Here is a 72089-nt window from a genome sequence, read left to right on the forward strand (position 1 = left end):
TGTTATCGTCCCCTGTGTACCTACGTACATTACATCTCCCCCCCCCAAAAAAAAGAAAGGTCCATTTATCATGGAAAAAGGTCAGGGTAGACTGCCCTTGTGACCCTTTTGTGGTCGAGGATTATTCTGCATCAGTATGTGACCATTGAAATCCCCCCCCCTTTTTTTTTAAAGTTAAGAAAAAATAAATGGTAATTGTTCAATCTTTAGTCAATCCGATCGTCGTGGCAGGGCTAGTGGGGTATGCTCACGCGCTTCTCTATCTGGCTGCTCATAATCGGGCAAATTCTCATGTGTCAATGGAGTCTGTGGATGTGTGTTATTTTCTGTTGCCATATCTGGAGGCATGTTTAGTTCCGTGAAAATGCATTCTGGATTAATTTTATTTTATTTCGGACTACTAGTCTCATCTTATCTTTTTTTTTTTTTTTTTTTTTATTTGGTGCACAACGTTTCGGCCAACTTCCTCTGGCCTTCGTCAGGTGGTAACCGCGACGGATAGGAACTTCGAATCTCCTAACTGCATTCTCAGCCATCACTGTCATCCGTAGTTGTTGTCGTCTCACCACATTTTTGACCAATTACCTCTGGCACGCTTTGGGTGGGATTGAAACCGCTATCTTCAGACAATGTTTATCTGGAACCGTAGAGATTCAACGTCTCTATCAACTGCGCCACGGGCCCCGAAGGGCGATCAAGGTTGGATTCTTTGATCTTATAAATCCATATTTATTTATTATCTGATCTTCCATAGTCGGGTCCGTACCGATTGGTATATATATATATTATTCCTTATTGGAATTTTTTATTTATTTATTTTTTTTTTTTTAAAAAATAAAAAATTCCAATAAGGAATAATATATATATATACCAAGCGTTCTGGATTGTTTTCACTTGGGGATTGAGGTGCTGGCTCGGTGATACAATGGCGAGATCTGATGTGATCCTGATGACGACGAACCAAGCGGCCATCCTGCAATCTGATTAGAAAGGATAAAGGAGATACTCTTTCCAGAATGTGACCAGCCAACCTCATGGATCCGGAACCAAAGTTCTGTGCAAATACTGCTTGGTCTTCATCAAATGAACGCATCTGGCCAGATTTGTCATGGTGAAACTTTTGACATTCTTGGTTGTTATGAACTGGTGAAGCATGGGCCATTATCACTGACAGCAATGTGCGGGAGATCATGAGTAGCAAAACAGCACCTCAACCTTTCAATTGTAGTGGCTGAAGTTGTGGAGAAAGTGGCTTACCGTTAAAGAGGCTACGCGTTTGTGCCTGCAGAGCACAAACTAAGAATCAAGATGGCGCCCGCATGCGTTTATGTGGAAAAAAGTCTCATGGAATCTTGGAGAATCTCGTACCCTGATTCCATAAATAACGAGGAAAGAAAAGCGGGAAGGGAGAGGATTTTGAGTCACGGAAACGAACGAACGGACGTGTGTAAAAGAAGAGGTATAAGAAAAGAGTGTGGTGAACGAAACAAACAACGACTCGGTTGAAAGTAGAGTTGTAACGAACACAAGCTATTCCGGCATGACGTCAGGATTTGACCCCTAGCTAATTCCCCTGTTTGATGGCAGTAGCACTGATCACTCAGTGCAGGAATGGGTGGAAAAAGCAGAATTAATATGTCAGCTCAGTGGGGTGAAGCATATAGAATGTGTGGTCCCAATGCGCCTCACTGGGGGAGCATATGCAGTATACCAGCAGTTGGCTGATGAGGAAAAAACAGATTTTGCCTGCATCAAGCGCGCCCTTTTTACAGCATTTGCATTAGATCCAATTACTGCATGGAAGGAATTCATGGCCCGAAAATTACATCCCGGGGAAACGGTGGATGTGTATCTGGCTGAGCTAAAAAAGCTATCGGTCCTTTTTGGAGGGATGTCAGACAAAGGCTTGGTGTGCGCCTTTGTTGCAGGATTACCTAAGAGTGTGGAAGATCTGCTCCATACCTCATCCCAAGTGGACGAGATAGACATATCGGAAGTATTGGCGCGGGCACGAGCAATACTAAAGAAAAGCCCTAACACTATAGACCAAGTGGCAGCTGTACAACCATCACAGGTTGGATTGCAGGACCTGGGCGCAGATACAACCTGCTATAAGTGTGGAGGACCCAACCATTTGGCCTGTGATTGTCTTTCGTCACGTCAACCAACTCGAAAACTTGACAGGCCGCAGTGCTACAAGTGCAAAAAACGCGGACACCTGGCCCGCACCTGTCCGGGAAACGGGCAAGGGGAAGAAGCTACATCGCCAGTCTTCTCCCCAGATCGTCATTGAGCAGGGCGCTACCCACTGTAAACATACACATTAATGGAAGCAAGCGCCTCGCACTTGTGGACACTGGGTGCACCCAGACTCTCGTAAGCAAGATATGCTGTGCCACTTAGAAAGCAGAGAGAATTCTGGTACTAACTGTAGGCGGATGTTCACTAGCCTCTTGTGGGGTGAGCATTATCCGCGCAAGCATCAACGATGGGCCTGCAGTAGCCGTGCGAGCCCTGGTGATGGAAGGAGAGCTTCTCGGGTACAACCTACTCTTGGGTATGGACTTGATTACACAACTGGGTGGAATTACCGTGGACAGAACCGGCAAGGTACAGTTCTCCCGATGTGAGGAACATGTTTGTGCTGCCATAACTCTCGACGAGCCTGACTTTCATGCAGAGTATGATAGAAACACCAATGCATGGACGGCGTCTTGGAAGTGGTCAAACGATCAGCCACCAATATCCTTGCGAAACCGGTTATCGGAATATCCACCACCCATGTGGCTAAGGGAACAGTATGAAGAAGAACTGCAAACGTGGATCGACAATGGCTGGCTTCTTCCATACCCAGAGGATGAGCTTGGCCACCCGCGAGGGCTGATTCCCTTGATGGCTGTCATACAAGAGACCAAACAAAAGGTCCGCCCCGTCCTAGACTACCGTGAGCTCAATGAGCATGTCCACCCATATACAGCAAGGGCTGATGTGTGTGCACTCAAATTAAGGGAGTGGCGACAGCAGGGATCGAACGTGGCAACTCTGGACCTACGCAGGGCCTATCTGCAAATACGCATTGAGAAGAAATTGTGGCCATTTCAGACTGTAGAAATTAGAGGAACCCGATATTGTCTAACCAGGCTAGGGTTCAGTCTAAATGTGGCCCCAGGTATTATGACAGCAATCATACATGCTATCCGGCAGCAAGATGAGGCAGTGTAACAGGCAACATCCTCATACATCGATGATATATTCGTCAATGAGAACCTCATGTCAGCGCAATCGGTTAGAATGCACTTTGAAAGCTTTGGACTGACATGTAAGGAACCAGAGCGTCTGTGCGATGGAGCAAAAGTTCTCGGCCTGCACGTGCGCAATAGCAAGGAGGGACTTTGCTGGAGAAGAGGAAGTCACGTTCCCAAGGTCCCATCAAATATCACTCGACGAACAGTGTTTTCGCTTTGTGGAAAGATGGTAGGCCATTTCCCTGTGTGCGGTTGGCTCAGGGTGGCCGTGGCAGCCATAAAGAGACGTGCAACAGCCGTGTCGTCGGGATGGGACGATGCAGTACACGATGTCACCCTAATGAGCATGTTGACAGACACTGTGTCCAGAGTGACCAGTGATGACCCCGTTCAGGGAAAGTGGTGCGTCAGTGGGAATGAGTTCACGGTCTGGGTGGATGCTAGTTCACTGGCCCTTGGAGTTGCCCTTGCAGTTAATGATTCCATTATTGAAGATGCCTGTTGGCTTCGGCCAGAGAATGATTCGAGGCACATAAACCTGGCCGAACTTGATGCCACATTGAAGGGCATTAACGTGGCGCTTCAATGGCATGCCAAGGTTCTACATATCATGACTGACTCGGCATGCACTCATCGGTGGATAACCGATGCATTAAGTGGAAGAGCATGGCTGATGACATGAGCATCGAGTGAGATGTTAATTCGAAGACGGCTTGCCACCTTGGTCGACACCATCACGAAGTACGACCTGACCGTGGATGTAGTGTTGATCAGGTCTGCGCTCAACAGAGCAGATGCTTTGACTAGAGACCCTCAACGATGGCTTCTGGCTGGTGCTCGGAGAGATGCTGATAATCTGCAAAACACATGTGCAGCAGTTGTGTGTAATGTGGATGCAGTGCGCATCATGGACATTCATCGACAGTGTGGACATCCTGGCATCAAGCGGACACTGTACTTTGTCAAGATGATTGATCCAGGAGTAGGAAAAAAAGATATCCAAAGAGTGGTGGAAAGTTGCGAGGCCTGCCAATCCATCGACCTAGCTCCAGCACGATGGAAGAAAGGGGAGTTAGGAGTGAGTGGTAAGTGGCAGAGAGTGGGCATGGACATCACACACGACGGTGGCAACCACTTCCTTACCCTCATCGATTGTGGGCCTACACGTTTCGCAGTCTGGAGACTCCTCGGGCGCCAGGACTCTTGCAACATCATTCGCCAGCTGTCATCCGTGTTCTGTGAAAGAGGTGCGCCCGATGAAGTGCTGACAGACAACGACCCAGCCTTTTGCAGCCATCAGATGAGGCAGTTCTTACAAGAATGGGGTGTGTGGCTGTGGCTTAGATGCGCTTATGTGCCTTCTGGCAATGGTATAGCTGAGAGAAGCCATCGCAGCATCAAAATAATTGCAGCTAGGAAGCAATGCACCATCGCAGAAGCTGTGTACTGGTATAATCTCATGCCAAAGGATGGCGTCTCTCCAGGAACGGCGCCTGCAAACGCAATCTATCAGTACCGTGTCCGAGAAAAAAGGAATCCACCCCGATACAACTGTGGCCACTGAGATAGAACGGAATCGATATGCCAAAGGGGTGCTGTCTGGGTGAATCCGCCAGGAAACCGATGTACTGACAAGTATAAACGAGGCACAGTGACCGATGTGGTGAGTCAGCAGTGTGTCCAGGTTGATTACGTACCCCGTCACGTTAGGGACCTACGGCCGGCGACACATGTACCACCTCCAGTGGACGATGAGAGTGATTCTGCCTCTGAGACGAGTGGGCCATCACTTTGGTTTGCACCATCCCTATCAAGCAGTGATATCAGTAGCCTCCACGGAGATGAAGCCTTCCCCGACCATCAGGCGGTGGATGAGAGCGCACGCGAAGACGAGAGCAGCACTGTACACCTTCGTAGAAGCACTTGACAGCGGCGATCACCACCCCCCTGTCGTCTCTGTGATCATGAGATCAGGGGGGGAGTGTGGAGAAAGTGGCTTACCGTTAAAGAGGCTACGCGTTTGTGCCTGCAGAGCACAAACTAAGAATCAAGATGGTGCCCGCATGCGTTTATGTGGAAAAAAGTCTCGTGGAATCTCGGAGAATCTCGTACCCTGATTCCATAAATAACGAGGAAAGAAAAGCGGGAAGGGAGAGGATTTTGAGTCACGGAAATGAACGAACGGACGTGTGTAAAAGAAGAGGTATAAGAAAAGAGTGTGGTGAACGAAACAAACAATGACTCGGTTGAAAGTAGAGTTGTAACGAACACAGAAGTAGCTGCACTTGTGGTATAGACATCAACCCATTTTGAGTGTGCATCCGTAATGACAAGCAGGTATTGGCCATTGTAATCGGCATAATCAACGTGAACCTGCTGGCCATTCCCAGGGGTGTAGTGGTGCCTTAGCAGGTAGGCTTCTGGAGCACTGACAAGGGTAACAGTTGTTCACCTTTTTTTCGATGTCAGCATCTATCCCAGGCCACCATACATAGGTCCGGGCGAGGGCCTTCATCTTGACTATGCCAGGGTGGCATTGGTGAAGCTCGTCCAACACTCTCTGCCTGAGATGGTGGGGTATTACCACTCGTGAACCCCACAGCAGGCACCCCCTTTCAACACTTTGTTTTTACGAGCGTGAAATGGTAAATACGGTGCATACTGCATCATATGGGAGATTGCACCCTCCATGTTGTGTGGCTTGAACAACCTTAGAGAGGATGGGGTCTTTGCGTGTATGAGCACAAATGTCAGTCGAGTCAACGGTGAAATTGTCCAGGTGGTCCATGAGATGTATAATGCAGCCTGGTGTTGGGACATCTAATGCTTCCTGCAGGGGGAGACGACTCATTGTGTCGGCAGTGACGATGTGTAAACCAGGCCTATATTCTATCGTGTAATCGTAAGCACTCATCAACAGTGACCAACGTATTATTCTTAGTGGCAGGGTGTCCAATGTTAGCTTTGTTGGGCTAAAGAGGCTGATAAGTGGCTTATGATCCGTAATGATACGGAATGCACGTCCAAATAACTAGTGATGAAACTTTTTAACCCCAAAGATAATACTCAGTCCCTCCTTGTCCAACTGACTATAATTTTTCTCAGCCGGTGACATTGTTCTCGAAGCAAAAGCAACAGGTTTCTCTGAACCGTCGGCAAAGATGTGCGACAAAACAGCTCCGACACCATATTGGCTGGCGTCACAGGTCAGTACCAGTTCCTTCTTTGGGTCATAGTGAACCAGGGCATTTGTGGTCTGCAATGCATCTTTGGCTCACTAAAAAGCTGTTAATTGGGGGGTGCCCCACGTCCAAGAGACACCTTTCCGCAGTAGATAGAGGGGCCCAACTTATCTGCGACATTGGGGACATACCTAGCGTAGAACTGGAATAAGCCCAAGAAAGTCTTAAGTTCGGTCACATTGCGTGGGGCTGGTGCATCCCGGATGGCACGGATCTTATCTGCTGTAGGGTGAAGGCCTTTGGAGTCAATCCAATGACCTAAGTAGGTTACAGAGGGTGCCATGAACTAGCACTTGTCCAGACGAATGCGGAGACCAGATTCTGAGAGTTTCCCTAACACTCGGTCAAGGGTGCACAAGTGTTCTGCGTCTGATAATCCTGTAATTAGTATGTCGTCCTGATAGCATATGACATGTGGTTCATTTGCCAACAAATTGTCCATACAGCATTGATAGATACCAGGAGCTGATTTTACTCCAAAATTGAGGTGGTTGAACCTGTAGAGACCCCGTGGTGTATTGATTGTAAGGTACTGCTTTGAGTTTTCCTCTAACGGAACCTGCAGGAACGCTGATCTCAAGTCAAGCTTGGTGAATTTCTTTCCCTGCACCAATTTTGCATACAAATCATCAATCCTGGGGATAGGGTACTGGTCGAGATTTGAACATTTGTTTATTGTAGTTTTATAATCTCCACACAACCGTATTGTTTGGTCAGTTTTGACAACTGCTACTATAGGGGCAGTCCATTCTGAGTATTGTACTGGTTCGATAATACTCAGAGACTCTAGTCGATCCAGCTCCTTGTCAACCTTTTCACGCAATGCAAAGGGCACGTGTCGAGCCTTGCAGAATATGGGCTTTGTTTTCGGGTCAACACTAAGTTTTGCTTTGAAACCCTTCAGTACGCCCAATTCATCCTTGAAAACATCAGGGTATTTTGCAATAATGTCTTCAATTGCAGGTGTAGCATTTACTGCTCTCAGCTGATGGATGCGTTTCCAGCTGAGTTGCACTACTCGTAACCAGTTTCTACCAAGAAGTGCAGGGCCAGAACCAGGAACAATCACTAATGGCAGACGAAACTGTCGGCCATCATAGTCTACCGACACTTGACACGTACCACACGTACCGTGTAGGTTGCTAGTTTCTGTGACATAAGCTTAAGTACCGGCTCATCAGGTTCACACCATAGTTTTTCAAATGCATTGCGGCTGATCAATGAAACAGCAGCTCTGGTGTCGATATCCATCTCGACATTGCGACCATTTATGCCCACCAACACCATCAGGGACTCGGTTTTGCTATTTGCTGGCAGGTTAAACAGCCTATGCACCAAGGCGCAGTCGCTGCCTGTATCTTCGTCTACTGGTTCTTCACTGGTGACCTTGTGGGTTTTATGATTTCTAGCTCTGTCATTGTACTTCCGGGTCAAACAGGCTGGCGAAATGTGACCGGTTTTGTGACAAAAATGACACATTGCCTCTTTGAAACGACAGGAGTCGGGGTAATGTTTTCCGTTACATCGGAAACATGGTCTTTGTTTTTGTCTCCGTAGTGGAGTAGGCTGTTCAACCTGGTTGACTTTCGTCTGTATTGTAAAATTGGATGTTGAACAGGCTGCGATGTCACTAACATTCCTGTCTGCACTTTCCATGGCAAGAGCTATCTGTCGGGCATAAGGAAATGTTAGTTTCCTCTCGGAAAGCAGTCGCCGACGGATTCGGTCATCCATCAATCCAACGACGAGCAAATCTCTCAACATCTCTTCTATCGTATTTCCAAACTCACAAAACTTTGTAATTTTTTTTAAATGAGCAATAAAATCCGAAATGGACTGACCTGGTTGTTGGCGGTACATGTAAAAGTTGAATCGCTCAACAATTACGGACGGTGTTGGGTTGCAGTGCTCTTTTAACAAGAGCAAGAGTTCCTCATAACTTTTGTCTCTTAAGCTGTGCGGCGTAACGAGATCCTTCAGCAGAGAAAATGTTTCACCACCACAAACAGAAAGAAGGACGGCCTTTTTCTTTCCTGGATCTTGTATTCCGTTAGCCTCGAAATAATACTCCAATCTTTCTGAGTATGTGTCCCAATCACCTCCACTCAGCGAAAATTCGTCGATTTTACTATAAGACGTCATGTTTTTAAAATGCGTGTGTGCAGGTAGAAATATGTCGCTATTTAATTTCTATTAAACGCGATGTTTTTCGGAGAAAAAGTTTAAATAACTTTCCCCTTTATGAGAAATGATCTCATCCTCGTCGCCATGTGGTGTTTCTCACTGAGAACGCAAACGCCAAGTTTGTTTTAAGACTTTATGTAATGTGCATCCAGGAGATAAGCGCCCGCGTGTTTGCGTGGTGTGTGGGTGCGTAAGAGAGACAGACGAAAAGGAAAGACTTACCTCAAGACCGGCTCAGCGTCACCGACTGAAAATAGATAAAGAAAGATCAAGATGGCGGCCGCCGTCTTGTGTAAAGGATGATATCTCGCAAAGTCACACGAATTCTCGCAATATGCAAATTTAGCCGGCCTACAACGACCATAAAAGCGGGTGATGAAAAAGACGTTGGCAGAGCGACGATCGAGTTGGTCGGGGAATCGTGTGGCTGTTGCTCCTTGTGCCGTGTGAGGATATCTTACAGTTGTTGAGTCCGGTCTGAGTAACCGTTCGCGTCCGTCTAGGCACCTTGCTAACCGTGCAGAACCGGTGTATACTGGTTATTGAATTGCTGCAACATTTATAACATCTTTTCCTGAACTTACCGTGTTAAAGAGAGAGTCGGGCGCCCTCTTGAATTTTTTCCTTATACATCTACAGAGGGCGCAGTAATTTTTTTTTAAAGGACTTTCCTTACACATTTTTCTACAAGCTATCTCAGCAATTTGGCCTCTAGGACTATGACTGAGTCGAAATTCGACTTAAAGCTCATACCCGAGTTTGACGGGTCCACGTCCATTGTCGACTGGGTTGAAAGGGTCGAGCTGACGTGTGAACTTTGTGAGGTGAAAAGGGTACACACTGTGATTCCCCTGAGATTGGCTGGGGGTGCCTTGAGTGTATATCAGCAACTCAGTGCTGCCGAAAAGGAGATGTCACCACAATTAAAGCTGCGCTGTACAAGGCATTCGCCATGGATCCTTGTACGGCGTATGAAAAATTTGCTTCCCAAAAACTTCTACCAGAGGAAAGCGTGGACGTTTTCTTCGCGGAGTTAAAGAAACTCGCAGTCCTGTTCGGTGGAGGGGTGTCGGAGCGGACGCTCGCGTACGCGTTTGTGGCGGGCCTTCCAACTCGGGTGAAACAACTACTGAGAGCCTCAACCAGCATTTCAACAACATCCATGGAACACTTGATGGAACGTGCTCGAGCCATCATCAAAGATGAGGAGGACCTGGGGGAACCAGTTGTGATGGCGACACAGACAGGCCAGATTGGCGCTCGGGAGATTCCGAATCAGAACCCTGCAAGCAATGGGAAATGTTTTCGCTGCAGCCGACGCGGACATTTTGCAAGGAATTGCACCAATAGGGGGCGTGTGCGCTGTTTTAATTGTGGTGGTTTGGGGCATCTAGCCCAAAACTGTGCGGGAAACGTATCAGGGGAGAGGACGTCAGCGCCGCCCTGCTCCCCGAGCAAAATTTGAACAAGGCGCAACCAGTGATGACCGTCTATGTAAACAGGATACCCTGCTCAGCACTTCTCGACTCAGGCTGTTCGCATACTATAGTGAGCACCAGGCTGTGTCCAAGTTGGACTAAGAGAAAGATCAAAGTCACCACAATAGGAGGCGAGACCCAGACATGCTGTGGAGCTGGAACTGTCGAGATCTACACGGACACCGGTGCAGCCACTAAGATCAATGTGCTCGTGACCCAAGGAAATCTCCTGGGGTTTGACCTGTTGCTCGGATACGATGCCATCAAGGCGCTGGGGGGAGTCGCAATTGATCGGGATGGAAAGGTGCGATTCTTGGAGGCCCCAGTGTGTGCAGCGCTCCACATCGATCAGCCGGATTTTACAGTGGACTACGGCTCTCGCAAGAGGGCCTGGATTGCATCTTGGAAGTGGACCGAGGGAATGGCACCGACTAAACTCAAGAATGGGGTTGCAGAGTACCCTATACCCAGTGAGGCCCGAGCAGAATACGAAAGGGAACTAAAGGCGTAGATCCAAGATGGCTAGTTAATCCCCTACTCTGAGGACAAGCTTGGGCCTCCCAAGGGTCTAATACCCTTGATGGCAGTAGTCCAGCATAACAAGTCGAAAGTATGGCCCATGCTGGACTATAGGGAGCTTAACAAGCATATTGAAGCCTACACTGCCGATGCTGACGTGTGCGCCAGCAAGTTGAGGGAATGGCGTCAGAAAGGCACTAATGTCCCGATATTGGATTTGCAAAAAGCTTATTTACAGGTGCGAGTTGATGAGACGTTGTGGCCGTTCCAGACAGGTTGGTTCCAGGGGCAAAGGTACTTCCTTACACGCCTCGGCTTTGGCCTAAATGTGGCACCACAGATCATGAAGACTATTGTCAACACAGTATTGTCCCAAGAAAAGCCCATGAGGGACTGAACGTCAGCTTACATTGATGACGTATACGTCAATGAAGATGTACAGTCTGCGTCGTGTGTCAAAGAAAAGTTGGCTCAGTTTGGTCTGGAATGCAAGAATCCTGAACGTTTAAGGGAAGGAGCACGTGTATTGGGATTGGATGTTTATGAAGAAAATGGCACCCTACAATGGAGGCGTGGAAGTGAAATTCCAAGCATCCCCAACATCGTTACAAGGCGGACCGTTTTTTCTTGGTGTGGAAAATTTGTTGGTCACTTACCGGTCTGTGGCTGTCTCCGCGTAGCTGTTGGTGTAATTAAACGCAGAGCAAATTTAACAACCACGGGTTGGGATGACATATCCGATGATGTCCTACTAACTCTGATGATTAAAGAGACACTGGAGAGAGTGAACAAGAAGGACCCTGCCTGTGGGCGGTGGTGTGTTAACGTGACAACGTAGGTGTGTGGGTTGATGCCAGTTCTTTGGCGTTGGGAGTATCGTTGGAGCAAGGAGGAAACGTGTTCGAGGATGCATGTTGGCTGCGGCCCGTAACAGATTCTCAGCATATCAACCTGGCAGAGCTGGACGCTGTTGTAAAGGGGGTAAATCTGGCCCTGCAATGGCAGTCTAAGAAGTTGACCTTGTACACAGATTCTCTCTGTGTCTACCACTGGATGTCTGACACACTTTCAGGATGGACACGAATCCGTACCAAGGCAGCAAGAGAAATGTTAATACGGAGAAGGCTAGAGACGCTAAAAAACCTGGTATCTGAGTATGGGCTATCACTGAGCGTCACTCTGGTGCCATCACATTGTAATCGTGCTGACCAACTGACCCGAGTACCTCACAAATGGTATGAAGCCGCGAAGATGGGAATAGAGATTACTGTTCGATCTTGTGCAGTTGCAATCGACCCATGTCAAATACAAAAAATTCATGCACAGAGCGGACATCCGGGTATCAAGAGGACCCTTTATTTTGTGAGGCGCGTATACCCAGCAGTGACCAAGATGGATGTCAGACAGATCATTAGAAATTGTGAGGCTTGCCAGTCTATTGATCCTGCACCAGAGCGATGGCAGAAGGGTCGATTGGAAGTTGAGAGTGTGTGGCAGTGGCTGGCCATGGATATTACCCATTACAGTGGCAAGCCCTTTCTAACTCTCATTGATTGCCCGCCTACGAGATTTGCGGTGTGGCGGCAGATGACCAGACAGGATTCAGCAAATGTTGTTCGCCACCTATCATCCATTTTTTTTGAGCGAGGTGCGCCGGAAGAGCTCCTGACTGACAATGATGCAGCGTTTTGTAGCCAGCAAGTCCGGCAGTTGTTAGATGAGTGGGGCGTCTGACTACGGTTGCGATGTGCGCATGTGCCATCAGGAAATGGCATTGCTGAAAGAAGCCATCGCAGCATCAAGAGAATTGCTGCCAGGAAGCAATGTACTATTACGGAAGCCACATATTGGTACAACATTACGCCAAAGGACGGGACGTCCCCTTCAACCGCACCTGCGAATGCTATTTACACGTACCGAGTCGGAGTGAAGGGAATCAACAATATGCAGCCAGCCGACAAGGGAACATGTAACATGAAGTGGGAGATCCAGTGTGGCTGCGGCCCCCAAGAAATCAGTGCACCGACAAGTTTAAGCGAGGACAAATATCTGGAGTGATTAGCCAGCAGTCTGTTTTGGTTGATGGAACCCCACGACATGTGCGAGATCTTCACCCAGCTACCGAGGTGCGTCACACAACTACAAAAGAAAGCAGTGAAGCGTCTAGCGATGAGCTGCTGATGCACGGATTCAGTGAGCCCCCTCCAGAGACTGATAGCGACACTTCATCTGATGAGGTGGAACCAGATCCAGAGCCCGAATCTGAAACAGTGAATGTACCTCTTCGCAGAAGCACACGCACTAAAAGGCCCCCCCCCCCCAGTGCTCTCTATGTGATCATCAGATCAGGGGGGAGTGTAATGTGCATCCAGGAGATAAGCGCCCGTGTGTTTGCGTGGTGTGTGGGTGCGTAAGAGAGACAGACGAAAAGGAAAGACTTACCTCGAGACCGGCTCAGCGTCACCGACCAAAAATAGATAAAGAAAGATCAAGATGGCGGCCGCCGTCTTTTGTAAAGGATGATATCTCGCAAAGTCACACAAATTCTCGCAATATGCAAATTTAGCCAGCCTACAACGACCATAAAAGCAGGTGATGAAAAAGACGTTGGCAGAGCGACGATCGAGTTGGTCGGGGAATCGTGTGGCTGTTGCTCCTTGTGCCGTGTGAGGATATCTTACAGTTGTTGAGTCCGGTCTGAGTAACCGTTCGCGTCCGTCTAGGCACCTTGCTAACCGTGCAGAACCGGTGTATACTGGTTATTGAATTGCTGCAACATTTATAACATCTTTTCCTGAACGTACCGTGTTAAAGAGAGAGTCGGGCGCCATCTTGAATTTTTTCCTTATACATCTACAGAGGGCGCAGTAATTTTTTTTAAAGGACTTTCCTTACATATTTTTTCTACACTTTATTCAGCCGAGAGCCGACCGCAAGTATCTACATGCTGTCTCCTTATGCACCGCTCATTTGCCGGTGTTCCCCCTGTTATCGTCCCCTGTGTACCTACGTACATTATACATATATAAGTGGAAATACAAGTTTGTTCTAATACGTTTTAGGTTCAATGCTTAACTTGGGCTGATACAACCTGAACATCTGTTTTTAGGGATTACCGAGCTTAAAATAAAACTGATAAACATTGTTACATAATCATTCCTGCAATGAAATCTACTGGGAGATCTCATGATTTTTGGACCAAGCATATTGATGATGGCGCTCATATTTTCCGAGTCATCATCATCATTATGAAGTCCGTCAGTCTTGACGATGACTAGTTGGGGCCTCAGTGTTTTATCCCTCGGTGTTGGCGTAGTCTCACTCCATTACGACTTTTCACCTTGGCTCCAAACTTGGTTGCGCAAGTAAAGGCCCATACAATGCTTGATGCTTATTCCATTAAGTAATTCCGTCTATAGTCATTTCCAGATTTTCAAGCTCGAGATTTATTTGTATTGTGAGACAGAATCAGACGCCGGAAACTCGTAGATGAACATCTGTGTGCACTGGAACAGATAGTTGGACATCAGAAAGTACTGGGACAGGTAGCTGGTTGTGATTGGGGTCTGGAAAAGGTAGCTGGACGTCAGTGGATTCTGGAAAGAGTAGCTGGAGGTCAGTGGATTCTGAAACAGGACAGTTAGACATTAGTGAGCACTATAATAGGCAGCTAGACACCAGTGAACACTAGAGCAGTTAATTTATTTATTTATTTTTAATTACATTTTCACCCCAAACAAGGCGCATTGCCACTTTGGTGTAGGGGGCTACTATCAGGGGCAGCAACTACTGGGGCACTATGTTGGGATTTGGGCGGCAAGATGTCGGTTCACATTGCACTTGAACTTCTGCATGTCAGTACAGTTGGGGAAGCAGGAAATTGGAATAGAATTCCAGAGTCTAGCAGTTCTGGGGAAGGAACTACTGGAGTAGAAAGATCTTTTACATCTAGGGATCTCTACTGTGTGGGGGTAGGATTTATCTGCCTGTCGGGTTTGTCGAGGGTGTCTACATCGTGGGGGCACAAGTGTCTGCAGTTCCTCAGAGCATTCACCATTAAAATACTTGTAGAACAGGCAGAGCGATGCAACGTTTCGTCAATGGGACAGAGGCTGAAGCTTAGATGCCAGTTCAGGGCCTATCAGATTGTAAGACGTCAGTGAGCACTAGAACTGATAGCTGGTCAGTGAGCACTGAAAATAGTAGCTGGACCTCAGTGGGCTCTAGAACAGATAGCCAGACGTCAGTAAGCACTGGAATGAGTAGCCAGACGTCAGAAGGCATTGGAACGGAGAGCTGGACATCAGCAGGCACTGGAATGGATAGGCAGACGTCAACAAGCACTGGAACAGGTAAGCAAAAGTCAGCAGGTTCTGGATCCTGGTACCCACTAGAGATTGGTTACTGTAGGATGCGCTAGAGACTGCAGGAAGCTGCAAAATGAGCTGGAAGCAGCAGGAGGCGCTGGAGTGAGCTAGAGTTTACTAGTTGTAGAGAGTAGTTTTAAAAGCCAGGCAGGCAGTAATAGTTTGCATGCAGGTAGTTTATGGCAATAGTTTGTGGAAAGTAGCTCTGAAAAGGGCGGTTTTATTTGTAAATAGTAAGTTGTTGCTGTTAGCTTTGAAAAAGGCCTGTACCAGCCAATACTCGCTACAATCACAGGCAGAAGTAATTCTCACGATTCGAGATTTGAAATCTGTTTCCTCCTGGCTTGTCCAATCAAGCCAGATCTCAATCACGTGACAATCTATAAAAGGCGAAATCTGAAACTCTCAATCCTCTTTCAGCCTGACCTTGCTGGGCAGCACACATTAGCCTGGAGCTTTCACTCCAGGCTGAACGTGAGTACTACATGCTAACAATGGCTCTTTTAAAACTCCCCTTTGTTTCCATGTATGGTACCCAAACGAACATTCTTTTCATGCTAAAGACCATACACTGACACCCACCCACAACACGTGAACACACTGAAGACTTTGCCCTTTCTTTCTCCTTTAATTGGCTTTCTTCGTACCGTAGCTATAAACATGTGTGGACTGAGTTGTTCTCTCCTTAACAAGCCGGCAATATATTAATTCTATCTTTAGAGAAAAAACACCTCAACCTATTAACCCGTTTCTCTCTTGTACACTCTACTAATGAAGATAACAAATAAAGTTGTTTATTAATATATAATGAAACTCCATTGCGTTTTCTCATCTCTATAGGCCGTTCGAACTATTCCTTTTACTGCTACTGAGACCTTACAGCTGCTGGGCTTTAATGACTTGACTGGGAGCATCATAGTCACAATTTGGGAGGCTTTCTGCTCCCTAGCCGGATTGAGAAAAATTCCAGATGAAGTCTTCTCTTTATGGAATGCTCCCAATAAACAAACAAATGATTAAAATTAATTCCCAACCGAACTTGTCATAATCAAAAGAGTTTCAGGTATTTATTGACTGTGTCTAGATTAATCAATTCGGAATTAAATGTCTGCTATTTTTGTTTAGTTATGAAAGGTTTTATGTTTCTTTTCTCAATTGGGCAAAGAACCAAGGTACAACCCCCTTTCAAACTCTTCATAAATTGACTGCATCCAGAACCACATCAATTACTGAGGTACACTCAACTAAAATTCCTCAAGAATCCATCAAAAATTGTACATCTATTGTAAAGACAAATAACACAAAAACAAGCCCCCTTCAGAGTACAAGACACAAGAAGCACCTACAACAACCACACAACAGATCAAACAATCAAATCTGGACATATCATCAGTCCACCCGAAAGGTTTGGAGATAAACAATCAGACTCGTTTTTTTTTAGGTCGCCATTTTGACTGCTTCCACTGTATTATGTGTTCAGTGTTCTTCCTTCCTAAACAACAAATAAATATTGCAGGAAGGGGGAGGCGTCCTTTACGTACTCTCTATATTCACCTTACAATTTAATGAACAAAAAATATCGTAAAAATTCAATTAAAAACAAAGCAACAATCAGAAATGAAGTAGAAACTTTAATCATAAAGCTATCAAAAATAAGAAACTTAAAAAAAAAAATACAAGATTGGAAAGAATTTTATAATATTACTATTCTTCGTTTATATGTAAACTTGAAATGTTGATTCATTTCTAAACGAAACGAAAGAAACATAGAGGTTTTAACGCACTCGTGTAGTAAAATAACTAAAAAAAATAAAATATAGTTTTAATTTTGTTGTGGCACCTGTTGAGGGGACATATATTATAGTTTTAATTTTTAAATTAATAAAAAAATTGAATGAAATGAATGAACTTGGTCGACTTATTGTCTTTGTTCTTTGGCTGAGAAGAAGCACCACTTGGCGACAGTTTAGTGAAATGCACAAAAATGGCGCTGTCCATGTAATGTAGAAGTATCCTTACTTTTGCATGGTAATCTCCTTTTGAAGAAATTTTATTATCCACTTCTTCCTGTGGAAGTTAATTCTTCATAATCAATTAGTCGTTACTACTAACTCTGAAACTTAAGGAAGAAAACAAACAAAAAGAGAAAAATAGGAGAAATAGAATTTATTAAATAAGATATCTAAAGGAAAAGTTCGTGACCTCTATGGGCTGCCAAAAATGTCCATCTGGCTTACAAGTGTTCTTGTAGTAGTAACCAAAAAGGGGAGAGAGTGAAGGGAAATAGAAGGAAAGAGAGATAGAGAAGGAGGAAGAAAGAAAGAAAAAAAGGAGTGCAGGGACCCGAACCTTGGATTAACCACTAAGGAGGCTGTCCTATCAGCAGGTGCAAAGTACTGGGGCTGCTGTATTGCCATTTGGTGAATGGAATCTGGACCATGCAGTAGCTTCTGGTGGGGCCTGTCGATGCCATACTAGTGGGTAATTGTTACGGCTTTACCTTATGTGCTACAAAAAAAAAATTCTTCGTTTCTTTTTCTCTCTTAGTTTCCCCTCTCTGTCCTGCTCTAAGTAAATCTGTCGACCTAGTCCACAAATTCCAAAATTTCATCATGACAAGTTTCAAGAAAAAATACACGATTAAACCCGGTTCTCCAACTTCCAACGCAGACCCCTACTACCATGTCTCCTTCTCCAACATCAGGGGTCTTCGTTCTAACCTTCCAGAGGTTGAAACCCAATTATAGGAGACTAAACCAGACCTTTTATTTTTAAGTGAAACTGGCATTGGACAGGCTATTTCCCTAGATGAGTTTGCAATTTCAGGATACTCTAACTTAACTTCTAAATCTGACCCCCAAGATCGCCATGGGCATGGAATATGTGCCTATATTAAAGATAGCTTTCCATGTGGGAGGGACATCTCCAGGGAAGATCCTAACTTACCCTATATGTGCTTCCGGGTTGCTTTAGCTCACACTACTGCATTTATATTTACTCTCTATCGCCCCCACAACAGCGGAGTTACTATCTTTCAAAGCATATCTGAGAAAATTGACCAAGTCCTTTCTACTTATCCTTCAGCTAACATTCACGTATGTGGAGACTTCAATGTTCACAACGTCGAATGGTTGACCCACTCAAACAAGACCGATGATGAGGGGAGGTTCTGTCATGATTTCTCCATTGCCTATGACCTCACTCAGATTGTTCAGGAACCTACCCGTGTGCCCGATAATGACGGCCAGTATGCGAGCCTACTAGACCTTTTTCTCACAACTTGCCCTGAACTATGTTCAGTTTCTGTTCTGTCGCCTCTTGGATCTTCCGACCACTCTGTTGTATCAATTAAGATAAAAATGAAATGTAATAAGTCCCCAGACGTACCTCTTCATCGTACAGTATATCGATACACTAAGGCTGACTGGGATAGCTTCCGTACATTTATATCTGATCTACCTCTGCATTCCATGTTTAAAAAGGATGTGTCCTCTATAGTATTAGACCTAACTGAATGGTTAATTGTAGGTATTGACCATTTCATACCCTCTAAAAAGTTTCAGCAAAAACCTAACAGCCAGCCATGGTTCTCTCCAGAATGTGCTGCTGCCATTGCGCACAGAAATCACTTTTTCCACTGCTTCAAACGTAATAGATGTATGGAAACTAAAGCCGTTTTCAGGACTGCCAGCAACCATTGTAAGAAAGTAATAAGGAACGCAAGAGAGTTGTATGCTCAATCTGTTAAGTCCAAAGTAGCTGAGCAGCGGCTTGGTTCCCACCAGTTTTGGCAAATAGCAAACGGAATCCTGAACAGAAGCGTGTGCTCCATCCCAACTATTATCAATGGACCTGAGGTAATCTCGTCAGCATCAGACAAAGCCAAACTCTTTGTCAAGAACTTTGCAGCTAATTCTACCCTTTGCGACCAAGACCGCCAACCCTCAATATTTCCTCCTGTATCAGAAACACGCTATGTGATATACGTATATCTGTACGTGATGTTGCGAAGCTAATCAAAAACCTTGATTCGAGTAAAGCAACTGGCCCTGATGGTATTCCAATTATAGTACTCAAAAAACTTCAACCTGAATTAGCGCCCATACTTACAAAACTGTTTAAACGTTGTCTTAAGGAGAATAGTTTCCCATCTCCCTGGAAAATCTCATCAGTACGCCCTGTATTTAAGAATTCAGGTGATCGCTTATCCCCCTCTCAGTACAGGCCAATAAGTCTTCTGTGCGTCATGAGTAAGTTGCTAGAATCTGTGTTAAATACAGAAGTAATCAAACATCTCAACAAAAATAACCTTCTTAGTGACACTCAATATGGTTTCCGTTCTGCTAGATCTACAGCAGATGTCCTTACAGTTATATCGCATAGGATTAGCAAATCTCTCGACGGTGGCAATCTTTCTAGGGCAATTGCTCTTGACATATCTAAAGCCTTTGATAGGGTATGGCATAAAGGTTTACTTCATAAGATCGCTAGCTATGGTATAGCTGGAAAAGTCTTCTCAATTATTAAATCATTTCTTTCTGATAGGTTCATAAGAGTAGTAGTTGAGGGGCAAAAATCAGAAGCTCACAGTATTAATGCCGATGTCCCTCAGGGATCCATCCTGGGCCCAACTCTTTTCCTGATCTACATTAATGATCTTCCAAATCATATCCTTACATCATTTGTAGACATTTATGCTGACGACACTACCATTTATGGTACCACATCTAAGACAGTAAACGACCAAGTTCTCTCCAATTCTCTCTCCTCTGATCTTGAGCACATAGTACAATGGGGAAAGGAGTGGCTGGTAACTTTTAATGCATCTAAAACCAAGCTTCTCTCTTTACATCATCAACATTCTAATTCACATTTGTCATCAATTGAAATGAATGGCTCTCGTCTTCAGGAGGCCTCAAGTTTTGACAAGCTTCTGGGCTTGACCATTACTCCTGATCTTAAATGGAACACGTATATCAAATCTGTTGCCAAGGCTGCTGGAAAAATGGTGGGATCTTTCTATCGATCCAGTAGATATCTCACTGCTGATGCTATTCTCTACCTATATAAGAGCCAGGTACGTCCAAGGATGGAATACTGTTGCCACATCTGGGCAGGAGCTGCTAGAAAGGACTTGTCCTGCCTTGATAGAGTTCAAAATAGACTTCGTAGCCTCGTAGGAGATGTCCTTTTCTCTTCCTTGCAACCTCTATCTCACAGAAGAGATGTTGCGAGTTTGTCTCTGATGTATCGTTATTTTCATGGAAAGTGTTCAACTGAGCTTCTATCTATGGTCCCCCCTCGCCAAACTTTCACAAGAAACACTCGTCTAGCTGTAAACACTATCAATAATTTCCCCCACTCTTTATCTGTGCCTAAACCTAAACGTAGATTCCATGAACAAAGCTTCTTTCTTAGAACTGCACGCCTGTGGAATTGTCTTCCGTTTTCCTGCTTTCCGGCTGACTACAATATGGTTGTGTTCAAGTCTAAAGTAAATAAGTTCTTGATGAGCCGTTCCATATAAGTTATTAAATTTACCAAATTTTCATTACTAATGATTACTATATTGACCAATTTCTAATATACACTCTTTAACCCTTATCCTTGAGTGGCCTCTGGGCCTTGATAATGTGGTGATGCCTTTGTAAAAAAAAAAAAAAAAAAAAAAAAAAGCACTTACTGGAAGCTTCTGGGCGCCCTTTCTCGAATGGAACATTTAGAAAGTTCGTTTTTTGGGGCTTTTATTTTCTGAGTTTGTGTTGTTTAAAAAGTTCTTTTTTTTTCAGTCCCTTTCCTGGAAATTCGTGTTCGTAGTCCCTTTAGCAAGGGTTGAAATTTCTTGGAGGCAGAATATTTTTGAGTTTTCAAGTATCTTCGAAAACTTCCCAGCGGCGAATTTTCTGTTCAAAACTTCAATTATCTTTATCTCGATAATTATATTCAGTTTTCAAGTGTCTTAGAAAACTTTCAGCGGCGAATTATCTTCTCAAACTTCAATTATCTTTTCTCGATAATTATATTCAGTTTTCAAGTGTCTTAGAAAACTTGGTTCTTTTTTTCAACGACTTTAATGTCTCGTCAAGACAGAGTTGTTCAACGCCTTAATAAATTTCCAGGCGTCCCCTTTTATCCGAGACCGTTAGGGAATACTTTCGACACTTGTTGTCTCGACGACGCTTTGTCCACAACTGTCCACTTAACTCAAAAATATCACACACGTGCTTCTTCAATTTAGCACGAAAACGTCTTATCCAATCAACGGGCATAAGGGAGTCAGGTGACATGAAAAAAAAAAGGGGAAGCTAGGGAAGGGGGCAGGAAAAGGGTTAAGAAGAAAGGAAGGAAGAACCGAAACAGGAGAAAGAAAAAGGAAAGAAAGGTGGCGGAAGATAATTTCCACACTTTCAACAAAGAAACGATTATAAGATGTGTTAAAACGAGATGAGTTTTACAAGTTAAAGCACGACTATGGCAGTAATTGGAGTCGATATTTAAGATGGCGACCTGAAAAGCAAATCCACAGAAAGTTAAAATAATTATTTTCATTTCAAGTTTTCTTTTTATTTAGTTTTTTGTTGTTGTAATATATTTTGTTAAATGCTAAACATTCAAATTTTGCAGAGACAAGTAGTTTTCCAGATATAAAGACTTGTATTATTCACTTTAGTTCACTGACTGACATGTTTGTACGTGTGTGCGATAAACAAATCTAGGTAAATTTTTACAATATGTCCAACTGTTCACATTCAAAAGCCATTCTTGACATGGGGAGGTTGGGGTGTCTATTTCAAAAGCCGTTCTTAATATGGGGAGGTTGAGGTGTATTCCAAAAACCGTTCTTAATATGGGTAGTTTGAGGGTGTTTATTCTGCTTAACATGAAATTACTCAAGGAAAAAAAGTCGTAATTGTTATGTTTTATACACATGCACATTACTAATTCCTTGATTGTGAAAAAATGCCAGTGTAGCGTCTACCCTGGAACTAATTTTGATAGTGACATTGAACATTCACCGTTTCTGGAGAGCTAGAAAAAAAGACAAAAAAAAAGCAGTGGCACTAAATTCGAGGAGTCTCTCGCTCTCTTTTTGCTCGCGAACACCAGAGGAGTAAGACACGTTACTGCCACGCTCTGTCGCTCGTGCGTGACACACCCTGTGCCGGTTCCAATAGTGAAACCACACAAAAAAAAAAGAAAAACATTCTTCTTATCTATTCACTCCGCTCCTTACCCGAACGGCTTTTCTAAAGAAAATCAATTTATCGTTTCTTTCCAACTTAACGCCAAAAACATTTGACCAGTCGGGAAGGATTTCTTCTTCTTTTTTTCGGACTCAAAATAAACACGAGTGTGATACACCAGGGCAAATAAATTTGCACCTCTTATAACAAGCCAAGTCCGATTATTTGTTTTTAATTCATTTTTCTAAATATTTGTTTTCTTATTAATGTTTTTGAAAAATTAATTTTAAGTGAGCTGTTTGTTGTTTTGCCCAGCGAGCACCTCGCTTCACTGGTGACCCCTTTTTTTCGTCAGACTTTGGCAGAACACGCAAGGAATTGTGGATATTATCAATAAGGAAGAATTACCTGTAATCACACAAGGGAAATTTCTCAGCGACCACGCACATGCCGAATGATGTACATGTTGACCTTAGCGGCACATCGGTTTTTCTAGGCATAAAGGATCTCACGGAGATTTTCTGCGGTCATCGTTCTCTTCAACGCGTTCCCCACGATGGACAGTGAGGCGTTTCCTTCAATGACCGCTACTCAGGCTATTTTGAGGATTCCTCTTTTCTGGACGCACGATCCAACATTATGGTTCGCACACGTAGAGGCCCAGTTCTACACGCAAAGGATCCTGAGCGATATGACGAAATTCAACCACGTGGTGGCCTCATTAACGCATGGTTCGCGACCTGATCATGTCACCCCCTGGAGCGATCAGCTACGATTATTTCAAATTGGAATTGATTCGTAGGACAACCGATTCACAGCAGAAACGCCTTCGTCAACTTCTCATAGAAGAAGAACTCGGAGATCGGAAACCGTCTCAGTTACTCAGACGTATGAAGCTGTTGATGGGTGAGAACTCACTACCGCCGGACATACTTAAACAACTTTTCGTCAATAGACTGCCATCGAGTATTCAAATGATACTCGCCTCTTCGAATGACTCCACAACCGTTGAGGAGCTAGCGGACCTAGCTGACAAAATTATGGACGTGACCGTTTCCATAGCCCCAGTTCACATGCACAGCTCTAATGATGCCCTGCCTAACGCCGCAAACCCCTCCACAGATATACGCGAGGAACTAGAGCGACAGGCTCAAATGATTCATGACCTGAGTGAACAGTTACGTGGCCTCGAGCTCAAACCAAAAATGCATAAGCACCCCACTGAGCGAGTCCGTCCCCGGCAATTTAGCAGCACTCAGAACAGCGGTGGGCTCTGCAAGTACCACGCATGTTTCGGTGAAAGAGCTTACCGATGCCACCAGCCATGTTCATATACGAAGAAACGTCTCTCGGGAAATGCCCAGGCCAGGCAGTAGGAGCCACTGATATACGATTTCTCGTTGATACCGGTGCAGAAGTCAGTATCATCCCTAAGAAGTTTGTGAAAGAAAATCGTCCTCAATCAAACTTATTTCTACACGCAGTGAATCACTCCTCCATTCCTACTTACGGAGAGACATCGATAACATTAAATCTTGGATTACAGCGCGCACTATGTTGGGTCTTCATCGTCGCAAAGCTACCCGTTCCAATTTTAGGGGCGGATTTTTTGCACCATTTCGGCATCCTTGTAGATGTCAAATGCAGCAAACTCATTGATAACACTGGACGTTCCGTGCAAGGCATAATCTGTGGGTCGACCGAGATCAGCCCAGTTATATGTAAAGACACCACGGATCCGTATACAGATTTGCTGCGAGGTTTCCCGGAATTAACTCGTTCTATGTTTAACGGTGACAAAGTTAAACACAATGTCACTCATCATATCCAAACAAGGGACCGCCTGTGAGTGCGCGCCCGCGCAGACTTAAACCCGATCGTTTAAGGGCGGCTAAACAAGAATTTCAGCACATGTTGGATTTAGGCATTATTCGACCCTCTAATAGCAACTGGTCATCACCACTCTACATGGTGCGAAAAAAATCAGCTGGCAAATGGCGCCCTTGTGGGGATTACCGCGCACTTAACAGTCGCACTACTCCGGACAATTACCCTATTCCGCATCTGCAAGACTTTTCTAACTCGCTTCACGGAAAAACAGTCTTCTCCAAAATCGACCTTGTTCGCGCGTTCAACCGGATTCCCGTACACCCAGAGGATGTTTCTAAGACTGCGATCACAACTCCTTTCGGCCTTTTCGAATTCTTATGCATGCCCTTTGGATTACGTAATGCAGGGCAATCTTTTCAACGCTTTATCGACGCAGTTTTGCGAGGACTACCATTCGTCTATGCATATATCGACGATCTCCTCATGGCAAGTGCATCAGAACGTGAACACTTACAGCATCTGCAGCAGTTATTTCACAGATTGACAGATTATGGCGTTATTATTAACCCCCAAAAATGCGAATTTGGAGTTTTCTCACTTTCGTTTCTCGGCCATTTAACCGACAAAGAAGGTATCCGTCCCCTTCCAGAGAAAGTCCAATCTATAGTCGATTACCAAGCTCCCACTTCACTTCGTAAACTTCGAGAGTTCCTCGGTTTAATTAATTTCTATCGACGTTTCGTGCCCCATTGTGCTGAAATCGCGCAGCCATTAACCGACGTACTCAGAAACAAAAACAAAAAAAATGAGACAATTACATTAAGCGAAACGGAATTACGTTCCTTCGATAAGGTCAAGCAGGCATTAACAGAAGCGACAATGTTGGTTTTTCCACGTCCAGATGCACCCCTAGCTTTATCCGTCGATGCATCTGACGTTGGCATTGGAGGTGTACTGCAACAATTAGTGGATAATACTTGGCAACCACTAGCTTTTTTCTCAAGGCATCTTCAGCACGCTGAAACCAAATACAGCACTTTCAGCAGGGAACTTTTGGCCGCATACTGCGCAGTTAAACACTTTTGTTACATGTTGGAAGGATCCACTTTCACGCTTTTTACGGATCACAAGCTGTTATCGCATGCTTTGCTTGCCAAGCCCAGAAAACACTCACCCAGGGAAGCTCGCCATTTGGATTTCATATCACAATTTACTGCGGATATCAAGTATATCAGAGGGAAGGAGAACGTAGTTGCAGATGCATTGTCGAGAATGCACATCGATGCCATTCAAGCGATTGACGAGATCGACCTCCACCAGATCGCCATCGACCAACGGGATGGCGAAGAACTAAATCGCTTACGTCACTCCGAAAATCTAACTTTCAAGCAAGTCTCAGTACCTTGTTCCAACGAGACGATATGGTGCGATGTTTCGAACGGTCATAGGCGAGCTGTCTTCTTTCAATTACACAACTTGTCACATCCTGGCATTCGTTCCACGCAGAAGCTGGTGACTTCTCGTTTCATCTGGACAGCCATTAACCGAGACGTTCGCGAATGGACCAAGAGTTGCGTCCCTTGCCAGAAATCGAAAGTACAGAGGCATATTAAAAGTCCCCTTGCTACCTTCGCAACCCCTGAGGCACGATTTCAACACGTTCACATGTATTTAGTGGGTCCACTCCCACATTCGAGAAACTGTACATACTTATTGACTTGCATCGACAGTTTTTCTAGATGGCCTGAAGCCATCCCCATCGCAGATATTTCCACAGAAACTATTGCCCGAGCCCTGGTTACACATTGGATATTGCGTTATGGTGTGCCTCACATCATCACAACCGATAGGGGCAGACAATTCGATTCCTATCTTTTCTCTGAGTTGTCTCGCCTACTGGGAAGCAAACACATAAGGACTACCTCGTACCACCCGGCGGCAAACAGCATGATCGAGCGTCTGCACCGTCAGTTGAAAGCAGCTATTAGAGCACATTCCGACCCTAACAGGTGGACAGAGTACCTCCCCTTCATTCTATTAGGCATCAGATCCACCATAAAAGCAGATATTGGCTTTACGCCTGCTGAAATGATTTACGGAACAACGCTGACTCTCCCTGGACAGATGGTCGCACCGACCACTCCTACACGCATGCCTGACCCAACAAGTTATACCTCTCGTGTGAGGGAATACTTGGCGAAACCTTTTAATGTTGCCCCGAGAACACAGAACACACGCACTCATGTCCCCAAAGACATACAATCGTGGACTCATGTGTTTGTTCGGAACGATGGAGGCACAGCTCGACTGCAAACACCGTATTCCGGTCCCTTTAAGGTATTGAAACACTACTCAAAGTTCTTCGCTATCGACATTGATGGAAGACGAGATTCAGTCAGTGTTAATCGCCTGAAGAAAGCTATTCTGGATGACGATGTGCTAGAACGCAAACGGACACAAAACACTGCAGTTCAGAACGGAAACTTCAATTCACCAGTAATTACAACTTCTACCAGATCGGGCAGATCAGTGCAACGTCCTCACCGATTTGCTGTGTATACCCAGTGACTTTTCCACTTTCTTTTGTTCGACATACTGTCTCGTAGGGGGGTATGTAGCGTCTACCACGGAACTAATTTTGACAGTGACATTGAACATTCACCGTTTCTGGAGAGCTAGAAAAAAAGACAAAAAAAGCCGTGGCGCTAAATTCGAGGAGTCTCTCGCTCTCTTTTTGCTCGCGAACACCAGAGGAGTAAGACACGTTACTGCCACGCTCTGTCGCTCGTGTGTGACACACCCTGTGCCGGTTCCAATGGTGAAACCACACAAAGAAAAAAGAAAAACATTCTTCTTATCTATTCACTCCGCTCCTTACCCGAACGGCTTTTCTAAAGAAAATCAATTTATCGTTTCTTTCCAACTTAACGCCAAAAACATTTGACCAGTCGGGAAGGATTTCTTCTTCTTTTTTTTCGGACTCAAAATAAACACGAGTGTGATACACCAGGGCAAATAAATTTACACCTCTTATAACAAGCCAAGTCTGATTATTTGTTTTCAATTAATTTTTCTAAATATTTGTTTTCTTATTAATGTTTTTGAAAAATTAATTTTAAAGGAGAGCTGTTTGTTGTTTTGCCCAGCGAGCATCTCGCTTCACCAGGAAGTACAATAGCTTTTATGTTGGATTTATATCTTGAAAACGGCAAAGTTTAAATAAGATTTTCTTATTCAGCATAGTCAAAAAAACCTGTAAAAGTCGTCATTTCAAAGAAAATTGTGGAGGTGGACCTAGTACTTGAAAACAAGAATTACAAAATCCTATGGAACATGGACATCCAAACAGACAAGCCCATCCAAACAAGAAGACCGTATGACATAATAATTAACAAGAAAGAAAAGTCCTGCCAAATCGTAGACTTTGCTGTCCAAGCTGATCACAGGGTTATCAAAGAAAAGGAGAAACGAAACAAATACACAGAGCTAGCCAGAGAACTGAAAGGAATATGGACGATGAAGAAAATTAAGGTAATACCTATAATAGTAGGAGCACCAGGAACAATTCCAAAAAATTTTGAAAAAAATGGTAGAAATTAAAATCAGAGGAATGGGTGGAAAGATACAACGAATAACAGCTGAAATATTAAGGAAAACCCTTGAATGCGGAAACTAATACACATGAGCCATATGTGAAGGCCAGACAGACTGCTGCAGATGCAGAAGATGAAGCGTTACATGGAAACAAGAACATTAAAGTTGCATATCTATAATTTCGCTGTCCCATCCCCCCCATTACCTCATTATCAACCCCTCGCCCCAAAGAATTATGCCAAATAGCCGAGAAGGGTCAAGGAGGATGGAAAAACCGAGGAGAGAATGCTGACCAGACCTCCACTGGACAAGTGCAAAGAGAACTCGGAACTTGGGGAGACTTATAGCCACTCAAATTCCAGTGGAGACCAATGGCCGCTGCCAGCAAGAAATCAATAGTAAGCAGCTGCTGCGATAATGCAAATTTATTTGCAAATATTATCGAAAGAGGTGGAGAGTACTGGAAATCTGAGGAGATTTGTTGTCACTCAACTTCCAGGGGATGCCACAGGTTGGTTTCAAAGAGAGATCTTTGATAATCTGTGTGGAAGCTCCTTGTAAGCCAATAATAATAATAATAATAATAATAATAATAATAATAAAGAACACTTCACGTCAATTAAATTCAAGTAATACTTTTTGTTTTACAATCTCTTTTCAACAAAGAAACAATTATAAGATGTGTTAAAATGAGATGAGTTTCAGAAGTTGAAGTCGAATAAATATTTTACATTAAATAAAAACACTAAAACGATTATTCAGTTTGGTAGAAAAGTAACGTATCTTGCCTTTGATAATATTTGTTTATTATATATTTGTTTTTTTTTGACAACTTTTTCGAATCTATGCGTATAGTAATACAAACCCAAATAATCTATATCATGACAATAGTAAGTTAAAATATAGTGACAGAAATGTTATAAAGAAAGAGATAAACAATTAAGTAAGATTATTAGTACATTTTATTAAGGGAAAGCACTTTACCGGAAGACCTCGAAAGTCAGCAGTAACATGTCTTTCGTATTGTTAACAATGTGCGGCACTTTCCACATTTGAGGATTACTCTTTATATTTCAGCTGTTTTCATTATTGTCGTGCATTGTGTATTCTTCTTCACATTTTGTGTCCAGCTGTTAGTATTGCCGATTTTATACTGATAGGCGGATCCTAACAAATATACAGCATATTGTTTGCTCAGTCTCTCAGCAATTTCTGCAAGATTCTAGTGCTTCCCAACAAGGCAATCTTTGGAAATACCTCAACATTGCAATTGATACCAACTTTCTCAACCCACTTGTCCAATCCTTTTGTCCCCAGGGTTCCCATCATAATAAGTACAATTTCTACCTTCTTCAACTGCTGCAATCTTTTTATCTACTTTTTCAAGTCTTGGTATATTCTTTAATATGCAACAAAAATTAGACAAGTCTTCCCTATTTTCTCCTTTTGCTTGACATCTTTCCTTGAGTTTTGAATACTTAATTTTTGCATATTCCATCGCCCATATAATCGTTCATTTATCCTTCCTGCTCCACTGGGTTTGAGTAAATTTGAATGTATCCCTTTGGCAAAAGTCCACATTCGTCTAGTCAAGATCCTTTAGCTCTATTGCATCTCTTACTATTATGTTGGGGACTCCCGTCTGGCGGGAATCAAACAGCATGAAAGGAAGACATCGCAGACATAGGTATTAATAACGACTCGGTCGCCAGAGAACAGCCGTCCAAGCTTACTTTTATGAGAGAGCGCGCATGCCCAAAGGTAGATAACTCTTGAGGTTATATCCCTTTACTTGTGGACATCACATCCCTCCCCATCTTGGTGGGACAACCTGTCTTATTTTACTTTTTACTATTTTTTTAACTTACATTATGAAGTCTTTTAATCTGGCTGGAGGCAGTCTTTTCTAAGATGGATTTCATCTCGGTACTTGGTCAGCTATTTGTGTTTTGGGCGTTTCCAGGTCTTCTGGGGCGTGTGGATTGTACTCACCTTCAGAGTCAGGGTTTTCATCCCTAAGTGTTATGCATTTACGCAAAGAAGAGTTTCTAGTCACTTGGTGATTTCCTCTCTGAACCGTTATCATACTTCCCTTCATTTTTGGTATATGGTTTAGGATTGTATGGTGGTGACAGTTTGTTTTGCTTCTTCTATCTGAAGACCTTATCACCCAGCCTGAGAGCTGTTGTTTTTGTCTTTCTATCGGCGTACCCCTTCATCTTCTCCTTTCCCTTGGAGTCATTTTCTTTTATTTTTTCATGCATCAGTCCTGTTACTGGGCTTTCGATACCATTTGGTATGCCGATGTTTATTTTTCGGCCCATACAAGCTTCAAATGGAGATATTTTTGTGGTGGTATGAGGAGGTGGCTCTATATTTCCTTAGGAAATATGGTAACTGGGTCTTCCAGTTATGGCCTTTCACCGTGGCCGCAAGAACATATTTTTTAGGGTGCGCATAAAACGCTCTACTTCACCATTTGCCTCAGGCCATAGAGGTGTAATGCATCTATGTTTGAAACCTGCTTGTGCCGCTAAGTCTCTAAAGTCTTGTCCTTGAAATGGCGGACCATGATCGGATTTTAGAACGATCGGATATCCTTGTCTAGCAAAGATCATGTTTAAACGGGGAATGACTGTACACGCAGATATTGAGGGTATTACCTCCACTTCAGGGAATCGGCTGTGATCGTCGATTATGACTAACACATAGTCACCTGATGGGAACAGACCTGCAAAATTGACTGAGATTTCAGTCCATGGTGCAACTGGTAGTGGTGAGGAGTGTACGGGTTCGCGGCTCATGTGCCTTGGGTCTGAGGCTTGGTAGGGAATGCATCCGTGTATTGCTTCCTCCACCAGTCTATCGATTTCTGTGAATAACACCTTTTTCCTCATTAGTTGCTTGGTTTTGACCATGCCCTGGTGAGATTGATGGGCTATATTGACTGATCTCTTTCTTAATTTTGAGGAAATTACAAGCTGGTGTTCTCAAAGGACGAGATCATTGTGTATTGAAATTTCATCCTTGAATGGGGAAAAACTTGACAGCTAGGGATCATTCCATCATCCATCTTTAACAGCAACCGTGACCTTTTGTAACTGCGGGTCCTGTTCTGTGGCTTGTTTGACTTCTTCAAGAGTTAAAGATTTTGGTATTGTATTCTGAGCTAGATACCTTTTGTATGCTTCTGCTACATTGTCTTTAGATGGTATGTGTTGTCGGTTTAAGACTTTTCACAATCCCAAGAACAGGATGATGGTCGGTGGTGATTTTGAATCTTGCTCCATATAAATAGAGATGAAAATGTTCAGCTGCATATACGACGGCTAACATCTCTCTCTCAGTTTGAGAGTATAGCTGTTCTACATCTGTGAGGGCACGACAGGCATAGCATAGAACCTTCCCAGCTTGTGTCAGAACTGCACCTAATCCAACTGGCCTTGCATCTACCAGGATGTCAGTGTCTTTCTGCAGGTCGAAGTACGCCATCACCTCAGCTCCAGTCAAAGCTTCCTTTAACTTGTTTGCAGCTGCTTCTTCTTCTTCTGTCCATCTCCAATTAGTATACTGTGTCATGCCCAAGAATGATCTGACTTCACTAATGTTCCTTGGAGACTTGCATTTTGTAATAGCAGAGATTTTCTCTGGGTCAGGGGACACTCCATTCTCACTGAAAATGTGTCCGAAGAAAGTCAGTTTCCGTACAGAAAAAAGGCATTTTTCTTTGTTCAGCTTGGCTCCTACTTCTTGTAGACGTTTCAGGGTGTTCCTCAAGCTGATGTAATGTGATGGCTGGTCACGTGCATAAATTATTATGTCATCTGATAGGTTTTTCACTCCTGGGATGTCTCCAAGGAGGTCTGATATAGCTTTTTGAAATAGTTCAGAGGCTGCATTCACACCAAAACAGACGCTTGTAACGAAATAAACCTGCATGCATGGCAAATGACGTTATATATCTCTTCCAGTTCTAGTTGATGATAAGCATTGGAGAGGTTTAGTTTGCTGAAAACTGTACATTTAAGTCTGCTATTAAGTCGTCTATGGTTGGCATTGGATGTTTTATCCGTTGAATGGCTTCATTTGCTTTTCTCATGTTGACGCAAATTCGTACAGTACCATTTTTCTTGGGAACTACCACAACCGATCTAACCCAGGGGGTAGGTCCAGTGACTTCTTCAATCACATCCATTTCTCTGAGACGTTTGAGTTCCGTCTCCACATCTTTTCTCACATGGAAAGGTATCCTGCAGTGTTGCTGAGTTACAGGGGAAACCGATGAGTCAATGTGGAGATTAATGGTAACTCCAGAAATTTTTCCCATCTTTCCATCAAACTGTGTGGGGAACTCATCTTGAATTGGAACCGTCACATGGAACGTGAAGTTAAACGTTATCATTCCCAGTGCTTCAGCAGAATGACCGCTCAAGATGTTCTGCAGTCCAACTAAAGAATTGTCGCTGTCGACGACAAATATCTTAGCCCTACAGGATTTATCACGAAATTTTATGCTCGCATTAATAAATCCTCAGATGGGTATGGCATGTTTAGATCTGTACGCAAATATCTGGGTCGTTGTTCTGTTTATATGTGGTTTGTGTTTTAAACCATCATATATGTGTCCATCAATTATATTGACACTAGCACCCATGTCTACCACAAACATTACAGGGGAATTATTGACAAGGGCGGTAACTTTTGGTGTCTTAATTGATGGTGTAAATTTCACCGAGTACACAGACTCGTCACTAGACGTAGAGGGGAATACCGAGGGAAGGATTGGTGAAAGGAATTACTCTTACCGGCTTTGCTTTGTATGCTCTCGCAAAGTGGTTTTTCTTGCATTCATTTCCTCGGGCTGAACAAGTCGGGTGTGTAGAAGAGTATCCACAATAGTGACATGTTTGCTGTCCATCTTTTTTTTGTCCATCACACGGTCGATTCTTCAAGGTGTCATGGCAACTGTTTTGCCGCGCGTGTTCACAACAATTGTCTTTACTGCCGTTGGTGTTGAAATTTTTGCTATTTCCACATGTGAGACGTGTGCAGTTCTCGTTGCTGTAAAGAGCATGTAGTTCATTATTCTCCATGTCTGCGGCATGCATATATGCCAGTTCGATTGCCCTAGCTTCGTCCAGGACTTGCTTTAGCATAGAGTTGTCCCTTAGCGCCTTCCTTCTGACTTTCTATCCATTTTTTCCAATGAGCGACAGTTGTGGTTTGCTCTGCATGTATGCTAAAACTGGGGAAAACTGGTAAACCACTGCTGGCCATTTTTTTTTGTATTAATTCCGAAAAATTTTTTTTCGTATTAAATTCTGAAAATTATGTAGCGCGAGCTCGTCATGAAAAATTATTTCTCGTGCCAGAGAATCAAGCAGCATGAAAGAAAGACAACGCAGACATAGGTGTTAACAACAGCTTGGTCGCCAGAGAACTGCTGTCCGAGCTTACTTTTATTAGAGAGCGTGCATGTCTAAAGGTAAATAACTCTTAGAGTTATGTCCCTTTATTGTGGACATCACACTTACCTCTTTTGTGAGATATTTATATATCTTTGACACGAACAAGACTAAGTTTTTGGTTGTTGTCCCCAATACCTTTTCTATAGGTAAGAGAGAAGATATTATTTGAGCCTCAAATATATCATTTTTCTTTCTTCCCCATTTCTCATACCTTGAGTAGGCGAAACAGTGAAGAATAATTTTCTTCGCCTCAACAGACAACTTTACAAGATTATAGTTCCATTTTTTGGTGGTCCTTGTTTGGTTTTGCTGAATTCCAGGACTAGAGTTGGTTTGGTCTGGTGGAGTATCCAGCTTAGTGTTGTTACTTGTGGTAACATCACTATGAGAAGGTGCACCATTGCTTTCCTCATATGACCCAGTGCATAGTCATGCTAAGGAGATCTTTTTTTCTGGGCGACATCCTGGCAGTTAGTAGATTTAAAATTTTTCATTTTCATTTTTGTTTGACTGTTTGGTCAGGGTTTACTTAAAACTTGAATCATCCTCATGTCAGATTTCCCGACAAACCCCTGTACAAAGAGACTGAAGATACCCGGAGTTGATATCTACTAGACATTCAAAGAATTTTCTGAAAAAGAAGCTCCACAAACCTGAAAAGAATATGTTTTTTCTTCTTCTCCTGTATGTGTTCGCATGTGGTTCCTTAGAGTACCACTTTTTGAGAAAGAATCTCCGCAAATCTGACAAGAATATGGTTTCTCACCTGTGTGTATGCGGACATGATCTTTTAGATGCGTTGAATTTTTAAATGCAGAGTCACAAACTTTACAAGTATATGGTTTTTCCAAAGTATGACTTGTTTTGTGTCTTTTCAGGTTAGAACTACTTGTAAATGCAGCTTGACAAATCTGACAAGAATATGGTTTTTCGCCTGTGTGTATTCGCTTATGAATTTTGAGAGAACCATTTTGTAAAAAAGAGGCTCCACAAATCTGACAAGAATATGGTTTTTCACCTGTGTGCATTTTCTGGTGGATTTTGAGAGAACCATTTTGTAAGAAAGAGGCTCCACAAATCTGACAAGAGTATTGTTTTTTGCCTACGTGTATATGCTGGTGATATTTGAGAGAACCATTTTGTGAAAAAGAGGCTCCACAAATCTGACAAGAATATGGTTTTTCTCCTGTATGTGTTCGCATGTGGTTCCTTAGAGTACCATTTTCTGAAAAAGAAGCTCCACAAACCTGACAAAAATATGGTCGCTCACCTGTATGAGTTCTCATATGAGATTTCAGATTACAAGTCTGTGAAAATGTCCACCCACAAACTTGACAAGAATATTGTTTTTCAACATGTTTTTCCATGTCTATATGAAGACCTATTTGCAAAAACTTGGGATTCTGAGTCTTACAAGAACAAGCTTTCTCTGTTCTGTGCTCGCATGTACTTTTATAGAGATTTTACAAATACAAATCAGTAACACTTTTAATGCATACCCTTTCTCTCTTTTAGATTTAAATTCTCTTGATGTACAACTTGAAAAGAATATGATTTTTCTGTGTTTGCATGCAGATTTAAATGTAAAAACTTTTAAAGTGTATATTATTTGCTGACCTGGAAAATCATTTGCTATCAGAGTTAATATCTGCAAATAAATAAAAAGAATGATGCTATAAACACAAATACAAATAAAGAAATGCTATTAATAAAAATACAAATTAAAAATGTTTTAAACAGAAATACAAAAAGAAAAAGATGTTATAGTAATAAAAAAGGAAAATAGAAAAAGCTACAAAAAGAAATACAAAGAAAAATAAGAAACGAGAATATTAAAAAACACATACAACTTGGTTTAGGTAAAAAGAATATATTATACCAAAAAAGTACATATGAAGGCTGCCAGTATTTCTGACTGTTAGTTTGGCAGGCTATAGTCTCGCATTAGGTTATGATTATTTCCTCGATGAGTATTAACATTGTAGTTTATATAATGTTTTGCAGAGTCCCCTTAATATATATATTTTTTGTTTTACATAAGCATTTATACATCACTACACATTAAGGAGCGTATTATGGTCAGTCAGTTAAAAGTAACTAGCAACTTTTTTAGGGGATATTACTTATACATTGTTTTGTGACTAGTTATTTTATTTGGTGACAGAATTGTGCAAGGATTTCATATAAATTAAATTTAATTTCTACAAAAAGATATAAACGAAGCAAATAATTTATGTATTAAATATACGAATACACATTTAATTATTTTGTTGTTACAACTACGCATTTTATATTATCTAACATAACACAAGATTTTTCTTATGGATCTGAATTGATCAACTTGACGATCTCTTTGCTGTCATGACAACGTTTTTCTTTCTGATCTTCACTGAGCAGCCTCGAAGCAAACTTTGTACACATCTTCCGTTTCTCGTGAATCGTTGTGTGTATAGTTTCCACATTGCATTTATTGTCTCTATAGACAGACGATGGTCCATAAAAATCTTTATTTGGACAATCAAATCAAATAGGCTTTGCCTTGTCAACAAAGCTCAAGCCCCTGTTCGAATTGCCACAACTTTCATCTACTGTGCGTTTTATCAAGTATTTCAATGGAATGTGCTTCGATAAACTCATAGAACTAGTTCCCTCTCTACATGAATACCAACGACTCTCCTAACAAGGAGCAAAATATTACACCTGCACTGTAGAGGTTCTCTGATACCAGAGGGCTTTCTACCTGTTTTGGAATGACAGATATGCCACCATCAGTAGGTGCTGAACACAGTCTTTAACCAGGTTGGAGACGAAGACACCAAAGAATCACTATATCAGAATTGGGTAACAGAAATAATCAGTTCATCGTTTGTCCTGGTGGATGGAATGCTGACATGTTAAAAACCTATGTCTCTACTAGTGTCCTTTTATTAGAGGAAGGTTATGACAGCAGAACATCTTCAGAAAGAAAGTCAATCTGATACCAATGATGAAACAGTAACTAAAGTAGAAATTTATGTGCTGTTAAGCTTCTTCTGGTAAATCTATAAGAGCGTAGTAAATAATGGGCAATTAACAATTCCTCTACTATCCACCAATCCTGAAATTGTTTGCACACCAACTAAGAAGGCTTATCTGCTTGCCCGTTGGTTTGCCTGCAACTCTACTTTAGACCAGGCAAATCACTCCCTCCTAGATTTTTTGCTGTGGAGAGAAACACCACTAGATGATCTGAAAATCACCCCTTCTCAGTTACATATAAAAAAACCTAGACATCTCAAAAGCATGTAGACCTGATCTTATCCCAGCTGTACTATTTAAAAAATGCTGAGGTCCTGTTCTCTCAAAACTTTTCAGCACATGCCTTAATAAATCTTGCTTTCCTAACTACTGGAAAACCGCTTCTGTTCTACCAGTTTCCAAGAATTGTGGAGAAATAAAAAATGATCAATTAAATTATCGCCCCATTAGCCTTCTCCCTTTTTTCGCCAAAATATTTGAGTCTGTGATCCTGAGGTACTAGCAAATAACCTTGCTTGTTAAAAATGATTTCATTGCTGATACAAAATACATGAAGGAAAAATCAATTTCGGAAACAATAATATTGTTTTGTGAATAGGATTGTTGTGTGCTATCTAACCATGGTTTGTTTCGGAGTGACCTTATAGGTCAAATCTAGGCTTGGCCTGTGTGGGAACCCAGATAATCCAAAAGTTTAGTGTCTGTCAGGAAATCACCTAATTAGTATGCATAGATGGTGTGGCCGGTTAGCCAATCAAGGTGAATTGGAGTATAGCATAATGAACAGGGATTGGTTGGATGAGAAACCTAGACCTTCCTGACCCTTCCTTTAAAATGAACTGCAGAGCAGGTGAGAAACCAATTGTTGTTGATCAGTTATTGTTGGGAGTTTGTCATTACAGTCTGCCAATACCCTGTTCACTGAACAACCACTAATGAGAGAAAAAAATCGGTTATCAAAAACAAAAATGACCCCCATTTGAGTTCTGTTGAGTAGAATGCTGGTGAAAAAAAAATGGCATATATTTTATTTGATTTTTTCCTGTTGGTAGAAGCAAATGACCTTGCTAGTTAAAAACGGTTTGATTGCTGATACAAAATACATGACGTTAAAGGTCATGGCCGAGGTTGGCATGTGTGAGGACCCACATAATCAAAAAGTTTAGTGTCTGTTGGGAAATCACCTACTTAGTATGCATAGGTGGTGTGTCTGGTTTGCTAATCAAGGTGAATCTGAGTATGGCGTAACAAACAGGGATTGGTTGGATGAGAAACCTGGGCCTTCCCCACTCCTTCCTTTAAAGGGAGCCGTAGAGCAAGTGAGAGACCAGTTGTTGTAGGTCAGTTGTCATTGGGAGTTCATTACAGTCTGCCACAACCCAGAGGAAAAACACCCTGTCCCCTGACCGACTGCTAATGAGAGGAAAAATCAGTTGTTAAAAACAAAATAGGCTCCATTCAACTTCTATTGAGCAGACTACCAGTAAAAAAGGAAATATGGCATATATTTTATTTTTCTCATTTTGTACATAAATAAGATTTTCTTTGTAATCAGAATAATTTTAATAATTAAGTCTTATAATAAACCTAAAACTTGCATTCATGTTGATCATTTGTCGCTTGTCAACTTGTGAATTAACAGCAGATGAATGATACGAAATAGAAGTAATCTTTTTCAGTGAACATCCAGCAAGAGAGAGAATTGACACATTACCACCCAGCAACCGACCTGCAGTATATCATCCTTAGAGACTTTGAGCCAAACACATTGGACTTTTTCTGTTTTTTTTTTATTGTTTTCCTTTCTTTGCCGGACAAATGTGTCTGTGGTGGAATTGGGATAAAATGGATAGTCACATTCAATGCTGCCAAGACTAAACTTGTTTCCTTTAATTACTACAAGAAACATTCTCAACTACTAAAACCCATGACTAATGATACATTACTTGAAAGTACTTCGTTCAAACTCCTCAGCTTTATGTTCACACGAAAAATGAGTTAGAACAGATACATTGAGAGCATTGCAAAGGTAACTGCAAGGAAGGTGGACTCTTTCTACCGAGCTAGAAATTTACTTATGCCTGAGAGTATCCTGTAACTTAACAAGGCCACCACTCGCCCATGTATGAAGTATTATTGCCATATTTGGGTTAGTGCATCTGCTACTAGTCTCTCTCTCTCTCAGACAGAGTTCAAAAGAGAGTTGCCAACCTGATAGGTCCCAAACTATCAGATAGGCTTCAACTGCTGTCCCATCGACGAAATATTGCACCCCTCTGCCTATTTTACAAGTATTTTAATGATAGGTGCTCTGATGAACTACAATCCATTATACTCCCTTGGCATAAATACCTCCAACAACCCAAGCAGCAAAATCACACCACTAAACAGTTGAGATCCCTAGATGTAAGAAAGCCTTTTACTCTAATAGTCCCTTCCTTATGACTGCTGACTTGTTTCTATTTCCCTGACTGTACTGACATGCAGAAGTTCGAGTGTAATGTAAACAGACATCTTGCTGCTGAACTCCCTACATAATACCCTTACAAATTATGTCTCAAAGAGTAGCCCCTCCATCAAAGTTGAACTGTGATATTGCCCCATTGACTACTATACACTCTTTAACCCTTATCCTCGAGTGGCCTCTGGGCTTTGATAAGTAATGACTCCTATGTAAAAAAAGGAGATCCATTGTCTGCATTGTCCATTTGTGCATCTCCAGCAGAAAGCATCCTTAACGCACAATCTGTGTTTACAATTACTGCATCTAATTTTTTTTTTTTGACAGCAGTTTCTTTTCCTGACAATATGAAATTGTCTGTATCGCTGTTTTCTTTTCTTTTTCTAACAAAAACAGCCTATCATGCCTTGACAAAGTACAAAATAGACTTCGTGGTTTAGTGGGGGATGCCCTTTTCTCTACCCTGCAACCTCTCTCCCACAGAAGAGACGTTGCGAGCCTATCCTTGTTTTATCGTTATTTTCATGGCAGGTGCTCGTCTGAACTCCAACCCCTGGTCCCCCCTCTCGCCAATCTTTCACGAAAAACACCCGTCTAGCTGAATCCACTGTGAAAAATTTCCCCCACTCTATATCTGTGCCTAAATCAAAACGCGGATTCCATGAACAAAGCTTCTTTCTTAGAACTGCACGCCTGTGGAACTTTGTTCCGTCTGCCTGCTTCCCTCCGGACTACAACTTGGATGTCTTCAAGTCCAATGTTAACAAATTCCTAATGAACCGCCCCCTTAAGTAAACACTTCATCAAATCTCCACACTAACGTAATGTACTTGCAATAACCCTTATCCCTGAGTGGCTTCCGGGCCTTGATAAGTGGTGATCACTGTGTAAAAAAAAACAAAAACAAAAAAAAACATGCATAGATTTATTTCCATGCCTGTCATTTTCTGTTTAGCAAGTTTGAAACTAAATTTGTTTATCAGCTTTTTTGTTTCTTCACTTTCTTCCAATTCGAAAGTCGTCTACTCTCATTTCAATAGCGCTTTTTTTATTGGTTAATCAAACGCCCAGCCAATGAATTAAAAAAATAAATAATCAGAAAAAACTTCCCCCCTTAACATCATCGAAAAAATACCAAAAACATTACATAAAAAATAAATAAATAAAAATGTTTCAACATTTGAACAACGCTTGGCTTTAACGGATGATTGTCAGTCTCACCTGATCCATCTCCATTGGTATTTCCAAGAATCCGAGTCAAATTATAAAAGAGTAACGATTGTTTTGATATGACAGAGCAGCAGCAGCAGCAGCATCCAGTCGATAATTCATTGCAAAAAAGACAAAATGAAAAAATGCAAGGAGGGGATATTATATAAGTCCACCCTAATTTTTTTTGTATGTTAAGAGCCTTAAAAATATTAGGAAATAATATTTAATGGTGAGATTTTGCCAAGGCAAATCTTATAAAAAAGTGGAAATTGTAGAGTTGTAAATTTTAAGCTCCTCCCCCAATGTTTGAAGCATCTGTGTTTTTAAAATCTATGGAACTTATGACCGCCCCCTTTCCCTCACTGCCAACAAACAAATCCTTACGGTTACATATCTCGTTGACCACTACATGGCCAAGAAGTAGGTGCTCATTTTACATTAAATTTTTATAGGAAAATTATCCCCCACTTTAAAATGAAAAAATTTTATTATTTAAAAAATCCTTCTTCCATATTATCTGTAAAGGCCATTGTACCATATTAGCCCCTAAAAGTAAATTTTGATTTCTTTTTAGAAGGTAAACTACGTTGGATTGGGTCGTAAAAAATACCAGATTTTCTTATGGGGGATGATATTAATTTTTAACCGCATTGAATATTTTATTATTTAGCACTAGACAATTAGTTACACATCGTCAGATAATAATAAAACTAGTAATACCAAACGATGTACGGTTTAGCATTGGACAAAGCACATTTTGCTACTTAATCTGACAATTATAGTTTTTAAATCAGTAATTAGTAAATTTCTCCTACGTCAATCATAAGACTGGATTCAAAATAAAATTTTCTTTAAAACGGTGTTTTAATATATTTTGGTGTGATTTGTATATTCCAAGAAATTGCAATTTAATTTCGCCTATTAACAACGAAACACGCAGCAACGGCGTGTCTGCGAGTGGTAGATGACTTTTTGGATGTACATGTTTTAAGTCTGTTCATATAAATACTCGACAGGGAAGTTCTGCTAGTCGATGAGGTTTCATATTTTTAAAACAATAAGAGAAAAGAAATGTCTTTATCACAAAATTTGAACAAAATATGTGCAACTTTACAGTCAAAAGTTAGAACATCTTGAAGTTTAGACTTCCTAGTTCAAAAATAAATCAAGATAGAAACTTCATGTAATAGCCAATATATGATTTCTTTTTTTATAAAATTTGAAAAGACTTGGTAGAGAACATTTTACGTGTGGATCGTTAGGAATGATAGCAAGCACCAATATTCGATTGTTTTCTGAGTGCTGTACGTCATGAGCAATGTGTAATGCCGTCATGAGTATAAATTTTTTATATTTTTAATTATTTAGAAAACATTAGTTTTGGATTATGAAAAAAAAAATAATATTTTTGGTAATGTTTTATTTTAGCGTCAGAAAAAAGAATTCAATTCAAGCAGAAAAATGAATAGAAGAAAATTTAGTACTTAAGCACTTATGTTACCGTGTTACTTTTAAAAAATAGTTTCCAGTTAAATTCAAGTTTACAATATCTTTTTTATAATTGATTTATTAGGTGAAAATACAGAATAATTACAAAATACCTTTCTCTCCCATCTTAAGACTGGATTTCTAAATAATAACATTATTTCAACACGGTAACATAAGTGCATACGTACAGAAAGTTTATTTGTATAAAACTAAATGAAAAACACATTTAAACGTGATAAGAATGTTTAATGCAACAAATAAGACGCCCAAAAATGTTATTATTTTTATACATATTTATATTATATTCTGTTACTGTTAATTAATAAATACTGGAAACTTCATTAAAGTTGGCTGATTTCCTGAATTTTGGTAAATTTTTAAGTGAAGGGGGGGGGGGGATCTGCGACTCTAAAACAGTACCCCAAACTTCTGAAATGCTTTATTTAGAAACCCATTCTTAGCATGGGGATAAGGTGTTTTGTAACTATCCTTTACTTTCAGCTAACAATTTAATAAAAAAATATAATTATATTCTACCGACGTTATTATTTAGAAACCTCTTCTTAACATGGAGAGTGTGTTTTGTAACTATCCTGTACTTTCAGCTAACAATGCAATAAAAAAGGATATCGTAAAACTTGAATTTAACTTGAAAATAATATTACAAAAATAACGCCGTAATTTTGTTTGATTTTGTTAAAAAATTGTTTTTGTTTAATTTTGATTCAAACGGCTTCACTCGACACCACTTTTTTTTTTTTTTTTTTTTACTTAAGTAAAAAACGATTCTAAATAAGATAAAGCAAACCACTTATCAAGGTGAATAAAAGAATAACTTATCTTGTCTAGGATAACATTTATTAAGTTTATTTTACAATCCATAGAGGTATCAAAATGTAAAAAAATATATAACAAATTAATGTTACCGAAGGCAAGATAAGTTACTCTTCTACCTTCCTCGATAACTTTTTGGTGTTGTAAATATTTGTTTGAAAAACAAATAGTGTTGAGCGTTACATGAGAACAAGAAAAATTGCCGTGATGTTTCTTGAAATATTTGAAGTCTCGACAATGAGTTAAAAATAAATATTATACAAAACACACAAACCCTTTATTCAGTTAAAGAATAACTTATCTTACCTATGTTAACTAGTGAGAAGGTCGTAACTACAACCATCTGAACCTTCATGGTGTTATGATAATATGTTTAAAATTTTATCAAAATATCTTAAAAAGATCTGGAGATGCAGCTTTTTAATGAGGGTTAGTCTGTGAACTGTGAAAATTTCCTACCATTCTCAGTTACAAGTTTATATGCATTTAATAGAACTGACTTAAAGCAAAATGTCCAGTGAACCACACATTTTTTATACTTTGAATGGTCATAAATTCAGTTCTAGTAGACCAATTTTTACAAATATTTTTTGTTTTTTTATGCTCTTTTCAACAATACTTGATTTGAGTTTATTGGATGTAAAGAAAAAAAAATGGTTTGGTATTGCTTAGTAAAACAAAATAATATAGTAGGCACCGCCAAAACGGGGGAGGGGCAGGTCAGTACTTTTTGACGGACCGTCTTTTTAAAAATCTACCAAAAATCAGGTAATTATCCGATCAATACGAAATTTTCAGCGATTATTAGGAGAAGAATGAACTTTATAGCAGTGTACTTATTTTTCATAAACGATATTTATATATTTTTTTGCTTACAACCCCCTCCCTTGTTTTGAAGTGGGAACAAATATGCTTAAAATAATCATCTGAAACTGAACAAAACATATTGTGTTGTTGTAAGGGACAGAATTATAGATTAAAAAAAAAAAAAAAATGTTTGCATACCTTATTTTGACGTCTGAATATCAGAACTTCGATTGTGTTTAATTATCCCGCTTTTGAGTTTTGAAGTGTGAAATTCGGTGAATATGTTAAGTAAAATAATTAATTTAAGTTAAGCAAAACAAAAAAAATTTTTTTAATATTTATACGAAAAAAGCCATTTTAAAATTTTTGATAAATAAATCAACAATTTTTTTTTAGCGAGCCGAATAATGCATGACCATTATTAAACAGGGCATACTTTGAATAATCGATACAAAAAAAAAATTCGATAAATATTGTGCCCTTTGTGTTAAAAATAGCATCATTTTTTTCGATCCCGTTTGAAAACGTTTGCCGCCTTTCGACTACGGTGGACTAAACACGCTGAAATAATTTTTTTTTATTCTGTTTTAAATTGCCCCCCCCCCCCATTTTGGGGAGCCTGGCCCCCACACACATACACATTAAAAACCAAACTCATACAAATGGTCACCCATCTGGTACTGGCCAGCCTCAGCTTAATAATACATTGAAATTTTCGTCACTGAAAAATAAGTTTTTTTGGCCTGTTTGGTCTTCCATAGTTGTCTTCTTATCAAACGCAAACGTAAACAGAGTCGATCTAGACTCTACATCGACGCGAAATATCTGGTTACCTATATGAATAAGTGGAATTATTTGAAATTCAGGTACTTATATTATAATATTTTTGCATATTCTCTTAGAAAATCATCCTAAATCTTAGTTAGACAATAAATAAATTAATTAATTATTTCAAAAACCTTTTTTTTTTTTAATATTTAAGTACGTTTTTTGTGCAAGACAAAAAATGTCGGTACTCCTGCAGTATTTTACCCACCGATTTCACGATCTTAGCCGAGCGTTGATGAACGCTTTTGGCGTTAACGCCGACGAAAGCCGAGAATTCGGAGCTACGGTGCAAGAACGCTAAAAGTATGTGAATAGCAACAACATTACAAGGAAAAGATATTACACACACACAACAAAATGGATGAAATTAATACAAAAAAGTTGGATAAAATAAATCACAAACACTTACCGTAAGTGTTTTTAAAGTAAAATAAATTTATTTTGTTGAATATTTTTTTTTTTTTTGGTTCATTTTGTTTTCCGATAGCTTTTTTTTTGGGGGGGGGTAAGCAACAGTAATAAACACTTCAATGTTTTTTTTTTTGTTTGTTTTTAACAAAACGTTATTAAACAGTAACAACAATTTTTTTTTTTTTTTTTTTTTTTCAGCAATGTTTGTAGGGGGGGGGGACAACAATTACTGTTTATCTTTAGTTCCGACTGGAAGATTTTCTACTGACTGTAGAGGCAAAGTAGGGAGCAAAGGGTTTTCAGAGGATGTGGAAAGAAGCTCCTTCCCAACCGGGTAGCCTTCCGCGATTTGATATCGCTAAATTAAATAGCTGAAATGAAAGGCTGCGTATTTTTACTTTGAACAATAAAATAACTGAAATGAAACGCTATGTGTGTAATTTCAATGAAAATTATTCGTCTGCTGCGCGTTCGTTTGAAGCGCCCTGATTGGCTGATAGAGTATCGTACCGCTCGCCATGTTCCGGCGTTTTCCGACGGATGTCGATCAACGCTCGGCTAAGATCGTGAAATCGGTGGGTAAAATACTGCAGGAGTACCAAAATGTCAATTGTTAACTTTTTGGGAAAATTTAACATTTAAAATTTAATTAAAAATAGTAGAAAAGGTTTTACATTATTCTGTTTTCTATATGATAAAATTCAGGGTTTTATCTTTCTGGAAAAAAAAAGTTACTCAGAAATAATGGATTTTAATAAATATAATTTAGTTTTAAAAAACAACAACAACTTCATTTTGCGGCCATTTTTGGCGGTGCCTATAATATAGAAATAATAATAATAATAATAATAATAATAATAATAAAAAATATGAGTAACATTATACTTACTTGCATAAAAACGTATTTCGTGTTATCAGCTTTAAAGAAATTAATAACAATAATAACTCGATCGTATTTGCCAATTAAAAACCACGACATACATTTACGACATACAGTCCCAGTGAAAATCCAAGATGGTGTCCGGAAAGCAGCTTCGCAGAAAACTACAGAAGTTAAATAAATAAATAAATAAATCACCTCGATAAGAATGTCAATCTCTTTCGAACAGAAATAATTTTATTTAATTTTATTTATTTCAATATTTGGTAAATGTTATCTTACAACAGAACACCGACCACGCTAATTTGTTTTTGTTTTTTTAGGGGTATTCGAGGTCGCTGACAACGAATCTGATAATCAAACCCACCGCAAATTTACCGTTTGCATATGAACCCCTGGAACCTAGGACTATTTCGCCATTCCACCGCCTTCGGTAGTGTTTTCTTACACGGTGCGCATGCGCGTAGTAAAGTGACTTATCACATCGCGGAGGAATCCTTTTAGCGGACATTTGAAATAATAAAGTTAAAAAAAAATGTTCAATGTTCATTTTTTTTTTTTTTTTTGGTAAATGTTACCTTACGCTACAACAGAACACTGATTACTCTAATTTATTTTCTTAAAGGTATTCGGGTTGAATCCAAGTTTAGCGTTACAAATTCCAGAGAATGTTTTGAGGATAGGCACTATTGTCAAACGAATTATTTTGCGCTACATATTATTTTTTGTTTTAAAAATTAACCATTGTAAGCATAGAACAAATTATCGAAGCCGGTGATTTTGTTTAATTTATCGCCTTCATCTAAATTGAAAATTAAAATGTCCGCTTGTCTTCTTCATAAAGTCATCTTTTAATCTGATTCGTCGATTTTTTTCTTCGAGAGTGACCTGCCCTTTATTTTTTTTTTTGGAGGGGGTGTGTGTTCCCGTTATTTAAAATATAATTAAATAATGAAAAAAATTATTAAACAAGATTTGAGCAAAATAAAATAAAACAAATATTATTAAACATTTATTTTACATTTGAATGGAATAAAATAAATTTATTTTACATTTGAACGGAATAAAATAAATTTATTTTACATTTGAACGGAAGTAAAGAAAGCAAAACAAACGAAAAAATGTTTGTTTAATTATATTTTAAATAAAGGGAAAATTTCACACTCCCCTCCCCACCTCCAAAAAAAGAAAGGGCAGGTCACCCTTAAAGAAAAAATCGACCAATCAGATTAAAGAATGACTGTAGCGAGCTGCTACTACTACGAGACTAGGCTCTATTCTCACCTTAGTTCTCTCTTTCTCCCTACTCTTTTCTCTTTTCCTTCCTTTCTTCTTATACGTCATCAGAGGTTCCAGTCAATGAAAAGCGAGAACGGTTTACGTGGGACATTCGAGTGAAGGAAACGTCCTTACTTCCACAGCGACTAGAGACAGAACACACGCCTCACTCCTCAGCTCCCATTAGGTAGCCAAGAGGAGCATTGAACATTAATACAGACTTTACAAAAGGCACTGTCTTTCTTTGTAACCCGAGTTTCGGGAAAACACACATATATATTGGATATATAAAACCTCATGAATTCATAACAAAGTCGCGTTACATGTCCTCATTTTTATAAGAAGACAATGCCTTCTTTTACCAGTATTTCTTTCTATTTCAGCGCTCCCGCCGCTCCAGTTCTCCCTGTTATCGGAGGCGCCCCGAAGTGGGGAGCCTACTGAAATGGTGACCTCTAATTAGTACCCATGTTAATGTATGGTAATAATACCATATGACCTTATGAAGAAGACAAGCGGACATTTTTATTTTCAATTTAGAAGAATGCGATAAATTAAACAAAATCACAGGCTTCGATAATTTGTTCTATGCTCACAATGGTTAATTTTTTAAACAAAAAATAATATGTAGCGCAAAATAATTCGTTTGGCAATAGTGCCCATCTTAAAAAAATTCTCTGGAATTTGTAACGCTAAACTTGGATTCAACCAGTATTCGAGGTCGCTGAGAACGAATCTGATAATCAAACCCGCCACAAATTTACCGTTTGCATGGTATGAACCCCATAGACCTTGGGACTATTTTGTGTCATTTCGCCGCCTTCGGTAGTGTTTTTCTTACATGATACGTTCATGTGCGAATGGGCATAGTGAAGTGTCTTATCACATTGCGTAGGAATCTTTCTAATAAGAAAGTTAAAAAAAAAAAAATGTGGTTCATTTTTTTTTTCGTCTTACATAGTTGTTAATGCTTTTTTAATTGATAAAAAAATAAAGTTTTGATGAGCGGTTTACAAAAAGCACCAAACACATTTTTACGTTTTTCATCCTTTTTTTTTTGGGGGGGGGGTTATTCCATTAACAGGTGCTTCTGCAGTTTAATTAACCATCTTTCCGTAAGTAATGCGCCGACATTTACCATTTTACAAAAATTCTGTTTACATTGGGGAGGGGTGGGGGGGGAGTGGTGGTGATGCGTGGGCGCGCCTGCCTGGAAAAACGGTTAATTAAACTATGCATCTATGGCCTAAAAACAGTTGTTCTCTATTTAGAAACAGTTGTTATCTCCCCTTTTCCAAAGTTGCGCATTAGAAATTAATTTTGTCTTGTAAAGCCTACTGTAGTTTGTTTAGAAGTTAGGTTAAATTTTGGATTTTTTTAATTTCGCGATGGAAAATTTATTTATAGTAATAAAAGATACAATTATTTGAAATTCAGGTATTTATGTTATAATATTTATGTTATAATATTTATGTTATAATATTTATGTTATAATATTTATGTTATAATATTTTTGCATATTCTTATTACAAATCATCCTAAATCTTATTTAGACAAAAAAAAAAAAAAAAAAAATTGATTCAAAAAGTTAAAAAAAATATTTAATTGTTCATTCATCGGCACAAAAAAATAGCGGTGAATGGCGTTTATTTTTTTAAAAAAAAGTGTGTAATGGGTAAATATCAGCAAAGGTATTGAAAGGATGTGCAAATCATGCTCACTTTGCCAGGAACACGAAGATGCGCATAAACACAAACTAATTCACCCACATGACATTCCATCTCAGCCTTAAATATTCATCATATCAGACGTAATCACCTTCCTTAGCTGATCAGAACCAGGAAAAGAAGAACATTGCGAATAGTTACATGGGAGATCAGTAAGAATGAAAATCCAAATGATCATTATAATGGAACCAGAAAATACCACAATTATTCTCATGTCAATGTGTATGCGTATAAAACCTCGATAAATGTTGCAATATGTTTCATATCATGAGAAGAGTATGATTAAAGAATATTAAAAGGTTCTATTTATTGACACTGACGATAGGAACTATCACGCTCTGCTAGCAAATAATCAGACACTGGAATCAATAAGACATACTGAATATTTCAAAATTTTTATATAGTCCGTGAGATTTTTTCAACTTTCTTGTTGAAAGATGTTAGTTGGGTATATAAAAAAAATAAACCTCAGCTTTCCTTTTCCTGCGTAATTTTAGTATAATATTTCAAGGGTCTTTCTTCTGTTATCAGCCACTTCTCTCGTTATCATCTAAGTTCCACACAAGCTTCTTCATTTGTCTCATTATCGTTTATTTTCAATCAGATTTACACTTTAAATGGCATCTTTTAGACCAGGGGTGGGCAAACTATGGCCCGCGGGCCGCCAAAGGAAGTCATGCTGTCTTCCAAGTACTGAATATTGAATGCCCAAAAGGATTTTATATTCAGTAATATGAAAATTAATTGCATTTTTTCTTTGAAAATTTTTTATTTTGCCTATTTTAGATATCAGTTATATTTGAAAATATACTATGCGACCCAGTAAAATTTGATTTTTTTAATGTGGCCCTTGCACTGGAAAGTTTGCCCACCCCTGTTTTAGACTGAGTGTATATGGATGGCTTAAGAATTTAATTGCCAAAATTTCGTATTTTGATTCATCTCCATCACATAATAATCTGCTCCAGTGGGTTCAATTTTAAAGTTTTAGGCCCATAACCTGTTTTGAGTTTCATTGTCAATGAAAAATATTAAGAATAGACAGAAAATCAAAACATAAAATATAGAACACGTGCAGATGGATAGAGAGAAATTTTTATTAAACACAAGTAAAGGCATATGGAATATTTACAAAGCCCGACGTATCGTTCTTTTGTGCTAATAAAAACCTTATTTAAAGAGTATACAGTATTTGCTTTACTTACAACAGGGGAATAAGAAAGACAAGTGTTATCTTCTAACACTAGTAACTCCCTTTTTGTTTCAGTGTTTCCTTCGAATAAAAGTTAATTCGTGCTTTAGTCAAAAAAGTTGGTGCTATTCCTGGGAGATGGTGACACTTTACTTTTTTTTCAGTCAGATATGACCTGCTACATTCTTCAGTTGGATTTTCTTCTAAAGCAATCATTTTCAACTAAAGATATAAATTTCATTATTCGATTTGATATATTTTGAAGTAGTTAGCAAATGAAAATCGGGTACCACACAATAAAAAACGAGGGGCTTTTAGACTCGAGTTTGCCATTGAGTTGACTTTTGATCTCTTCACGCTTGGAAGGAATATTAACTGTATAAATATTTGTGATTCTATGTCTAATTAAACCTTGAAAATTTTTAAACAAATACTTATAAAATTTATATTCTTAATCAAACTTCCCCGATATATATCTAAAATTTAGAAATAATATCTATTTTTTGAGGACTAATAGAGCAAGTTTTTATTAAGGGATAGCCTGTTTCTTTAATTTGAAATGTATTTACGGAGTAATATTCAAGAAAAGGATATATTTGTGCAATAATTTAGAAACCAATCATTCCTCTAATTTTTCTGAATATGGCATAATTTCTCTTTAAATTTTTGATTGGGATGAAAAACGAAAAGAGAAAGAAACACAATAAAGTTGATTTTTGAAATGCTCTGGAGGCCCTCTTAATTTTAATTAGATTCTTCCATTAGTACTGCTAACTTATTACTAATTTGGAAGTGATGGTATACTTGAATCAATCCAAAGTGATCAATATCCTGCATAAACACATGTTTAAAAGCTGTGTTATCAAAACAGCCTCATTATGTTTTTATATTATTTTATATAAGACTAGCAAAAGTACCCGTCGTTGACTGGGTTCAAAAACAGCCTTGAGGCAAAGTTGGAAATTAAAGTGTGAAAAAAAAGTGCGACGTAACCACTGGGCCACCGTGACATACAACAGGATCACATTTGAATTTATTTAAGTATTAAAAACAGGTGGGCGTAATAAAAGTTAACTCTGCTGCTTCTATTTGACCTAATTAATGAGGTCAAATAGAAGTCACGTAGTTAACTTGGGTTTGTTTACCCAATTTTGACTGTTTTTTTCCCAACAGTTGTTGGGGAAGGGGAAACCAGCTCCCCATTGTCCAGATTGATTAGCAATTATCTGATATAAGAGGAGTTTGTCCCACATTGATCAAAGCTGATTGCTTCTGGACGTTTCCCGGTGTGATGCCAAGAACACGACCCAGTTTGAATTGAGTTTCACTTTATTTATACTAAAAAGTAGGACAAACAGGGGACAGAGCCAAATAGCACGGATCTCATAAAAGTCGACGTAAATAAATATAGAGGCGACCAGTGTTCCCAAATTGTAGACATTGTTATCTAGGGGCTATATAAACAGTTGTAAGCGATTGTAACGACCCCGGGAGCGTGTGCGGAAGAAGCCTTTGCAAGACATACACGAAATGGTCACACACATTTTGCCTTTTATATATACAGATAATCTCCTCGGCGTTGCCCGGAAGCATACTAGTTTAACATAAAGTTCATGTTTTATTCATATATATTTTTTACCGCATTTGACAGAAAGATCCTCAAATTTAACAAGATACATCTGAAGGTCAGAGATTACATTGACAGAAACGCTGTGTAACTAAATAGATTTTACCATTGTTTTCATTTGATTTTTATATAATAGACTTTATCTGCAGTTATCTACAAGGATTTTTGTTTGTTTTGAATTTAGGTAGATGGGTACATCATCACACGAGTCATGATTTTGAGATGAGATATAGTCACAAATTCTATTAAGAATAGCTCGACTGCCTCAGTGATTACTCTCTAGCAAGCATTGTTAGCACTATTGTAAAATTGTCTTGAAGGTTCAGAACCAACTCGATGAACCTGATTAAAGTAACGTTTATGATGGGCAATAGCAGAAAAACTAAGAGAAGAAAATCAAAGTGGAGAATAAAGCAACAGCATTCTGGGGCATTCTAAAGGGACGTAACATAGAAGGCTGCATAAAATAATACCCATCACCTTTCCAAGTTAAATAACTCCTATAGTAGAGACAATCAGTAGGAACTTCACAGAAAACAAGTGTTGTTGTGTCACAAAGGTAGAAAGAAAAACTTATCACATACGACAGCACATCCTCAACAATTTTGTCCACGTAACCCGACACGAGCCTAAACAACTCCATCAATTTTAACCCAAATACCTCTGATAATGCGACATTACACAATCCCAAATAATGTTAATTTGAACTAGAACATTTCCGACGATTCAACAAGACACAATTCTGAACAAATCTGTTGATTCAAACTCTAACGATTCGACATGATTCCAAATGCAATGACTCAACACAACACATTACCAGAGCAATGTTTTTGGCTTTTTATAGCCCTGGGATGAACTCATTTTCGCCCCTAGGTAGGCCCAATTTTGACATTAGACAATTCTAGAGTGCTTCTGCACATGCTCGCCCCACTCCTCTCTGATCTCGAGATCATAAAAATGACAATGTTGAGCTGGTTGCTTTTTCCTGGTACTTTGCCTTAAGGACTCAGTAACTTCCTTAGTGGCGCTTTCGTCAGTCTCATCATTGAACTCTTCCTGCTCTAGATCCTTGAGTGCATCATTTTCTACGAGGGGTGGGCAATAAGTAATGCCCCTGACCCACTTCCCATAGCAGTAGAGCAACGAAACTTGGAACAGTTATTAGTTTTTCTCTACATAGGAACCACCCAGACTTAGGCATTTTTCCCATCGTTTGATGCAACTCTGGAAACTGTTTTTGTAGAACACACCACATTGGTCCTCCAACCACAACGTGACTTCATAAATCAAGGCTGCATCATCTGGGAAACGCCTTCCTTTCAAAAACAACTTCATGGCTGGGAAGAGGTGAAAGTCAGAGGGTGCAACGTCAGGAGAGTAGGGAGAATGGGGAGGATTTCATAACCACATGCCCGCGCTTCTGATCTGGCGACATGCGAGGTGTGGACCGGAGCGTTGTCCTGCAGGAAGAGGAGGGTACTTTTGCTGATCTTGCCCTGCCTCTTGATTTAGATAGCTTCCCTTAATTTCCTCAAAAGTGAAGCATAATAGGTTCCTGTAATTGTGGTACCCTTTGCCAGGAAATCTGTCATCACTACTCCGTCCTGGTCCCAAAAGACTGTGAGCATGACCTTGCCAGTGGAGGGCTGCACCCTTGCCTTCTTTGGAGATGGTGAGTCCAAGTGCTTCCACTGCATTGACTGGGCTTTGGTCTCTGGATCATAGTGATGGACCCAGGTTTCATCCTGTGTAATCAGTCTTTTGAAAAACTTTGACTCATCTTCTTGGCACATCTCCAAATTCATCCTCGAGCACTCAACGTGTTCTCGCTTCTGGAATGGTGTGAGCAACCTGGGAATCCATCTGGCAGACACCTTATGCATATGCAAATGGTCATGAATGATAGTTTCCACAGACCCTGTACTAATCTTGACATCTTGGGTTATTTGGCGAATAGTAATGCGCCGATCTTCCAAAATGGCAGCCTCAACTTGACAGACAGATGCCTCATCAATGGCAGAAGGGGGGGGGGCGACCAGGTCTGGGAGCTGTTTCCACAGATCTCCGGCCATGTTTAAATTCACGATACCAGCGTTTTATAAGGTCATATGATGGGGCATTATTACCATAAGTTTCTTTCATTTCATCAAAAGTCTCCTATGGTGTGTATCCTTTCAAATACAAAAACCGGATCACTGCTCGACATTCAACAGGCTCCATTTCACACCTGACTCAGTTCAAACACCTGTAAAACAGAAACCACAATTAGTTCAGAGCTATAATTTGCCACATAACCCGTAGAGATATAAATCATTGCACATGCAAAATTTCAGCTAGATCAGACAACTGGAAGTTGGTCAGGGGCATTACTTATTGCACGCCCCTTGAAAGGAGTTTTCTTCATGCAGTGTTCATACAGCAGCAGGGCGTTGTTATCTGAGGAGGTAATTTTATCATGTTGGCACGATGGGTACACATCCTTTATGTGGTATTGTGATCAATCAACTGAGACCAAGTGTTGGCTATTGATTTTTCATCACCATACCCATGTTGAACCATGCTGTACATCTTACTCACAGATTCTTTACCCAAACAGCATCTCTTTCATTATACATATTAGTAATTGCATTGTCGGGCACCACCACTTCAGTGATACCATTGACACAGATCCTATAGGTGTTTAGTACATTTGCAGGTGCAGGCGTTGCTGCCTTGTCATCTTTAGGTGTAATGTTGTGCGGAGATAGTGCCCAAAGATCTTGTACCTTGTTCTTGCTTTTCTTTTAAAAGTTTCTTATCGCTTTGTTTTTTTCTGGGGATGGGGCATTCTACCGGATGCCAAACATTCTCCCATTAATTTAGTTACTCTAACCTAGAGATCTTTTTAAGATTCTAACCGTCCCTTTAAGTGCTATTATTTGTATTTCTTTTGTACTTAGTTCACCAGGTATAATAGCCAGATAGTTTCGGAAATTCTTTTTCATTAGTACAGTTGCTTCTATGATGACTGGTATGATTGGTACCATCTTAATATTCCAGTTTCCTTTCATGTCGTACATACGTCCTTGGTATTTTGTTATTTTCTCTCTCTCTGCTCTGCTAAGGCCAGCATCACAATGTACTTTATTGTGTAGTGGGACATCTAAATTATTTTGTTTACCATTATTAATAGATTGGTCAACTTTACAAATTACAATGTTCTCTTCATACCGAGATGTCTCATGGATTGCCTGTACCTGAGAAACATTGTGGTCTGTGGCTAAGGCACACACAAATTCTCTGTGTTGTCTTTTTATAGATTTCATTTAACCATTGCTGTGGTACTCAAGTAAGTTGGTCAGCTCTGTTATCATGAAACTTAATGAGCCTCATATCAATCGTCAGTATAGTTTGGTGATATTTCTTTTATTATTTTACTTTGATTAGTTTTAAGAGATCAAGGAGTTCTATATCCTGGGGATGACATTTCATTTCATTACGATTTGAATTTATACCCCAATGTATTTTGTGCCAGCTTGGTCTTCCACTGATTATTTCTAAGTATTTCTTCAGGTTTGTTTTCATTACGCCAATTGTTCCTATTACAAATGGTATAACGTTGATTTCTTCAAGGGACTATGTCATTTGAAAATCATTCTTTAGGTCTTGATATTTTATTATCTTTTTCAGTGTGTATTTCCATGTGTTTTTTTTTCAAATTCTTATTCCATGAAGATGCATATCCACATATTAAATAAGTGTATTGTTTTTCACTAGTATGTGTTTGCATATGTGATTTTGACAAGAATATGGTTGCTAACCTGCGTTTGTTCATATGTATTTCTTAACATCACTATTCTGTGAAAATTCTGATGGACACTCTATAAGTTGAATATTTGGCAAAGGTTAACTTATAGAGTACGCTTAATAGAGAGTCTCCTAATAATTCCCATTCTTGTGTGTTAGTAGTATTTTAGGTGAGCATTTTCTACAAATCGATCTCCATAAGCTTGACAAGAATATGGTCGTATGTGACGTTTTATATTTTCTGTAATTATTTTTACAATGTAGATACTGTCCATTTAAGGTTTGTTATTTGTATTTCACTACAACTTGATCTGGTGTTAACACTTGATTTCCTTGTAAATTAGTATATAGCTATGTCCAAGAAGTATTATTGTGGTTTCAAGCCCAACCAAAAGTGATGGTATATAGTATGAAATCAATTCTCCTTCTCGTTAGTGTTAATATTGAATTTTGTGTAAAATCCACAAATTGGACAAGAATATTGTCGCTAACCTGTGATTGTTCATATGTGTTTCTTAAGATCACTATTCTGTGAAAATTCTGATGGACACTCTATAAGTAATGCATCTAACATTATTTATTAATTTGGTGATGTTTCTTTTTTATTATTTTAATTTGATTAGTTTTAACAGATCGAAGGGCTCTATCCTTGGGGCTAACACTTGATTTTATTACAATTTAAATTTATATTCGAGGACTTTTTAAAGAATATATGTTGTTCCCTTTATGGTTGCTATCTGCATTCCATGTAATCTTGGTCTTCCAAGGATTATTTCCAAGTATTTCTTTTTTTTTATTAAGCCAGTTTCTCCTATCACAAATTGTGTAATGCTGATTTCTTTAAGGGGACATGTTTTTAAATCATTCTTTAGGTTCTATTTTATTGTTTCCAGTGTGTTTTCTCAAAACTTTTGTTCCATGACGATACATATCAACACATTAAATGATTGTATACTTTCTCACTAATATATATTCGCACATGCAGTTTCAGATCAGAATTCCATGCAAAAGTAGATCCACAATCTACAAGAATGTGATTGTTAACCTGGGTTTGTCTGCATGTGTTTCTTAAGGTTAACTATTCTTCCATAAAGATGCATATCCACAAACGTATTGTTTCTCACTTTTTCATACTCTTCAATGGAAGTTCTTAGAAACAAGGATGCTTCTTCAAGAAGCTAACACTTGATCTCTATATAAGATACATAAATATTCGAATGCTCTATAAAAGTTATCTCTTTACATCTCAAACACTGAATTCAGTATGCCTTCTAAGAACATAGTTTTTATCACTTTTTTGTTTCATTTTTTGCCTGTGTGAATTCATGTCTGCTTCTTCAGAGAATCCTTTTCTGCAAAAAAAGCTGCACAAACCTGACAAGAATATGGTTTCTTTTCCCTGTGTGCGTTCTCTCCCTGCTCTCTTCCCTGTGTGTGTTCGCATATTAGTCTTTAGAATCGAGTTTTTGGAAAATGTGGAACCACAAATCTTGCAAGAATAGGGTTTCTTTCCTACGTGTTCAGATATGAGATGTCAGATGAGAATTCATTGAAAATGCTGAATATTAACCTGACAAGAAAATGGTCGATCACCTGTGTGTGTTCTCATATGATATTTCAGATGACAATTGTTTGAAAATCCCAAACCACAATCTTGACAAGAATATGGTTTCTCTCCTGTGTGTGTACGCATGTGCTTCTTTAGTGTTGAATTCATTGAAAATGCGGACCCACAAACCTGACAAGAATATGGTCGCTCACCCGTGTGTGTTCTCATATGATATGTTAGATCAGAATTTCTTGAAAATGCTGAACCACAAACTTTACAAGAATATTCTTTCTTTTTTCTGTGTGTACGCATGTGAGTTTTGAGAAAAGAATTCATTGAAAATGCAGATCCACACACCTGACAAGAATATGGTCGCTCACCTGTGTGCGTTCGCATATGATTTTTCAGATCAGAATTACTTGAAAATGCTAAATCACAAACCTGACAACAATATGGTTTTTCTCCTGTGTGTGTTCGCATGTGAGTCTTTAGAGCAGAATTCATCGAAAATGCGAACCCACACACCTGACAAGAATATGATCGCTCACCTGTGTGAGTTTTCATATGAGATTTCAGATGAGAAGTCTGGGAAAATTTTGCTCCACAAACCTGACAAGAATATGGCTTCTCGCCTGTGTGTGTGCGTAGATGAATTTTGAGATGAGTTGAATTTTTAAATGCAGAGCCACAAACTTTACAAATATATGGTCTCTCTAAAGTATGCATTATAATGTGTCTTTCCATGGAAGAACTATTTGTAAATGCAGCTCCACAAATCTGACAAGAATATGGTTTTTCTCCTGTATGCATTCGCTAATGAATTTTAAGATAATCATTTTGTGAAAAAGCAGCTCCACAAACTTGACAAGAATATGATTTTTCAACCAAATGCTTTTCCATATCTATATTAAGATTATTATTTGTTAAAAAATGGGAATTACAATTCTTACAATAACAACCTTCCTTCGTTCTTTGCTAGTATAAAAAATAATTTTTAAAAAACTCAGAAATATATCCTTGCTCACTTTCAGGTGAAAATTCTTTAGATGCACACATTGAAAACAATATGATTTTTCTCTATTGCATGCAGCTTAAAAATGGATTTTGCTTTAAATGTAAAAAATCAGTAAAACTCTTAAATTATAATCTGTTTTTCGTATACTTTTCACCACATAAAATTTCTCAAGAACTCTAGAACTTGTTTTGAAAAACTGAGCAACATGGGTTCACAGGAAAATATGGCAGCAATATTCTAAAATAGATCCAAATATTTGTTCATGTTTTGCTGATTTGATATCAGAGGTTTTATCTGCAAATAAAGAAAAAATGTAGTAAACAGAAATACAAATACAGAAAAAAGAAACTACAAATAGAAATACTGTCGAATACGGAATTATTTTGGAGGAAAGAAAATATGTTTAAAGCTTGCAACGAAATAGCGTTGCTTACAAAGCATCTTTTCTTTACCAGTTTAGATACACTCTTGCCTTCTAGATCTAATAAAAAGTCCAACTGTTCTTCTATGCCAAAGGAAACGCTTTCAAATTCTTCTAATCAGTCTTCTATTTCTCGCTTGAATACAGAAAACACTTTTGCAAAACCTCATTCTTCTTTAATCCTTCCAGATTTGTTTGTTTTTTAAAGAGGTTTTTGCATTACATTGAAATTTTCTGGTGAGAGAAAATCCTCCATGCTGTAAAATCAAATAACAATTCTTGTATTAATTAACAAAGTGGAGACATTTCCATTGTAATGTGTCAGAATTATCTTTGCGATGAGGGGGAAGAAAAAGATGTTTAAAGCTTGCAACAAAATGACAGTGTTGCTTTTCTTGTAACTGTAACAATTTATGTAGAGGAACTTAACACACGTATCTTCTGTCTGTAAATAAAAAACTGCTGATTTCCTGTTCTGCGAGACTTGAGTGTCCTAGATAAACCCGGCATGTGCCACAAACTTTAGCACTGACTCGTTCTTTATTCCGAGTCATGCTCATTCGTTCTATCACCTGAAGATCTTGGAGACTATTCATGTTTGCTTGAAAAAGCCTTCTCTCTGCAAGCAAAGGAAATGTCTCTTAGTATTGAATGTGATCAGTCTCTAGGTGATATCATATGTTTCTGTATTTAAGACATATAGTGTATCCCGATTTTTTAAAATTTTGTTTCTAATACACTATATTCATACTTTTTAAAAGCCTATTTCCTCCTATTTTATTTTAGATGTATTGTCTCCCATTTCACTCGATTTTATTACGAAAATTTAAAAAGAAAGGAAAAAAAGTAAATCCCTCGATCCAACTTATGAAAAGTGAAGGCGAAACTGGTCAGCTGGTCTCTCCCATTAACTTGTTTTTTTGTTCTTTTTTTCTCTCATTTCCCACTTTTAATCATAAACAAAATCATCAAAACGGGTCTTCCTGTCATGGTTACAAACATATACATAATATATATAGTTTTACACACACACACATATATATATATATATATATATATATATATATATATATATATATATATATCTGCCTTTTGGATCATTTTGGACTATTTGGAACTTACCTGTTGGATCGGAAATTTTTAATTCGACCGTGTTTGGATTTTACCATTCTTGGATTTTTTACCCTTCACCAGACTATCCATTCATGTGAAATCTTTTTATCATTTTTCTTTTAGCTCCTATTCCCCTTACCTCACCCTTTTTTTAACCAAGTAAGATCTGTGACTTACTTGTAGTTCATTAAATACTTTTACATCCAAAATCCGATCCCGCATTTTGCTAATTCCTGCCCTCTTATGAGAAGGAGAGTATTTCTTCGAAACTCCGTGGATTAAGGACTATCCACTTATCTTGTGCTTCCTTTTTAAAATTAAATATGTTTTTAACTCTTTTTCAAGATGTCTTTTAACGTGTTATTAATCATTTGTTTATATATATATATATATATATATATATATATATATATATATAGCTCCATTATGTTGACACATCAGTTCTCACCAGATCACTGCAGTTAAGCAACAATGACCCTGGCCAGTATCAGATGAGTGACCATTTGGGAAAGCTAACCATTGTATGTACCAGGCCAAGTCATAGAAATTTCCAGGTTGGTATCTGGAGACGCATTAAGTCACTGGGAGAAATGCACCCAGTCTTATTTAAGATATGAATCTAGGAGAAGGTAACTCTGATATAAAAACTTACATTGTATTGTATGCTTTGTGTTGTGGCAGTGATCTACCCTGATAAAGTTTAGCAGTAATAGCAAAGAGTGTGGTTGGTTCTACTTAAAGCCTTCACTACTAAAAACAAATCATCTGTGTGGAGTTTAGAAAAACTTAGTTGTTGTTGTGGAAGCTCATACATTGAAATCGATGGGAGAATCCATCATATATATTAGGTTGACAAGAAAGTTTCTGTGGAATTTTCAATTTTGATTTCAAATAATATATTTTCAAATAAAGTTTCATAACAATACCTTCACTTTATATATCATTTTAAGAGCGTTTTCTCTCTATCTAATCGTTTAAATTACAATCGTTTTAAAACAATCACATATTTTACAAATAAACTATAAATTATAACACAAACTATAAATTGGAAAACACTGTAAAACATACATTTTACAAATCAACTATGAATTATAACACACATTTAAATACAAATTTAACAAATAAACTATGAATAATTATATTTTACAAATTAATTATAAATTATAACACACATTCAAGCACATATTTTACCAATAAATTATAAAATGTAACACACATTAAAAAAAATTTTACAAATCAACTATAAATTGTTACACACATTTTACATATCAAGTATAAATTGTAAAACAGTAAAACACATATTTTAAAAATCAACTATAACAAAACACACATAAAAACACACATTTTTCAAAACTATACATTATAATGCACGGTCAAACATACATTTTACAAATCAACTACAATTATAACACACATTAAAAAACATTTTACAAATAATCTGGAAATTGTAACACATTTTACAAATCAACGATAAATAATAACACACATTCAAACACACATTTTACAAATCAACTCCTTATTGTAATACACATTAAAACAAATTTTACAACTAATTAACTAAAAATTTAATTAAAATTAAAACACATTTTACAAATAAACTATGAATTATAACACACATTAAAACACACATTTTAATAACCAACTATAAATTGTAACACACATTAAAACACATTTTGAACATAACAAAGAGGCTCAATGGATCCATACCATTGAGAGGAGCCTAGAAAATAAGCCAGAGATGCCGGAGCCAAAGATAACAGCTGGCATTATAAAAACGAAGCTAAATGGCGTCTCAAATTACAAAAAGCCTGGCATAGACAATCTCCCCAATTCCTGGCTGAAACAACTAACATCATTATATGGGCATAATAGCAATTGTTTCAACAGAATATTGAGCGGAGAAGAAACCACACCAGAATGGCTATTAAGAGGAGATACAACCCTCATAGCAAAGACAAAAGAAACGCAACGCCCTAATAAATACAGGCCCATTTGCTGTCTCACTACCACCTACAAACTCTTCACTGGCCTTGTTGCGGACGGTATATACCAACACCTCTCCTGCGCCACATATCTTGAAAAAGAACAAGCAGGCTGTAGGAGGGACTGTCTAGGTACCAAAGACCAGCTCTTAACAAATAAAACTATCTTGGAAGACTGTAGGAAGAGACAGCGAAATTTAAGTATGGCTTGGATTGATTATCAGAAGGCTTATGACAGTGTACCACACACGTGGCTTCTACGCTGTCTAGAGCTATATAAGATACACCCGATAATCAAACAGGCCATAGCTACACAAATGAAAATGTGGCAAACAAACATGACATTAAGCCACACAAAAGGAAATATAAGGGTCACGGACGTAAACATCAGGCGAGGAATCTTCCAAGGAGACAATTTATCCCCTTTACTCTTCTGCTTGGCAATAGATCCGTTAAGCAAACTTTTAAACAGAAACAAATGTGCTTACAATCTAAGCCAGGACCGCCGACAAGACCCAAACAAACGAATTAACCACCTGCTCTTCATGGATGATCTCAAGCTGTATGCCAGTTCTGATGCCGACTTAAATGAACTCTTACAAGTCGTACATAACTTCTCCAGAGATATTGGCATGAAATTTGGACTGGACAAATGTGCCAAGTGCTCCATCAAATCTGGGAAGAAGATCGAAACTGAAAATATACAGCTTGATGAATATACCACCATCAAGGACCTAGAAGGGCAGGAAGGATACAAATACCTTGGCATAGAAGAGAATGATACCATCCAGCATGCCAAGATGAGAAACAAAATTGGAAGTGAGTACATACGCCGAGTCAGGATGATATGTAAAACAGAACTCACAGGCAGAAACAAAATAACTGCCATTAACCAACTAGCCATGCCAGTGGTAACATACAGTTTTGGTATTGTCGACTGGCCACAAAAAGACATAAATAGACTAGACACTAAGACACGTAAAATGCTGACAATGTATAAAGTAATATACAGAAACCAGTGTCTGTCTAGAATGTATCTGCCCAGATGGAAAGGAGGTATGGGGCTCTCGGATATTGACCATCAACATCGTGCAACTATTGTGAACACCGGACAATATCTGATGAGCTCTAAAAACCCAACTCTCAAGATGGTACACCAACATCAGGAATCAAGAGCCAGTAGAACAACATCCATCACAAAACTGGCCAAACATTTTGGGAAAGACTGTCTTACAAGTGAGACAGAAACAGAAAAGATACCTGTGACTGAAATAGCCAGAAAAAGTCGCCAGAAATACACTAAAGCTTTCCATGACAAGAAAGTTGAAGAATGTGCCAACCAACAACGGGCCAAGTATTTTCTGGACGAATATAACCAAGACTATATTGATAAGGAAGGGTCTATAAGCTGGCTAAAGGATGGATCGCTCCACTATGACCAGGAGAAGTTTATAATAGCTGCCCAAGATCAAGGCTTGATGACCAATGCGTTTAAAAAGATGAGTGGTCTCAGCAAAGACAACAAATGCAGGTTCTGCCACACAGAAGTAGAGAGTGTGAGCCACCTGATTTCTAGCTGTAAGGTTCTGCTAGGGGACGGCTACTATACAATACGACACAATGAAGTATGCAAATATCTCCACTGGACGATCTGCAATAAGTTAAATATCGAATGCAGCAAGAAGTCATGGGAACATATACCCGAAAGAACAGTCGGAAACAAGTCATATACCATCCACTATGACTATGCAATCCCTACAGCCACGTACCTAGAAAACGGAGCTATAAAACCCGACATTGTAATATGGGACAAGAAGGAGAAGGAAGCAACCTTGGTGGAAGTTAGTGTCCCGAAGGATGCTGGGTTAAACAGAGCTGAGAGGGAAAAGATTACCAAATACCAGGGTCTTATGTATGACATGAAAAGAAACTGGAACCTTAAGAAGATCTCTATCATTCCAGTAATTATAGGAGCAACCGGACTTATGAAAAAGAATTTTACAAACTATCTTACAAATATACCAGGTAAACCAAGTGCAAAGGAGATTCAAACAATTGCACTTAAAGGGACGGTTAGAATCTTAAAAAGATCTCTAGGTTGGAGTGTCTAAAATAGCAGGTGTATGTTTGGCATCTGGTAGGATGCCCCATCCCTGGCTTAAACAAAATGATAAGAAAAATGAAAAAATAGAGAGAAAAAACATTACCTATACATTATAACACACATTTTACAAATCAACAATCTATAACACACATTGAAATCAACTATGAATTGTAACACATTGAGACAAATCAACTATGAAATGTAACCCATTGAGACACACATTTTTCAAATCAACTATAAATTATAACACACATTCAAACACACGTTACTAATTAACGATAAATTATAACACACATTAAAACACACATTTTACAAATCAACTTTAAATTATAACACACATAAAACACATTTTACAAATCAACTTTAAATTATAACACACAGAAAACATATTTTACAAATCAACTATGAATTGTAACACACATTAAAACTCACATTTTACAAATCAACAATAAGTTATAACACACGTTACAAATCAACTATAAGTTGTAACACACATTAAAACACGCATTTTACATCATTGTTAAGAATTTATCCATATTTATATTTTAAATTCTATTTTTTTTTTTAAATAAAAGAGTTTTTTAAATGACTATTTGAAAAACGCACGATCATCGAAGTATTTTTCGAAAAACCGGAAGTAATCTTTCTCCTTGTTTTGAACTATGGATGAACAAAAAGACATAAAACCCACATGTTCGGGTTAGGTGTGTAGTCTTGTACCTGGAGAAATATGTGTTCCCATAATTTAAAAATAGTCAAATTTTACTCATAAGATTATTCTTTAAAAAAAAAAACACTTCAGGAATTTTTTTCTTTTCTCAAAGGAGTACATAAATTTTTGATTTATTATATTTTTATTCTTTTTTGTAGAGTGAATTTTTTTTTTTTAAATATATAAAAAAAAAGAAAATATTGAATGAAATAGAAAATATGGTTGTTATATCTTACTGGACAATATAAGCAGAACATAGGCTTCCAACTAAAAAAAAAAAAAAAAAATCAACGTGGTTTTAAAAAAAGGTTTTACACTTTGGATTTTACAGGTAAATTTCCAAAAAAAACACTTCTTTTTTTTTGTTTTAATTTACAATATATTATTTATTGATCTTTTATCTTCAATTTGTGATATATAAAACTTTGGTATATAAATTATTAAAATTTTAATAGACATTTCAAAATGGGGGGGGAGGGTGAATAAAAAAAAAAAACGTTTGTCTAAAATATTATATTCGGTTTATTGGAAAGAGCATAAAATTTCACATTGACCCTGAAAATATCGTAAAAAAATTTCTATTTAAAAAAAAAAAAATGGTTGCATGAAGGCGCGCCGGCACTGTGTAAAGACTGATTAAAAAAAAAAAAAATTCTATTATTTTTTAAACAACTTTAATAGTTTATTTTAGAAGTATATTCCATAAAGAAAATAAACAACCCACCTTTAAAAGAGAAATTACGAGTTTTTTTAATATTTTATTCGCAGTTTCGTGTCAGGGGTGTCAAAAATTCTGATGCTTACAAGCAATCTTTTCTCGTAACCGTAACAAACTTGTAACATAGACGCATGTATCTACAACATGAATGATGAATATTAACTACCAATGAGAGATCGCGTGTAGCAATACAACCAACCTCTCGTTCAGCGATATTTGACGAGACTAGCTAGCATGTCTATATAATGCATAAAATCTGGGCATCAGGTTTCCTATTTTTCATTACAAAAAAAAAAAAATAAATAAATAAAAAAATAAAAAACAAAGACAACAACAAAAAAGCAAACAAAAAAAACAACAACAAAAAAACTGTCCAACATCGTCCACACAGAAGAATGTCTTACTTCCCCTTTCACCCACCCTCAGCAAGGTTAACAATTCGAACTTCTCACAATAATAATAAAACAAAACAATAGAGGAATAATCGCGCTGTTTTACAATTTGTCACTGGGTAGAAGGAGACAACTCTCGTCGTCTACTAAAACATTCGTTCATTTTTTCATATCAATTTAGGACGCGATATTATTAAATCAAAACGTTAAAAAAAAAAGAAAGCTGCGGCGATTTTTTTACTGTAACAAAATTGATAATATTAATAATACATATTAAAAAGAATAAAAATGTAGTCTTTACGGGACTATTAGGAGAATCGTTTCTGTTTCATATCATAATTTACGATGCCAAAAACCAACGAACAAGCGATATTTGCATTAGATGAAAACATTTAAAAAATAAACCTGCGGCAACTTTCTTTTCCTCAATTAAAAAGTAAATGTTATGGTAAGGTTTTTTAAAAAATAGTCTTGAACCTTGTAAACAAAGTTGATGACATTAATTATTACTTTTTAATTAAAAATAAAGTTGCCGCAGCTTTTTTTTTTTTTTTTAAATGTTTTCATCTAATGAAAATATCGTTGATTTTCTCTTAATACTTGCGTAAAGAGACTACATTTTGTATTATTGGTATTATCAACTTTGTTTACAATTCTTCTACAACTATCGTCGTAAAAAAAAAAAAAAAATGGCGCCGCACCTTTAAAAGTTTCATACTTCGTATCTTTTTTTTTTAGATTCAAGACTATTTTTTTAAAAATCGTCCATAACATTTACTCTTTTTTTTTTTTTTATTAAAAAAGAAAAGTTGCCGCAGCTTTATTTGAAATGTTTTCATATATGCAAATATTGTTTGTTCGTTGGTTTAGCATCGTAAATTATCATATGAAAACAAACGATTCTTTTATAGTCGCGTAAAGACTACATTTTGTATTATTATTGTTATCAACTTTGTTACGTTAAAAAAAATCGTCGCAGCTTTCTTTTTTTTTTTTGTAATGTTTTGATTTAATAAAAAAATATTGCGTCCGAAATTATGAGATGAAAAATAATGAACGAATCTTTTAGTAAACAAAGGTTATCTCCCTTTGCACAGTGAAAAACTGTAAAACAGTGCCGGAATAATAATAAAAAAAGCTACAAACGTATTTCGTGACATCAGCTTTAAAGAAATTAATAAAAATAATAACTCGATTGAATTTGCCAATCAAGAGATACGAAATAGATTTACATAAGTCGCGGTGAAAATTCAAGATGGTGTCCAGAAAACAGCTCCGCAGAAAACTATAAAAGTTAAGAATAAATAAATAAATAAATAAATAAATAAAGGGTACTCGCATAATTAGACCCGGATTCCCGTAAAGCATGGATCGGGCGAGACCGGCAATCATTTTAACCCGAGCGTTGTCATGTTTTTAGTATTTTTTCGGTGATGTTAAGGGCGGGGGCGGGGGTAGTATTTTTCTGGTTATTTATTTTTTAATTCATTGGCTTTTTTTTTTTTACACAGTGATCACGATCACCAGTCACCACTTATCAAGGCCCGGAAGCCACTCAGGGATAAGGGTTATTGCAAGTACATTACGTTAGTGTGGAAATTTGATGAAGTGTTTACTTAAGGGGGCGGTTCATTAGGAATTTGTTAACGTTGGACTTGAAACATCCAAGTTGTAGTCCAGTGGGAAGCAGGCAGACGAAACAGAGTTCCACAGGCGTGCAGTTAGTTCTAAGAAAGAAGCTCTGTTCATGGAATCCGCGTTTTGATTTAGGCACAGATATAGAGTGGGGGAAATTTTTCACAGTGGATTCAGCTAGACGGGTGTTTTTCGTGAAAGATTGGCGAGGGGAGACCAGAGGTTGGAGTTCAGACGAGCACCTGCCATGGAAATACCGATAAAACAAGGATAGGCTCGCAACGTCTCTTCTGTGGGAGAGAGGTTGCAGGGTAGAGAAAAGGGCATCCCCCACTAAGCCACGAAGTCTATTTTGTACTCTGTCAAGGCAGGATAGGCTGTTTTTAGCAGCTCCTGCCCAGATATGGCAACAGTATTCCATCCTTGGACGTACTTGGCTTTTATATAGATAGAGAATTGCATCAGTAGTGAGATATCTTCTGGAGCGGTAGAACGATCCCACCATCTTTCCAGCGACCTTGGCAACAGACTTGATGTACGTGTTCCATTTCAGATCAGGAGTAAAGGTCAAACCCAGAAGCTTGTCAAAACACGGGGCCTCACCCAGACGAGAGCCATCCATCCCAATTGATGCCAGATGGGGATCAGAGCGTTGATGATGTAAGGATAGGAGTTTGGTTTTGGATGCATTAAACGTAACCACCACATCTTCCCCCACTGAACCACGCGCTCGAGATCAGAGGAGAGAGAATCAGAGAGAACTTTGTCATTTACAGCCTTTGATGTGTTGCCGTAAATGGTCGTATCATCAGCAAAGATGTCAACGAATGATTTAAGTATGTGTTTAGGGAGGTCATTGATGTAGATCAGGAAGAGAGTTGGGCCCAAGATTGACCCCTGAGGGACTCCAGCATTTATATTGCAGGTCTCCGATTTTTGTCCATCTACCACTACTCTTATGAGCCTATTGGAGAGAAATGATTTAATGATTGAGAAAACATTTCCAGTTATACCGTAGCTGGAAATCTTGTGAAGTAGACCCTTATGCCATACCTTGTCGAAGGCCTTTGATATGTCAAGAGCAATTGCTCTAGAAAGGAAGCCTTTGTCAAGAGATTCACTAATCCTGTGGGATATAACCGTCAGCACATCTGTGGTAGATCTTGCAGAGCGGAAACCATATTGTGTGTCACTAAGAAGGTTATTTCTGCTGAGGTGGTTGACTATTTCTCTATTTAATATGGATTCCAGCAACTTACTCATAACACACAGGAGACTTATTGGTCTGTATTGAGAGGGAGATGACTTATCACCTGAATTCTTAAATACAGGGCAAACTGATGAGGTCTTCCAGGGAGTCGGAAAGCACTTCTCCTTAAGGCAACGCTTAAATAGTTTCGTAAGTATGGGAGCAAGTTCTGGTTGAAGCTTTTTTAAACTATAATTGGGATGCCATCAGGGCCAGTTGCTTTACTGGAATCTAGGTCCATGATTAGCTTGGCGACCTCATGCACGGATATTTGTACGTTACCTAGCTTGTTCTGTGTTATAGGAGGAAATATGGGGAGTTGATGGCCTTCGTCGCATAGGGTAGAATTAGCTGCAAAGTTCTTTGCAAATAGTTTGGTCTTGTCTGACGCTGACGAGATGACCTCTGGTCCATTGATAATGGTTGGGATAGAACGCACACTTCTGTTCAGGATCCTATTTGTTATTTGCCAAAACTGGTGGGAACCAAGCCGCTGATCAGCTACCTTGGATTTAACAGACTGGGCATATAGCTCTCTTGCATTTTTTATTACTCTTTTACAGTGGTTGCTGGGAGTCCTGAAAGCAGCTTTAGTCTCAGTGCATCTATTACATTGGTAGATATGGAAAAAGTGATTTCTGTGCGTGATAGCAGCAGCACATTCTGGGGAGAACCATGGATGGCTGTTAGGTTTTTGTTGGAATTTTTTAGATGGTATGAATTGGTCTATGCCTACAATTAACCATTCGGTCAGATCTGATACTATAGAGGACACTTCCTTTTTAAACATGGAGTGCAGAGGTAAATCAGATATGAATGTACGGAAGCTATCCCAGTCAGCCATAGAGTATTGGTATACAGTATGGTGGAGGGGTACGTCGTGGGGCTTCTTACATTTCGTTTTTATCTTAACTGATACGACGGAGTGGTCGGAGGATCCTAGAGGAGAATGAACGGAACATGAACATAGCTCAGGGGAAGTTGAGAAAAAGGTTTAGGAGGCTTGCATATTGACCAGGTGTATCGGGCACACGGGTGGGTTCGCGAACAATCTGAGTGCGGTCATAAGCAATGGCAAAATCATGAGAAAACCTCCCCTCATCATCTGTCTTATTTGAATGGGTCAGCCATTCCACGTTATGGACGTTGAATCACTACAGATGTGGATGTTAGCCAAGGGATGTGAAGACAGTATGTGGTCTATTTTCTCAGATATGCTCTTAAAGATAGTAACTTCGCTGTTGTGGGGCCTATAGAGGGCAAATATAAATGCAGTGGTGTTAGCAAGTGCAACCATGAAGCACATATAGGGTAAATTAGGATCTTCTTTAGAGATATCCCTGCCACACGGGAAGCCGTCCTTAATGTAAGCACATATTCCATGCCCATGGCGATCTTGGGTGTCAGATTTAGCTGTTAAATTAGAGTATCCGTTAATTATGAACTCATCTAGGGAAGTGGTCGGCCCTATTCCAGTTTCACTTAGAAATAATATGTACGGTTTCGTCTCCTGTAATTGGTTTTCAACCTCTGGAAGGTTGGAACGTAGACCCCTGATGTTGTAGAAGGAGACCTGGTAGTAGGGGTCTATGTTGGAAGATGGGGTTCTAGGTTTAATCGAGTTTTTATTCATTATTTTTGGCTGAGCGTTTGGTTAGCGCTATTGAAATGAAAGCTGACGATTTTCGAATTGAATAACAAAGTAGGAGAAGGATTCCACCGCCTGACAGTGAATCATTGTATGCATTTTTGTAGACCCTGTGATGAAGGCAACAACGAACCACGTCAAGAGGATGTGGAAGGAAGCAAAACAGCGAAACAAGAAAGAATGCAGGATCAACTGGGAGCTTTTATAGGAGTGTCAGAATTCGCCATTAAAAAAAGAGTGATTAAATAGACTCCCTATCTTTCGAAGCTTATAAAAATATAAATAATGTAATTTAAACCCTAATTTTTTTTCAATAAAATGAGCAAAGACCAAACTTTAAAATAATAAAAGGTTTTATCGAAAAATATACACTGTTTTTTTTTTTTAAATCGGGTTTCTTTAAGAAAGATTTCACAAAATTCAACGAATTTTAACTTGATCTAAAAATAATAAATATATATAAATTAAAAAATCACTTACCTATATAAAATACTAATCAATGGATGCTTCCATTCTTCAGATAAATTACCCCCCCCTCCCTACTCCAACTTCGAGTGCTTTCCTTTTCTTGTTTTATTTCTTTTTCAGCTAATTTTAAATTTTCCACCCAAAAAGTGCTATAATATATTTTAGAATATAATAATTTCAAAAATTTCGAAAAATTCTTTCATTGATATTCTTCCGCGTATATATTGGGGTGGGTGGGGGTGTGGGGTTTAATTTGCGCCGGAAGTTATATTTGTTTATAGCACCCACCCAGCAGCCACCGGTTACACGCGCCAAGGAACATTTGCCAACAACGGAGATAATGTAAGTTGTCAGCGACCTCAATTACCTATAAAACAAACAAATTAGAGTGGTCGGTGTTCTGTAGTAGCGTACCAAGAACTGTTTTGAAAAAAAAAAAAAAAAAAAAATGTCTTTCCGAGATTATTAATGATATTCCAACTTCACCCCCCCCCCTAAAAAAAAACTGATTTGTCCGCCACAAAAAAGGGTCTTTCCGACATCCCCCTCCCCCGCAAAGTTGTTTTATTTTTCTTGTTTTTCATCTACTTTGAAATTTTCCGCCAAACATTACATTGCTCTATGAAAAGGCCGTCAGGTACGCGAGTGCGCGCGCGATTCCGCCATTAAAAAAGCTCGCTTATGTTTCCGCGCGCTCGCGCGTACTTCCAACATTCCGAGGTTCATACCATGCAAACGGTAAATTTCCGACGGAAACGGTTTTCATATTCTTTTTCAGCACACTGGAATCTACAAAAAAAACATTTTCTTCTATACGAACGTGAGACGGGCCTTAAAGTAAAATAATACCGAATTTTTTTAGTGTTCGTTTTCTTTGTAAATGAGATGAGTAAGTTTTAAGTGGTTTAACATATTTTAAAGCGTTTATTCGGTTCAAAACGAGACTACACACCTTATAATATTTTTTGAAAAATATTTATACTTATTTATTTATGTTTAAAATTTTTTGTATATAATTTAGGGAGGGGTACTTTTTAAAAACTATAACTCTCTCAAAAGCAAAACAATAAAAAACGAAAAATAAAATTAAAAGGATTCTTGAATGACGGAAGTAGAGTTGTTGTTGTTGTTGTTGTTGTTGTTGTTTTTTATTAACAATGAGTGGATGTATTTGGTATGAGTAAAATAAATTAATCGAATTAAAAAACAAAAACTACCGGACAATTCCAGAAAAGAATCGAACTTCCCTCCCCTGTTCTTTTAAATTATTTATTATACTCCAAAAAATATCGTTATAAACAAGAAAATGTAATGCCTAAAAACTAGAAATATAAGTTACATAGAAATAGAAATAAAATGCGAAATATTCGGGGGGCGGAAGACAGAATATGTATTGAAAATCTTTCATAGAGTCATTTTAATTTCTTTTACTTTTTACTTCACAAGCATTAAGAAAAAAGTAATCAATAAAGAAATTTATAAATTTGATCGAAAACTCTACTCCCGTTATTCACAAATCTTTGTAATTTCCTTTGTTTTGTTTTTGAAGGAGATATAGTTTGTTTTAACAGCCCCCTCCCCTAAATTATATTTTTTTAAAAATGATAAAAATTATTTTCTTTTGGACTGTCAGGAGGCAACCTGGTGTCACCGTAGCATAATCTAACAAGGAAGAGGACTCCTTAAAACTATATCACCCGCAGTATTTTCTTTACATTTCTATTTTTGAGCAATTATCGGGACTTCCAAGATGTGATCCTCTCATGTCAAAATTTTTTGTTGTAACATAACACTCGACATTACTTGTTTTCAACTGAATAAACGCTTTAAAGAGTTTTTTAAATGACTATTTGAAAAACGCACGATCACCGAAGTATTTTTCGAAAAACCGGAAGTAATCTTTCTCCTTGTTTTGAACTATGGATGAACAAAAAGACATAAAACCCACATGTTCGGGTTAGGTGTGTAGTCTTGTACCTGGAGAAATATGTGTTCCCATAATTTAAAAATAGTCAAATTTTACTCATAAGATTATTCTTTAAAAAAAAAAACACTTCAGGAATTTTTTTCTTTTCTCAAAGGAGTACATAAATTTTTGATTTATTATATTTTTATTCTTTTTTGTAGAGTGAATTTTTTTTTTTTAAATATATAAAAAAAAAGAAAATATTGAATGAAATAGAAAATATGGTTGTTATATCTTACTGGACAATATAAGCAGAACATAGGCTTCCAACTAAAAAAAAAAAAAAAATCAACGTGGTTTTAAAAAAAGGTTTTACACTTTGGATTTTACAGGTAAATTTCCAAAAAAAACACTTCTTTTTTTTTGTTTTAATTTACAATATATTATTTATTGATCTTTTATCTTCAATTTGTGATATATAAAACTTTGGTATATAAATTATTAAAATTTTAATAGA

The 72089-nt window shown here is 38.7% G+C and overlaps 2 protein-coding genes across 2 annotated transcripts; one reads left to right on the top strand and one right to left on the bottom strand.

Moving 5' to 3' along the window:
* The first annotated feature begins 22947 nt into the window (after positions 1-22947).
* LOC145282917 (uncharacterized) lies at positions 22948-23595 on the top strand. Its single transcript, XM_080132261.1, has one exon. It carries the CDS (start codon positions 22948-22950, stop codon positions 23593-23595), a length of 648 nt encoding a protein of 215 aa, XP_079988387.1.
* A 4992-nt stretch (positions 23596-28587) lies between these two features.
* LOC145282993 (uncharacterized) lies at positions 28588-57833 on the bottom strand. Its single transcript, XM_080132262.1, has 2 exons — positions 56209-57833; positions 28588-34570 (listed from the first exon to the last, which is right to left on the bottom strand). The coding sequence occupies exons 1-2, from the start codon at positions 57017-57019 to the stop codon at positions 33723-33725; spliced, it is 1659 nt and encodes a 552-aa protein (XP_079988388.1). The 5' UTR covers positions 57020-57833; the 3' UTR covers positions 28588-33722.
* Between the last annotated feature and the right edge of the window lie 14256 nt (positions 57834-72089).

Source organism: Euprymna scolopes, chromosome 1 (genome assembly GCF_053919585.1).
Source record: "Euprymna scolopes isolate OS-2025 chromosome 1, ASM5391958v1, whole genome shotgun sequence".
NCBI classification, from domain to species: domain Eukaryota; kingdom Metazoa; phylum Mollusca; class Cephalopoda; order Sepiida; family Sepiolidae; genus Euprymna; species Euprymna scolopes.

What these genes read in the sequence shown, in the direction of transcription:
- LOC145282917 (XM_080132261.1), top strand. Translation starts at nt 22,948, where the DNA reads ATGGTTCGCGACCTGATCATGTCACCCCCTGGAGCGATCAGCTACGAT.
- LOC145282993 (XM_080132262.1), bottom strand. Translation starts at nt 57,019, where the DNA reads ATGCATACAGGAGAAAAACCATATTCTTGTCAGATTTGTGGAGCTGCA. An exon ending in TAATATTCAGCATTTTCAAT is followed by an intron (nt 34,571 to 56,208) that starts GAATTCTCATCT and finishes ATTTGTAAAATC; the next exon opens with TCTATAAAAGTACATGCGAG.